The sequence below is a fragment of the Octopus sinensis genome, unplaced genomic scaffold, assembly GCF_006345805.1.
Source record: "Octopus sinensis unplaced genomic scaffold, ASM634580v1 Contig18962_ERROPOS1389914, whole genome shotgun sequence".
Lineage (NCBI taxonomy): Eukaryota > Metazoa > Mollusca > Cephalopoda > Octopoda > Octopodidae > Octopus > Octopus sinensis.
In genome coordinates, this window is record NW_021836137.1 from 107799 (window position 1) to 179887 (window position 72089).

Sequence of the window (72089 nt, forward strand, 5' to 3'; positions counted from 1 at the left end):
AGAATATATAAACTTGAATTTTGATGAGAAAATTTTTATCTCATTATTAGCATATACTGCAACTTACCCCAAAGGAAGATACTTAACTCTACTCAAGTAAATATAATTATCCAGAAATTAAATAACAAGGGCAAGTGGACAGATGGCAGGTCACCAAAAGAGCAGTACAATTAATAGGTAATTAAGTGGCTTGCAGTTTTGAACCATGCCAAAGCAAAAATTACCTAAGGGATGATTTTGGTCAGTGAAGTTGTTGGAAAAAAGCCCAAGAGACCCCTAAAAAAGAACTACCAAAGCATGCATAATAAAAAAAAAACCCACAAAATTGGAAGTTTGCTCATGTCTGTAATATCTTTGTTAACTTCATCCACATTATATTCTGCATCTTTAAAAATAACAACTCTAGCATGCATACCAAACCTATTTGATTCTTTTCACTGGAATCTACTCAGGTTTTCTTCAGGTGAATAAACAAGTCAAATGGCATTTAGATGTGTTTGTTGTGGGCTCATTAATAAAAGCTTTGATTAAATTTAGAGTGAATCATCTCCATAAATTGTATAACTTTCTTAAGCTTTTCTATTTCAAATATGTCTTTTCTCATTTTGGCCATTACATTGACAGATTTATCAGAGGTATCTATGAAACAGAACATCTGAGAATAAGTAAATTTTGTCCAAAAGATATGTATTTATAAGTAATAATAATGATGATGATGATGATGATGATACAAAATAATACAAATAATAATAATAATACAAAAGATGCCATGACAATGTGGCAAGAATGATCCATTAGGAGCTCTGTGAAAATCACAGCCTACAAAGAGCAAAGACATGGTATGAACAAACTCCAAAAGGAGTCACTGAAAATGAGAATTCCAAAATCCTTTGGGATGCAATGACTCAGTGCAATCACCTGACTAGACATCAGAAACCAGATATTGTGGTGGATAAAAAATAAATAATATGTATGATAATCGACATAGTAAACAAGTGTCACCTTAGTCTGGTGGCAACAGGATCAATGTGAAAAAATAAGAAAAAATAAACAACTGATGATTTAAAGTGGGAAATACGAAGGTTGTGGTAAATGAAGAGAGCAGATGTGATACCAATAGTAATTGGTGCACTTGGAAGTACCAGCACTCAACTACCAGCATGGCTAAAAAAGATCAGTGCGAGTGTGGAGGTAGAACACCTAAAATAATCAGCATTGCTTGGAACAGCAAGAATTCTTCACAAGGTTCTTGAAGCATGACCAGTAAACAAGTGTCACCTTAGTCTGCTGGCTGTGGACAGCTGACATTTTGCATCATACCTAGCAAAGCAAAATAAGCTGTGAATTTTCATATAATAATAATAATAATAATAATAATAATAATAATAATGAAATCTGAGGGGAAGGGGCCTGTTGATTACATTCAAGTACTGGTGCAATATTAAATTTCGACTCCATAATTGAAACAAAACACTCAAACAGGATGTAGTGCTGCTTCACTAGAAGCTCCCAAAACAGATAAAGTAAAGGGTCTTAAGCTAATATACAATGTATGTGCGCATGTGTGTGCACACACACATAATAGTAAGGTGTGATTAAACTGCATGGCATACAATCAGTATTTAGAGTCCTTGTGCCACCTTTTACATCAAACAAAAGCAAAAGCTGAAACATATGAGAATGTGGTAAATAATTTTAGAACCAAATCTCTAGTCTTTTTTTTTTTTTTCTGGTGGGGCGATGTACATACATAAGCCCAGATTTCTGTAGCTACTGTAATTATTGAGTATATAAAGGAAATGGTTACTTCTTTCTCTAGGATTGGTCAAACTGATGTAGATGAGGACTTTGATTAGAATCCAGTAAAATTTGGGAATTGCTTAAGGATACACATCACTTTTTTCAATGTGTATACACACACACATACACACACAGCTGGATGGACAGACAGATGGCTGTATGGATTGACATATAGACAAGCAAGTAGGCAGAGAGAAAGAAGTATATATATAAGAACTGAACATTTATTGAGAATATGACTGACTACTTAGAGCAAACCCAAAATTATTGCGAAGATCAAGTTGGCTATGACATTTAGTTTTGCCTATCAGCTTGCTTAGTCAGTGACAGAATCCTTGTCTACTAGTTTCATATAAAGGATGGAAAGCTGCATTAAAGGAATGGGGGTATACCTGATATGTTTCACAATTTGTTGATTTGTATAAAAGAAAATATCTTTATAAATAATCAGACATAGTGAGGTTTAGGGAGATTTGCTAATTAAAATGGTTTTACCTTTTGTAAATACAGCAGTGACTCTCTGCCACAACACATAACTTTATCAAGCAATTATTCATCAAGAACAGAGACAAATTTAATCAATTATACCCTCTCCTGGCCTGATATCAATGTTAGAAATAATTATTATTATAAATCATCATTAATAAGCCAATGAAGATGCTATTTACAAAAGTATTAGTATTCTCGGTTAAATGCCTTCACTGTTCATTTGGTGTCTGGCTTCTGTATTTTCAATATTTCTGTATTCTTGTTCTTTCAGAACAAAACGAAAAGTATCACTAACATACTAAGTCAATTATTTTGACTATCTATTTCCAAAACTGGCCGTGTTTCTAAAGAAGAAATCACTATTATTATTAAACTGATCAAAACAATTCCAAGCTGAAAATGAACCCCAAGCTTCATTGAAAAGAAATTCATGCCAAAGAAATAGTTATAAAACTGAAAATGCTATGGTAGTTTTACTGTCTTCATTTATTCAATAATACTGGCTGCTAAACTTGTAAAGATTCCCAGGAGTTGCTGTCTGAAACATAAGAACATTAAATGTTCAGTGGTGACATTTCGCGCATGAAGGTTTATGTTGTGTGAGTTTGGTGTCAGTGTATGTATGCACATTTCTTTAGTATCAATTCAAATCTGCAGAGAATTATTGTAATCAAAGTAGCATCCCTTATGAAAGTCAACTAATAGTTTTTATGTTAGAAGAAAATTATTGTCACATTTTCAGAACTACATCTAAAACATATATGTGCACATTATTACTTTATGAGCAGTATAGAAATGACTTTGTACTGTGAAATTAAGATCATAAATATAGATAAGAACTTAAATGTGATAAGTAAGGAAATCACCATGTGAATATCTACTTTACATAATCCTTATATAAACTGTTGTAGATTCATGACATTTTTATATATACTACGTTTTGCACACATATGCATAAAAAGTACTGTCCTTTTCTGTTGAAGTAACTTAGAATACTTATCCAATGATTATGAGTTAACTTTACATAACTTTCTTTTATCATACTAACTGGAAATTAGTACCAAACATTTTAGTGTATTCTTTTTCTTTTTTTTTTTTTGGCTTTTAGATTGGCATGGCTTCTTTCTAAGATAGAAATGATGTAAAAACAATTATGGTTATGTCATTGTCATGAGAAGGAATTTGTTCATAGACACAACCTGAGACTCTTCCAATTCAACGAATTAGTCTGCAAAGATAGATTTAATGAGTTGCCAGAAAAGTCCTAAAACATTTTTAGTCTACACTTACTAAAAAAAATTAGAATGCAATATTTTAAATCAAATTTGTTAGAAAAAAACTGTACTGTAATGCAACGATAGCAATATTCTTCTTTATGCAAGTAGTTTATGTCAAGTACTATTTTGAGGGTACTTCATACAGAATAATAATTAGAAAATATAAGATCCACTTTCAGGTGGTCACACAAAGACATTTCTCACCCTATAAAGCTCATTACTGTGGACCATGCTATATACTCTCAATACAACTTTCACTTTAAAAGGGTTTGACTGCACATGTAAAAAAAATCGATTGTCACCACTACTTTCACCTACAAAGAACTTCAGTTATTCTCAACCAAAGCCTTTATTTCACATTCCTCTAAATATAACTGATTTTACCACTTTTTGAACTCCTTCAATCACAAATAACTCATCAACCATATCTCATCCTGCATCAAGGACATTTAACTCAATTCACTTCCCTCTGAAATCATCATCCATGGAGACTTCAATGTTTATGGACCTTCTTTAACTCTCTCATTTTTCCTCCACAGATGCTGCTGGTGCAGAAGCTGAACTTTTTGCAACTTTTTACTCTCAGTTGCAATTAGCATCATCTACAAGTATTTATGACTGACATACTCTCCAAAGATCCTTGATCTATTTTGCATCTCCAAACCAAATATCTACCAAACCCTCATTGTCTCTGCAGCTATCATTTTGTCCAACCACTACCTATTTGTTGTTATGATATGAACTTCATAGCACATGCATACACTTCCCAAATCTTATGGTACAACAAATCAGCTAAGTAACTGGGAATTCATAAGCCTTATTATAGCTATAACTGGAAGCAATTAGGCTTTATTCTTGACAATTCTGAAATATCTGAGTAGGTGACCAAAGCCATCATCTTATTAATGTCTTTCATTTGTTCTTAAAAACACAAACACTACTCACAACCCTAAATCACCCAAATAGTTTATATATAGTTGTGCTACAGCAGTAATGACAAAGAAACATACCAACAAAGCCTAGAAAATATTATTCTCACACCTACCAACTGGGTAGCTTTTAGCCACAACTACAATTCATGTAAGGCAACAATCTATGAAGTGAAAGATCTGACTATGCATTATGCTACCTGCAAACTATACAATTAATGCAGAACATTTGCAACAAAATACAAAATGTTCTTCACATTCTGAAACTTCTAACAGTTATTACTTGAATTAAATAAGAGCCAATAGTGAACAACCAACAATTCATAATAGAATATCAAAATACTGTTTAACCAAATAATCATTTCAAATAAAAAAGATCAATTTCAATGCAAATGCAAAAAGCACTCAACCAACAGACAACTATCACTAACTGATATGGCCAGCAATGGAGCCTCTAAGGTTGCTTGACTTGCTAAAACCACAACTAAATTTCTTCCATATCACACTCTATCATTCTGAAAGAGTAGATACTCCTTTAAAAAAATGGAATAGTCATAGGTCATCTCAGCCAGGGTTGAACTTCAACTAAAATAACTCATATGGAAAGATTTTCATCATTGCAACAATAAAAAAGACAAAATAATGAACAGGTGTAATGACACACTAGTATAGCTAAATAAAATATGCATCAAAAAGGGAGATCAATGTTGCTACATAACCTGATAAAAAATAACAATTAAATTTCCCTCAAATTACACCTCAGCTCTTCACCTAAGAACAGGACATATAAGGTAACACATACAAGAATACATGAAATGTGATATGCATGACAGATCACACACAGCTTTTTCAATCACTTTCAAAAACTGCTCAGAGGACATTTATGTTCTCTAACATACAACTGCTAGGTTATTCAACCTCAAAGAGCTTAATATTAAAATCGTACACTTTAATATTCCTAAGAAGAGACCTCTTGTCTGATAACATACAATGGAAGAGATTTTAAAATTCTTATAGATATAATTTCATTCGCATGTAACATGTTAGACTTCTCAATAAATCTTTATAAAACTGCAAGTGTTTATAAGCCTGACCCAGGAAAGCCTTGTGCAGATCCTCAAGTAACAGTATCCATTCAAACTATGGAAAATGTGTCTTCTTTTAAATATTTTGATAACATGTTAAATAAACAGTGATGTACATCAATAGAATTCAGATCTATCCAAATTCAATTGCTCCCTCTCAACTTGTATTTGAATATTCCTCTTGTATTTGTATTGAATTTGAATATTGTATTTGAATATTCCTCTCAGTTTCCAGTCACAGTACTTGAATAACAAGGGATTGCAATGGACTATTTGGTGTTCAGTTCAAATATCCTTTTGCCACTGTGTACAGCAACTCAACATTTTACCATCATCTCACTTCAGGCCACACATTGATATCTATCACATTATTTTACCACAAAGCATTTCTACCATTATCCATCACATGCTCTCTATCTTCCATCTCTTTCAGTGACTGTCTCTCCTTAAATACACTCCAAAGCATCTCTTCCAATAATAAAATACTCACACTCTTATATAACGGATCTTTATACTTAACTCAGGGGTAGGGAAACTCCCACCCATGGGTGCAATTGTCCCCACAGGCCCATTTTATTTCACCCACAGGCTGATATAATTGTATGTACAAAATAAAGTAAATTTTTCAATAATAAAATTTATACAATATTGGTATGCCTATTTGCAACATAGGTTGCATTTCCACTATGACTTAAAACAGTTAGACATAAGCAGAAAATTGTCCAGTAATTGCCATATGAATGGAAATTTTGTTTTCACTATAAAACACACATTGCTAGGTTTGAACACCCCCCCCCTCGAGACCCAACTAAACTCTAGCTGGAAAATATAGAAACCTCATAAGTAATATAAATGTCCTAAATTCAGTGGCGGTGTTAATGAAGATACTATGCATTAATTTAATGTGTTAAACTTATCTTTATTAATGCCTATCGAATTATACATAGATACATACAAGATCTACACAGATATAAGCATTAGAACTTGTTATCTGCCCATGGACCTTTTTGTTTGTAAATTTTTGCCCGCCGCACTAAAAAGTTTCCTGACCTCTGACTTAACTTTACAATGCTTATTTCCATACCATGTTAATGCTTTTTTTTTTTTAATAATTTTTATCTTTCTACCTTTTTATCTTCGTCTTTTTTATCCCTGGTCTGCTAAGTATTTGCAATGCATCTGAAACCGGCTGACCTAACAACTTTTCTATCTCACTATCATTGTTTTCTTTTGCTAGATTATCAGGCTTCCTTTGATCCAGCCTCCATAGCCATTTTCTCTAACTCTTGATTTTATGTCCAATTTTTATTTGTTGTGCCATTTAACTGATTCCATTAACTGACATAGTAAACTAACTTTCTATCAATTACGATAACCTTTTCCTTCCTCTCCTTTTGCTCTGCCTTTCATTACAACACTTCCTCTACTCTTCGTATCTTTCCACTCTTTTGAACTTACATATATTTATAAACACTGTTCTCTATTAAGCTGTTTGCCAATGTCTTCTGACGAGGGTTATATAACTTCACCCCATGAGTCTCTCAAAATTCATGCTAGCTGATACACCTACAATATTATTGAACTTCATTTCATCATTTGCATATATATATATATATATATATATTATATAAAAGGCTTAGTAAAATAAATTACTTTGCCGCATACTGAACTCATTAGAAATAGCAGCTAAAAAACTTTTTTAAAACTATTTCTAATACTTAAAGAAAATCTCTCTCATATATAGTGTTTGCTTAATTCAACTCACAAAAGTTTGGGGGTAAGGACATCGAAAAATCAAATGCTAAGGTTATTCGAGAACGTACGTTTCAAGATTAGTCAAAACAACATTTCTATCATCGGCTCAGAAATTCCTTGGTTTGGATTTGGAAACACTGAAAATAAGAACATACCCTTTCGAAGATCTGCTCCCAACTAACAGTGCCAACAAATTCAAATAAGCAAGCGAAGAATCTCTGTTCTCCCCTTTCCACCAGCGTGGGTTAAAATCATCAAACACTATGCTTATTTCGGTAAAATCCGAAGCATTAATCAGAGGAAGATTAATTATAATTTCAACAATTGAGGGCAAAATTAATTAATTATTAATCAATTTCACCAAGTGTTCAGTATGCAAAGGGACCATTCAAGGCGAATTCAAATTATTACATTATATAAAAGGGCTTAGTAAAATAAATTACTTTGCCGCATACTGAACTCATTAGAAATAGCAGCTAAAAAACTTTTTTAAAACTATTTCTAATTACTTAATTTTGCCCTCAATTGTTGAAATTATAATTAATCTTCCTCTGATTAATGCTTCGGATTTTACCGAAATAAGCATAGTGTTTGATGATTTTAACCCACGCTGGTGGAAAGGGGAGAACAGAGATTCTTCGCTTGCTTATTTGAATTTGTTGGCACTGTTAGTTGGGAGCAGATCTTCGAAAGGGTATGTTCTTATTTTCAGTGTTTCCAAATCCAAACCAAGGAATTTCTGAGCCGATGATAGAAATGTTGTTTTGACTAATCTTGAAACGTACGTTCTCGAATAACCTTAGCATTTGATTTTTCGATGTCCTTACCCCCAAACTTTTGTGAGTTGAATTAAGCAAACACTATATATGAGAGAGATTTTCTTTAAGTATTAGAAATAGTTTTAAAAAGGTTTTTTAGCTGCTATTTCTAATGAGTTCAGTATGCGGCAAAGTAATTTATTTTACTAAGCCCTTTTATATAATGTAATAATTTGAATTCGCCTTGAATGGTCCCTTTGCATACTGAACACTTGGTGAAATTGATTAATAATTAATTAATTTTGCCCTCAATTGTTGAAATTATAATTAATCTTCCTCTGATTAATGCTTCGGATTTTACCGAAATAAGCATAGTGTTTGATGATTTTAACCCACGCTGGTGGAAAGGGGAGAACAGAGATTCTTCGCTTGCTTATTTGAATTTGTTGGCACTGTTAGTTGGGAGCAGATCTTCGAAAGGGTATGTTCTTATTTTCAGTGTTTCCAAATCCAAACCAAGGAATTTCTGAGCCGATGATAGAAATGTTGTTTTGACTAATCTTGAAACGTACGTTCTCGAATAACCTTAGCATTTGATTTTTCGATGTCCTTACCCCCAAACTTTTGTGAGTTGAATTAAGCAAACACTATATATGAGAGAGATTTTCTTTAAGTATTAGAAATAGTTTTAAAAAAGTTTTTTAGCTGCTATTTCTAATGAGTTCAGTATGCGGCAAAGTAATTTATTTTACTAAGCCCTTTTATATAATGTAATAATTGAATTCGCCTTGAATGGTCCCTTTGCATACTGAACACTTGGTGAAATTGATTAATAATTAATTAATTTTGCCCTCAATTGTTGAAATTATATATATATATATATATATTATATATATATATTATATATATCCATATATATATATATATATGCATATGCATGATAAGTATGGATATTTTTATGAAAGTATATGTACTTGTATGATTGTGTGTGTGTGTGTGTGTGTGTGATTAAAATATTGGTTTCAAATTTTGGCACAAGGCCAGCAATTCTGGGTAGGCGGTAAGTCAATTGCATGGACCCCAGTACTTTACTGGTACTTATTTTATCGACCCTGAAAGGATGAAAGGCAAATCGACCTCGGTGGAATTTGAACTCAGAATGTAAAAATGGATGAAATGCCACTAAGCATTTTGCCCAGTGTGCTAATGATTCTACAAGATTGCTGCCTTATGTAAGTAAAATATTGTGCTTGTGTGTAGATATATATATGTGTGTACATAAGTATGTATGCATATATATGTATGTGGCATCTTGGGCAAATATCCTTTTGTTTAATCTATACTTGCATGGTAAATGATATTGTTCAGTTTGTGTGTGTATGTGTATGTGTATATATATTATATATATATATATATATATATATATATAACCACCAATCTGCTTTGCTTTCTTTTCTTTCTACATGCCACCCTAAAAAAACATCGCCATTCCCGCCCGTTTCTCTAAAAGTTCAACCTTCACATATTCCCTTTAATTCGATCTCCACCATTCACTATCATTTCTTCCCCTGGCTTACAGCGATGTCCATGAGCAGGCTAAGATTTCTCCCTTCTTTTTTCATACATACATACATACATTTGTCTACCGTTTAAATGTTTTGAACTTATAACCACCAATCTGCTTTGCTTTCCTTTTCTTTCTACATGCCACCCTAAAAACATCGCCATTCCCGCCCGTTTCTCTAAAGTTCAACCTTCGCATATTCCCGGTGCACCCGCCCTTGCCCACCCCCACCACCAATACCGGATATCTCTATATTTTTGTTCCATCTATACCGGATGTCGCTTCTCCCACCACCATTATAGGTGTCTACTCTTCGAACCCCCCTCTTCAACATGCTATTTCACCATGCATTACCCTCTCTTGATATCCTACGTTCTACTTGCCTAGAACCTGTCATCATTTCTCTGAACCACCCCTCCCCACTGGTGCTCCCCTATATATTTCTGCACCCCAACCCACATAAAAAGCACCATCCGAACGTGGCCGATGCCAGACCCCTCTGGCACCTGTGCAGGTGGCACATAAAAAACACCCACTACACTCGCGGAGTGGCTGGCATTAGGAAGGGCATCCAGCTGTAGAAACACTGCCAGACTAGACTGGAGCCTGGGGCAGTCCCGAGCTCCCCAGACCCCGGTCGAAACCGTCCAACCCGTGCTAGCGCGGAAAACGGACGTTAAACGATGATGATGATGATGATGACAGCATCAGTCAGTGATTACCTGAATCAGATGCAAAGATAAGGCTTGATTATACCACATAACTGTACATGCAACTCTCCATCTGAATACATTCCTTATGTCTGTTATTGTCTACCTGTCTTTTCTGCTTCCATACATTCTTGAAGATCATTCTTGTGGCTGACTTTTTACCACAGTACTAACTACCCTTGATGAAAAAGATTTATTTCTATGATCCATGCTTACTTTAGGATGATATTTATATATATAAATTTTATGTATTATACATATCCTCGTCATCATTTAACATCTGCTTTCCATACTGGCATGGGTTGGATGGTTTGACAGAGAACTGGTAAGCCGGGAGACTGTACCAGGCTCCAATGATTTGGCAAGGTTTCTACAGCTGGATGCCCTTCCTAATGCCAACCACTCTGATAGTTTAGTGGGTGTTTTTTATGTGGCACTGGAATGGGAGCCAGTCAGGTGGCACTGGCATTAGCCATGCTCAAATGGTTCTTTTTATGTGCCACTGGCACAGGTGCAAGTCAGGCGGCATTGGCACCAACCATACTCAAATGGTACTTTTTACATGCCACCAGCAAGGGTGCCAGTCAGGCTGCACTGGCATCGGCTACACTTGAATGGTGCTTTTTACGTGCCATGACTACAATTTTACTTGTTTCAACAGCTCTTCACAAGCATACCATATTGCCCAACGACTGAAGGGTACTTTCAAATGGGCCAGTTGTGCGACAGAGGCATCGGCCATGACTACGATCTCACTTGGCCTGAGATTGGCCACAACTACAATCTCACTTCGGTGTATGTAGCTTTGTCTATAAAATAATGATGTTATCAAATGGTGCCCAATGATCACTGTATGTTCCAACCATGAGCTATAAACTATAAAACCCTATTAGCACTGTATGTGTGTGTATATTAACAGATGGCCAATAAAACCTTACATAAAAAAAATGTCGATGACTTGCTAATAGGGTTTTATAGTTCATAGCTCATGGTAGAAACATGCAGTGATCATTGGGTACCATTTGATGACTTCATTTCTTCATAGTCAAATCAACATACACCGAAGCTGAAAGAATTAGAAGCACCTTTCAAATGTAATTATTGTCTTATATACATATTTTTGTGTGTGTGTGTATGTGTGTGTGTGTGTGTGTGTGTGTACATGTAAAGCAAAGTGTCAAAATATTCTGATATCAACTGTGGGACTTAAACAGCATATCTAATTTAAACCATATGGCAGTGTTAATCACTGCACAAAAATACATACACGAAGTGTGCATATGTATATCACCAAAGGATAGCCAATTAATATGTATACTGAATGAAAACACCATGTGATATCAGGTGGTATTTAGTTTGCTGAGGTATATCCTGCTGTTAAACTTCATCATTTGATAAACAGAAGTTGTTAAAATAAGTACCACTCAAATTTCTAGTCAAAAGAATCAACTAAAAGCCCTGAAGATTGTACCCTAACTTTACTTCATCCCAGTGGCTGAAAGCAGAGAACGAATAAAAGAAAATACTCTTCCTGCTGTGAATTTGTATGTGTAACAATTGTGTTTATGTCTGTGTTAAAGAAATTCTATTTTTCCAAGAGAGTGACTATGAAACACTTACATATTTTAATAACAATGAATGCTATAAAAATGATAATGATATTATCAATAAGTCTGTCTGCACTCAACTATTTCATTTTAAATATTCACCCATATATTTAATTACAAATTATAGCCAGAGGACTTATCCAATAAGTTTATCTGTTTATCTGACATATCATTGAGGGCCGAGAGAGAAAATAAAAATAAAATGTACTTATCGCAATCAAAATTGCATTAACTTTATATTCAAATATCAATTGTCACTAAAATTTTCATATTAAGATACTACATTGTACATATTAGATGAACAGTTCTGAAATATATATCATTTAATTATCAACTTATATTTAAATAACATTCGATATTTTAACTGAGTAAGAAAATTGTGGTTGCACAGATGTGAATATATTCAAAACAGTAATATAATGTTCTAAATACAAACTTTGGGTGATAATAAATTGTACATAAAACTGAATATCCATCTCTCTTACTCTCTCTACACATACATATAAATATATATATGTATCATCATCATCGTTTAACGTCCATTTTCCATGCTAGCATGGGTTGGGCGGTTCAACCAGGGTCTGGGAAGCCAGGGGTTGCACCAGGCTCCAGTCTGATCTAGCAGTGTTTCTACAGCTGGATGCCCTTCCTAACGCCAACCACTCTGCGAGTGTAGTGGGTGCTTTTTACGTGCCACCTGCACAGGTGCCAGGGGGGTCTGGCATCGGCCACGATCGGTTGGTGCTTTTAACATGCCACCGGCACGGAAGCCAGCCAAGGCGGCGCTGGCATTGGCATGCAGAGAGAGAGAGAGATGTGTGTGTGAAGTGTATGTTTAGAAAAGAGGGGTAGTCAGAATTTTGGGTAATTATATATTACTATTTTCCTCTCATTTATTTCTGAGACTCATCAGATATGAATTTTTAAAGAAAGTGTTATGCCTTTTATATAAATCTGGAAGTGTGTGTGTGTATATGTATGCATACATATATATGTGTATGTATTTGTAGGTATGTGCATACATGCATGTGTGGTGCAAGCATGTGTGTGTGTGTGATGAACCCTTGGAGGCCTGGCCAGAGGGAGAAAAATGGAGGAAGTAAGAAAGACTATATATATATAATCATTTCACGTCTGTTGTCCATGCTGGCAGGCTGGACAGCTACACCATATATATATATATATATATATACATATGAGAAGAAGACCCATCAAGCCAAGTAAAATCATAGTCATGGCAGATACTGGTGAAACGCAAATGGCAGCCACGCCACTGGCAATGTAAAAGCACCTGTTACACTCTCAGAGTGGTTGGCATGAAGAAGGGTATCCAGCCACAGAAAACCATGCCAAATCAGACTGAATCCTGGCACAGCCATCCAGCATGCCAGCCCAGTCAAAGTGCCCAACCCATACCAGAATTGACAACAGGTGTTAAATGGTGATGATATATGTAAGTTATAATTAAAGTTTAGATTTGAAATTTAAAAGTTAGCATGTAAACTGTATTGTGGGTATGTCTCTAGCAGTGTTCTGGCAGCACACATTCACCTCTTATGGCTACCTGGAGTCATCCACAGTAAATACACATTCACTGTTGGGTCTAGGTTACGAATTCCTTGGTGCACATTGAGTATAGTAGAAATAATTAATATGGAAGATAGAGTATACTGGAAAGTTTATTTATCACAACGATTGTTTCGGCATTTTTTTAATAAGTGTTTATTGTTGATCTAATTAATTGACTATTAAAAAGAATATACTGTCTTATTTGATCGTTGGTCATATGTGATTTTTGAAAAAGTCACTAATCTAAAGTATCCACAAGAATTGGCTGGGATCAATGATGCACTACATCAACAAAAATCAATTCAATAAAGTTCACAAGATGGACTAACTGACAAATATTTTTTTCACTATGACAAACAATGGTAACAAATAGTGTGAACTTTAAAGTAAGCAGTACCCTACAATAGCAACAACGAAACCACCTGTTTGCATCTTGATGTAAAATCATAAGCATATATTTGAGCTATAACAGTGCCCTACCGTTACTGGTAGAGAGTAATTGTGAAGACTGCAGGGCATGGGCCAATAAAACAAGCTAAAATATATATTTATTATAACTCAAGAAGGACAGGACAGTAAAATGATAGACAGAATATTTTATTAAAGATAGAGAAGATATTATTGGTTTATGTAGTATCATTCCATTCCATTAAGGACTTTTATCAATGCACTGTGGCTGAACATACACATAGAGACATGCTCTTGGCATTAACAATATGTATAGTGTAGAACAGAGAAGAAATAAGATAGATATAATAGTCAATTTGAATTATAAAAGGTGTTGTCACTTTTATTGAATATCAAACTTTCAAATGGAAAAACAAAAATGGCATGCAACCTGTAGAAATGTTATAAGCTTGATATGTTTCATAGAAACTGCTAATATTGTTTGAGGAAAATTTAAGAGAACAGTTGGATATTTAGGTTCACTACATTCAATGCAATGTTATGAAATGCTAAAGTAGAATATGGGTGATGATCAGTTTTAACAGTAGAACAAATATTTGTATAGATTGTCTAAAAGTTTCATAAATATATGAATTTATCCTGAACCAAACTTTGTCTTGAAGTATTTCAATAATTTAACATGCAATGAAGTTATATACAAACAATTCTCTGAATCTGCATGAGCATTGAATCAACATAGAAATGTAGTTTCAAAGAGAATTTGGATGAATTGAGCAGCAATAATAATAGTAATAAATAACGATTTCTAAGACAATATTAAAATTATATAGTTGTTATTTAGCCTGAGTTCAGACTTATTAGAGCAGACCTGTGATCAAATGTATTCCAATGGTGACCATTCCAACTTAGATAAGATACATTTAGGACTACATAAGTTCACTATGTCCCTTTTTAAGGTAGTAAGGTGTGATTTGATGAAAATTTTGGCTGATGTTTCTAGCACTTAATCTCTACAAAACTGTTATTTTCACCAGTCATAACCTACACAGAAACAGCCTTCATATTTGAAAATACATGCAGCCTACAAATTTTGAAATGCAATTTTTATGGTTTGTACTAGATCTCAATATGAACATCTTCAAAGCATAGCAGCCCTTAAGCTCCCCTTTCTCACAAACTGCAACTGATCCTTTCAATCCACTCCACTGCCAAAAGAATCTCTGCTAACTTTGTGAAATCTTCCTTTCCTCCACTTTTCAACCATGATAGTTTTATGAGAAAAGTATTCTCAAGAAAGAAAGCCTTTACATCAGTGTTTCTCGACGTTTTTACCCTTAAAATAAATTGCACAAGAAAAAGAAATATTATATAACATATCTTTCACACATTTTTTCCTCAAAGTTCACATGGCCCAGTGATCATGGTCGTGGGATTGCTGTTTCGATTTCCAAGTCGGATGTTGTAAGTGTTTATTGAGCGACAACACCTAAAGCTCCATAAGGCTCCAGCAGGGGTCGGTGGCGAACCCTGCTGTACTCTTTCAACAAAGGGCCAGCTTTGTCACTCTGTGTCATGCTGAATCTCCCTGAGAACTACGTTAAAGGTACACATCTGTGGAGTGCTCAGCGACTTGCATGTTAATTTCACGAGCAGGCTATTGTGTTGATCAGATCAACTGGAACCCTCATCATCTTAACCAATGGAGTGCCACGATGATATATAATTTTATATATATATCATGAAATTAGCATTAGCTTATCTCACTCTTTCTCATGGAGCCCCTAGGAATCTTTTGCAGAACTCTAAGGTTCTACGGAACCCTGGTTGAGAAACGCTGCTCTACATTCACTGGCTGTTTCATAACCAACTCTACACTGCACACACCAGATGAATCTTTTCTAAAACTACTTCTATCCACACTACACACCTCACTAATTTGCAGAAATATACACCAAGTGCAAAAGTACCTCTAATTGAGGCCACAAATAAAGCCAAGTAGCCTTGGTAATCTCCCTTTCATTATACTCAAATAATGCATTTACATGTGAGCTCCACACTTGCCAAACTTTCCAGTTTTCTCTCTCTCTCTCTCTCTCTTGCCTCCTCCTTTCTTTGTATAGAGATATATTCTAATTTCTGAAAACATGTTAAAATGTGTTGCATTCTCCAAAATGATAACACTGTTTTGACCCTTCTAAATATTTTCATAACACAATCACTACCTTCACCTCAAAAAATATGGAGACAGCCATTAACAACAACTAGCTCTGCAAACTCGAATCTCTCATCAGTGACCACTAGTGCATCTTTTTTTAAAGCTAGTCCTACTGGAGTCTTGCTTACCAGTGGAAATTTAGTGAAGACAGAATTGTTACACATGACAGTAATCTTTTAACTATGTCTGGCATCTATCTCTTATCTTTTAGATTGTTAGTTTCCTATCAAATAGCACTATCACAATATATGCAAATGGAGTTTCCTTTCATACAAATTCTATTAAGCCTAGTGTACTCCATGTTAATTGCATCCAAATTTGTCTTCCACATTCTTCTTCTAATACGTCAATGACTTACTTGCCATAACATCAACAATGACCATTCCTATACCAAGGATACCACCCTTTCTTTACCAGCTAACTTTTCTCACCCAAGTTTCATCCACATGCACTTTAGACATACCATGCCAAATCTGTACTTATTCCATAAACTGATATCAGAAAAACCTTCTCAAATCAAGTTAGCATAAATCATAGGTGCAAGCTGAAGCTTGCTTCCAAACCACATGGTTCCGGGTTCAGTCCCACTATATGACATCTTGAGTAAGTGTTTTCTATTATAGTCATAAACTGATCAAAACCTTGTAAGTGGATTCGGTCGATGGAAACTGAAAGAAGCCCATAATGTGAGTGTGCACGTGTCTTTGTGTCCGTGTTTGCCCCACCCACACACACATCACTTGACAACCAGCAGTGGCATGTTTACATCCCTGTAACTTAACAGTTTGACAAAAGAGACCAATAGAATAATTACAAAGCTTAAAAGATAAGTACTGAGGTTGATTTGTTCGACTAAAACCCTTCAGGGCAGTGCCCCAGCATGGCTGTAGTCTAATGACTAAAACAAGTAAAAGATAAATGGAAAAACAAAACAGACATTTACTGCACATGCCAAGAAGATATTATTGTACCTCACCCCAACATCCCTTATACATGAGCAGCATGCAATTAGGTCCTTTACAATCACTTCAAGTGCTAGGCTCCACTATCATTGAGGACCCCTCCAGGAAAATGCATGTCTTTAACATAGGAAGGACAGCTTTCCTTTTCAACCAATCAAAAAAACATTGATAAATTTTAATAAATCCAGTTTAATATATTTTAATCAAAATGTTGCTTTGACTGTTCATTTTGAAAAACCATCTTTGCTCAAAATACACAGATCTCTCTCTCTGTCCCACTTTCTTTCTCCAGGTCTTATTGATTGTGGTCATATCCAGTCATATATATTACTCTACCTCTGGTATTTGAGTACTCTTTTTTCCACCTTGTTTCACATTTATAAGTTTACTCTGGTATATATATATATAATATATATATATATATATATTATATATATATATATATATATGTGTGTGTGTGTTTCTATCTTCATATTTAGATTTACTTTCATATCACTTCTGTGTATTTTCACTCGTCAAAAAATTAATGTAACAGCAATTAAAATTTAAAAGAGATGTCGGTAATGCTGTTCACATATAGTGAGGATATAAAATCAAAGCACTTACATTTCACTATTCTCTAATTTTCGATTTTTCTTATAAATATTTAACTAAATTTTTCACTTCCCTTTCATATTTCAGTATTTATCTTTTCTCTAAAAGTTAGGAATCAGCACATTCAATAATGTAGTATTGTATACACACAAAAAAATTAAGATAGTGAACATATGAACACACACACGTAAGTGTGCATGTATGTTGCAGTAACTGGTCCTGAAGTGCAATGGCATTGGTGGGATCTTTGGCACTATGCAGTGTCGTCCCGTTCTATATATATATATAGAATATACATATATATATATATATATAGAATATACGTATATAATATATATATTTAAACATATATATCTATATGAATGTATAAAACCAATTCTCTCTCTCTCTCTCTCTCTCTATATATATATATATATATATACACACACATATATAAATATATATATACATATATATATATATACACACAAATATATAGATACACATATATATAGATACACACACATATATATATATATACATATATAGATACACACACATATACATATATATATATATATATATAGATACACACACACATATATATATAAATACCATACATACTTCTCCACACACACATACACACATTTCTGCACACACATTTATATGCATTTATACATATTTGCAAACACGCATTTGCATACTTGCTCCCACTCATGCATGATAAAGCTAAAACAAAAGAATTCTCAAGATATATGCATATTACTCAAAAATAAGTGTTATAGAGGAAAAAATTTTCTTTTAACTCTTCACACACACACTCACATACACACTACATCCAATATTTCAAGAGAATACCATTGACTGAATCTTTTACATGACCTGAAGAACAAAGTATACTGCAATCTATTTGATGCACTAGTTTACTTTGAATGTCTACGAATTAATACCACATTGAGATTTCAGCTTTTGGCAAATATACTACCACTAAAAGGGTAGATTGAAAAAGTTGCCAGAAATTCTTTATATATTGATGTTAAAGGAGAAATATATGGAATTTCCAGAAATCCGTAGACTTCTAAAATGGGCTATGGCAATATAGATCTATCGATTCAACAGAAGCTCGCTTTTTACTTAAGATAGGAGAAACCTAATAGCAAGTATAATACAATCAGGAAATTCTCTAAAATGAAGAATTTGGTATCTTTGACAAACATGAAAGATCATAATTCAGTTGAATCATTTTAGTTTTATTTTTGTATTTTATATCTAAAAATCTACCTGCAATGCAATAATGGAGAGAAAAGAACTTATGCAAGTTTAACTCACTTGAAACATTAATTGTTGTCAAGTTTGAAACTAAAAGCTATAATTAAATTTCAAATTCTTTATAATTGCTATCTTTAGTGATCACTATTCTCTTTTACACATTTCCCAAACAACTACAGTTTTGAAAAAGTTCTAAATTTGAATTTATATCTAGTCAAATTCTCTTTGCATCTGTCAACTTTTAATACAATCAAGCTTCTTTTCTTTGAATGTGTATCTGTATAAGTATGTGTGTGTGTGCGTGCACACACACACACACAAATACATGTAATATAAGTTATTGCAATTGATGAGTATTACTGAAATATATTCCTTTCTCACTCTGAGAACTATTGTGATTGCTTAATTCTTCATCATCATCATTATGCAATTATTTCATAACAACCTGAGTTGTCACAATTTATCATCTCTTTCTTGAGGTTCAGCATTGAGATTGTCTCTCCTCATTTCTTCTCATGTCTATCTCACTTTTTTTTTTCTTTTCTCTTTCAAACATTCTTTCCACGTGGAATACCTCTGTATCCAGCTATCACCAGCCATACTTATCTGATTCCCATACCCATGTAGTTTTCTTATTCTCTAAAAATGATTTTTCTTACACCCAGTTTTTCTCTCACTTCATATATGATCCATCATTCATGTATACTAACATTACAAACTCAAAAGAAACTACTCGCTAAATTTCTTTCCAGCTTTCACATAACCTCAGTATTTAAATAGTCTGTACTTAATTATTTTGTCACATGCTCTAGCTACTTCAGTTCCTTTATGAATCTATTTTTCTGTCAACAACAAGGTCTACTCTACTCACCAAAACCCTATTACTAACTTAGAAGAATCTGTGCCTCTCTCCTTTTCCCAAGTGATGCTTGTGTTCCATGCTCATGTGATGCTTGACTGAGGTTGCTCTCCATCTTACCTCTTGTACACAATGCACGCCTACTCATTTCTGCTCCAGCATCAAATTTAGAGAAATTATAAATAATCTCTCTAAATTTGCTGTTCTTCAAACAGCAAAAGTTTAGCAACTTTGAAGTTTTGTACATGACGAGATGATGGACTTTCCAGTAGTGAATGCATGTCTGTTTCATAAATCAGTTTTTCAGTTATTCTCCATTTGACCACTCAAATAACATGCACAGCACTAACATGGTAAACATTAGTAATGTGTTTTTAAGTTTTGTGATATCTGCATGATTTTAATGACTTGACGTCTTTCTTAGTATCAACTTTACAGTATGATCTGAATGTAGTCAATAGTACCATCAACACTAGACAGATTGTTTGTCAAAACTAAGATGTTCCTTTAATACTGTGTCAGTTCTATTCAAGAGTTGCTGATGCCCCAATGCAGAGTGCCTTATCTATAAAGGGAGTATCTCCTCTAAACAGATTTTTATTGAGAGTTACTGCTTTCCCCTATGATTTACTTTCATAATAACTTGTAGAGCATATGTATCCTTCAATTAACTATAAATACTAATATTATCCCTCATAACTTAACAAAATCATCAATTGTTTGACTGCCACCTCTCTAAAGAAATTGCTGTTTGTCATCATTAAAACAAAAACACAATTGTTTATTGGTTTAAAAAAATTACTTTTTAGAGCTTTTAGATATGAAGTGAATAACTTATAAACACAAAGATAGTCTCCCACTTCCTTTTTTTCCTCATGCAGACAAACACACACACACACGCATGCATGCACACACAAGAATGATTCTGTAAGTGAATCACACTCATGAAATTTGAATTTTGAACTCTGTCTTCAGTTAGAACTATTTAACCATTAGTTAACCATATTTCTTCATCAATGCAAAAAGTCACAATCCCCAATATCATAATCCTCCTGCTCTCCCTCCTCATTATTATCGTCCTCTTTGCAGCTGCTTTACATTTTGACATAGATCAGAAGACCCCTTCTCTCTTGTGTCTGCTTTCGCATAGTTTCTATACCTGGATATCCTTCTAAATACCAGACACTTTACAGAGTGCAGTAGGTACTTTGTTCATGGCACCACTACAAGTGAGTTTATCCTTCTAAATACAAGATATTTTACAAAGTATAGTAGCTACTTTGTTCATGGTACCTCTACAAGTAAGGTTGCCTTGTAACTAAAGAGCCTTCTTGAGAGAGAGAATACTGAAGTGAGTGCTTTATGTCGGGTACTGAGAGGATAATATGTGGGAAGAGAAGGGACAAGTTTGTTGTGGAGGAGAATCATGGATACATCATATTTGACATAGGAGGGTGAGGGTATGGTGCAACAGCATGCTGGAATAGTGCCACCACTATCATAATTACACTTCTTAAAACATAAATACTTCAATAACATAAGAAGCAAAACTTAACTGAAACTTGGTTTTTTCTGTGTATTATCAGTAATATTCTGTAATTTCTCAAAATAACATGCTTTCATACAACACAAATAGACTATTAGATATGATAGAAACTATATGCCCCCAAAATATGATTAAATTTATACAAGAACTTTCAGACATATTACATATTAATGGAACTCTGACACTTTATTTTCTTCAAATACAGATTTATTCTAAGATAAATTGTACAGAAAACTATTTAACTAAACTTCAATATAGTGGATATATTTGTATTGGGATTCTTTTCTACACTGCTTGAAGCATTGCAAGATGTTTAAAATGCTGCACAATAGAAGTTCCATTCCAGTACATAAAAAAAAATAACCAGATGTTCAAATCAATTATGAGAAAAATACACTTTCCATAATCAGAAAAATTTAAAGTTTATTGATAATATATTGATATCATATTTAATAACTAAAACAATTGCTGACAAATCAACTTAATACTTAAAGTTACTAATGAATGTAGGTTATAGGAGTTCTAATTTTGGTACAAGTTCAGATATTTTTTTTTATAGATGATTATTGTCAACTTAGTGATTTGTTATTTTATCAACCACAAAAAGAAGGAAAAGTCAACCATGGCAGAATTTGTATTCGGTATGAAGAGGAATACAACCAAATATTGCAAAGTACATAGTTTATGCCCTACTATTTGTCATCCAGCACTGAAGACTAAAAAACAAAACCTATTTGTAGATCTTAATACTTAAGATACTGACAAGTAAGATATTTCAGTGCACTAAATCCAACAATAAGTGCCTGTATCTTAAAATTGGTTTTGGTTAATGCACAGGTTAGTAGAAAAAGAAAAGGATTTTACACACTAGATAAAAGAACTCACAAAATTTTAAATAACTTCAAGACCTTATATTAAAGGAAATAGTTGTTTAAAGCTCTCAAAATAATATGTAGCTCTGAATGCAAGCACTGAAGTTGCAAACTACATGATGTGTGTGTTTTTATTGCATGCTTGTATGCAACCATGTAGGCATAATGTCTGATGTTTTGGGTATATTACAAAGACCTTGAAGAGAAAACTGATTTTGTAACTAAAAGGAAAAAAAAAGAAAATATGATATTCACTTTACTGAAGAACACAATATATTAAGGATAAAATAAACAAAAAATATCAATAATTTTAAGATAACCAAGAACCTATGTAAATAATCAACTCTCAAATTGCCTCTAAATAATATATGACATTAATGTATCTACTACAATCTACTTTGGAATTTAGTAATGTACAAATATTTTTACAGTAATATTTCACAATATACAACAACAGAAATAATAGGACTGTTAAACAAAATATCCTTGATCAAAGCTTAATATCAAGCATTTAATTAATAATATATATTGCAACACACTACAACTACTGAGTCTAGAACAAATTCTAAACCCCTTTGGAGACAACTAGTTCCAAATCTTCTGTTGCTGTATCCTCCTTAGGGATTACAATGTTAAATGCTAAACTGATACCAGTAAAGCATGTATAATGGATATAACCGACATGTAAACAATCTGTATGAAGGAGTATACACGCATGTTTCTATCACACTAAATCTAAATGAGATCCACTTAGGTTAAAATTGTAACTCTGTCTCTACAAGTTATAAATCCCAAAATTGTTTCTGAAAAATTACTAAAAGCATTTCCATCAGAACCATGTTATTTCACTATAATAATAGCATCAATATCAATGATTGCAAACTTGGAAATAACAATAAGATTCAGCAAATGCTTACAGCAGCAAAATAAACACAAGATCATAGTTGTGTACATCTAATTTATTCGCATGCACCAAATAATTAATCAAGAATTACAAAGACAAAGCTTTCAGAAAATAATCAAAAGTTAACATCATTCATCTAACTTTATCTTAATTTTGTAGTATATTATGATAATATAAATTTGTATAATTCAAAAATACAATTTAAAAATTACTATAAATTTTTGAAATTTCTATGCTTATTGCAAGAGGTAACTTTTATTATTATTTTTAGAGTATTTAGAAACTGCTACTTTGAACAAATTCTAATACGTAAGTGAGATGTGGTCACATTTTTGAAACTAAGCCAATCAGCAATTTGGTGTAGTGCCAAGCACTCATAGCTAGATCTGCTCAAATCTAGCCTATGTTAGCTAACAATCTCAGTATTAAGTCCAATCAAAATATATATGCCAAGAACAAATTGAAATTTAATGCTGATTAATCAAGCATACAATTCATTGGAAATAGTTCAATGACTACTACAAGAAAACCATCTGCAATATATAAAGCTAAATTATCAGATTCACAATGAGAGACCTATGTATTCAAGTAATGATGGACTAGATACACTTACAATACATATCCTATAGAGATCCAAAAACAAAAATGTCATATTGACAAAGTATATATGACTACAAAAAGTACATATCTACAATAGTTACCATAGTCATACCGAAAGAGGTTTATTTCAGAAAAACATACCAATCTCAAAAATTGACATAGTTTTATAAGCTACTGTTATAAACAGATATTTGAAAAGCACATAATCATATGTAAGTTACACAAATTTAACCCTTTAGCATTAAGAATTTAACCCTTTCTGGCCACACCTGGCCCAAATATTCTACTTGTTTTAGCTTCAAACCAACCAGATACAGCCTTTCACACATAACCTACAATGTCATTCTAAATATGAACATTCATCTCATCAAAATAATGAAGCTTCAAGATAATGCATTATTAATTAAAAACAATATGAATAAATAAGCATTAAACTTGACAGAGAAATAAGAATACTAAAGGGTTAAATATACAAATAATGTACAAGACAGTTCTCCACAGTAAACTATCTTTCTAGAAATAACTGCCAAATCTCCCTCAAATCATATCTTCCTGTCTTAAACAAGAAAAGACAGAGAAAATGGTTACAGCTAGAATGCCTTTAATCATGTTTGTTTAATCAAGGTTCAGGGCTAAAACCCAACAACACAATACATAAAACAGACATATTCAAGATTAAAGACTAAACAAGTTAGTAATTCCATAAAAAGACATATTTTTCAATAACATCAAGTAACTATTCTACATAGCTATTATAAGTAGTAATCATCAGTCTAAGTGATAACAGAAAATGTGCAATAATATCAATGCATTTAAGACTTTTACCTGCTCTATTTACCAAGTCTATTATGATACTATATTTATATAGATCAACAAATGTTCAATTGTCTTGAAATGATGCCATATAAATTGTAGCGGAGCCATCCAACAATAACTTAATAAAAGAATATAACAAAAGATTATTTGTCATTACAAAAACGTTATATCCTTGAGCAAAGCTGATCATACTGATTGCTTTATTTTGCCTGACTTAAAAAATTAATAAATGAAATGAAACAAGAATACTCAGGGAGTGCAAACCTCTGCCAAGGCAACACCAACATCCTCTCAACAATTAGCCAAAGAGGATTTTTAAAATGAGAACATCTGAAATAAACTCGATGGCTCTCACAAATGAGAATACTAAAAATGATCCCAACCACTCTCAAAACTTGAGTAAAAAAAACTGGAAAAATAATCCAGAAACCTCGTCTAGTACCAGATCAATCCCAAAATTTAATCAGTTCATACCAGTCATGAGGCCAAACATCCCTCAAAATATCATCTGAATCTGTCCAGTGGTTCTTGAGATATCTTGTCCATGGACAAAAAACAAACACAACTGAAAATAATACCTATGCCATCGCTAAGGTGGAGGTAATAATAACAATAAAAAAAACAGATGTCATTATGTCATAGGCAGGTGGTTAGTGACAGTGAGGTGAAGAATGCAGCTGTAGAAACAATTACCCAAACACAAAAGAAGAAGCAAGCAATGGTATGTATAACAGTGGTTTTGGATAAGCAAACAAAACCTCACTAACAATGACATCATTATTACATAAATACCATATGTCTGAAAAATACCCTCATTGCACAATGTCCTAGAAAGATGAAATACAATATTTGCCCAACAAAAATATCACATATGCAAAAAATAATACCTTCTAAACAAAGAGACATGATATGCTTGACAACGGATTCAAATACACTTGCAAATTGCCCCTTTGTAATAAGTGCACAATTAATGCAATTACCCACTAGTTCATTCTTTAAAGTACGATAAGAGATAGTTCTGACAGCATAATTGTAACAAATGTTCACAATACTACTATTACTTTATAAAAATATGGCATTGTAAAGATGTGTGTGTGTGCGTCACGAGATATCAGAAGTAATTACAAGCAAACCAACTTAAGAAAATACATGGTTTCAAAAACTTATCATAACTTGGAATTAAGAATTAGTCTGACTGAAAACAATACCAATTTCTAGTGTTAAGCATTAAATTCCCGACTTGAACTAAATTATTATTCACAGAAAACAAGACAAAGAATACACACATATCTATTTGTACAATGCGATGAAGGAAAAATAGAGAATACATCTGACATAAATTGCAAGGATAATTATCTAAATTCTGGGTTTTTGAAGATTGAACAACCAATATTATATGATCAAAGAGATCTTTTTATAAAAATAGATCCATGGTAGAGCATCAGAAAGAAATAGTAGAAAGAGAATGAAAAAGACCAAAATCAAGTGATATAGTTTAAAATAATACATAGTTGTAGAAAGAGATATAAGGAGAAAAACAGATTGACTAAAAGAGAAGAGAGAGATAGAGAAATGGACCGGGGAAAGAGAGATACTGTGCATGTATGAGATACGATAATACATAGTGAAAGCAAAACAGAAAGAATGCAAATTAATAAGAGTGATATAAGGAATTGATGTGGGGCAAAGCAAGGAAAAACTAGCTGTTACAGAATGGAACTGCAGAAAGGAAAAGAAAGGAAAGAAATGAGAAAGAGAAACTGATAGATAACGAAATGGAGACAGTGACAAAAAAAGATCAACAAATTGAAGGAAAGCAAAGAAGTAATAATAGAAAGCTTTGGAGGCTGAGAGCTTTACATCTCTCAATATGCATGTCTACCTTTCAAATTGTGCATCGTTTTGAAAGTAATGTGAGAAACTTCAGAAACCTGCTGATCACAAAATACTGCAGGAAACAACTCTAGTGATGAGAGAAAGGTAAAAGGTGAAATTTACACCAAATTCACCTATTAATATGAGAGCGTGCAGTTAGTTCCGAAGGAGTGTTGGTTTCAGTATTGATTCCTATATTTTTCTACAGATACTACTACAGCGAATGCAATTCTGGTTATATCTGCTATGAGCGAATGTGCAGAAGCCAGATGAAACCTATATGTATTCAATTAAATGCAAATATGTGTTGTCAATAAAAGAGAAAAACCTGTGTAACTGCAAGTGGTTGAAATCAAGTTGTGTATAAACATACAAAGTTAACAGATTCACATGTATGCTATTATCTGTGTATATATGTATAAACAGCTGAACAGTTATAATGATTTTATGAATATAAAAATGAACAAGTGTTTTGTGTGTGTGTATATGTATGTATGTATATATCTATATATATATATATTATATATATATATATATATATATATATATCGTAAAAGAAATAATCTCATTACACTATATCCATTCTATTCAAAAAATAAGGCAATAAATTCCTTAAAATCACAACAAATGCCAGTTCTCCAAAATATTTAATGTTCTTTCATAATAGCATATCTATAAAACTGCCAAAATTCTATTCAACGTTTCTGAGTTTCTAGAGAGAGAGTAATGTTATTTATATCAGAGTAATACCCTAATATATGGAACTGCAATATACACACAAGGATCCTATAGACATTTGAAAATGAAAATATCATCTGGAAAGTTTGTTGACAAAGAATCAACAACAGACATATATTTCCTCTCTCTGTTTCAATATATCATGTCTACAACAGTTTCTGCTCTTTTCTGAGCAAAAATCAGAAAACAACAATGTTCCATATTCACCCAAGTCTATCCAAAACGCCTATCAATAATCCTGACACTTTAGTGCTACTGAGTCTGTCCTCAACAGTGTTGCACTAAATACTTTTCTTGATAGTTCTGTATACTTTAAGAAATCCCTTCTCTCTCTTCTGCTATGTTTTTACTTCATGCAGGTGAACATTACATTTCTAACAGATCATCATCATTGTTCGACCGTGGTCGAGACAATGGAATTTACCATGCTACGCCATACTTCACGGTCCAACATGGCATTACGGAGGTCCTGTTGCTGGATGCCTGTATCCCTGGAGATTACATCAGGGTAGGAGAGTGTGCACCCTCTGGTATCGTGAGTAGACGGCTTCCAGAGGAGAAGAGTAGAAATTACCTCTTTTTCAGCTCTACAACAATGTCCAGATCATAATTGCTTCTTCTCTGGCCACTCTTCACATGGTCTCCACATTCAATACTTTAGTTAAACTCCAAGGGTCCCCACTAAGTTTGGGAAGACAAAGGCGATGGTGAGCAGGGTGGAAAGAGACGTGTTAGTGAGTAAGGTGGATTCATGTGGTGTATGTGGGAGGAGGGTAAAGGAAAATGCGGTGTTGTGTACGAGATGTAAGAAATGGATTCATGGTAGGTGTACAAAAATGAAGTAGGTGATCCCAAGACTGGCGAGAGAGTTTGTTTGTGGAAGATGTGACAAAGAAGCTGGAGGGCTGGCGGAGCCAGTAGAAATGCTATGTGACGAAGTGGAAATGGTGAGAGAGTTTTGTTATTTAGGAGACAGGGGGAATGTAAGTGGTAGATGTGAAGCAGCTGTGACGGCAGGAGCGAGACTTGGCTGGGTGAAGTTCAGGAAATGTAGAGTGTTGTTATATGGGAAAAGGTTCCCATTAAAGATGAAAGGAGTGGGGTCTATAAGAGTGTGTGAGAGCCGCAATGCTGTATGGGAGAGAGAGAGAGACATTGTGTCTGATGGGGGAGAGAGAGATGGCAATTTTGAGAAGGACTGAGAGAGCAATGGTGAGAGAAATGTGTGGGGTGAAGCTGTTTGATAAGAGAAGGAATGAGGATTTGATGGAAATGCTGGAGTTGGAGGAATGGTTGGCAAGGGCAAATGAAGTGAGGTGGTATGGGCATGTGTTGAGGAGGGATGAAGGGCATGTTCTGAGGAGGGTGATTGTCTTTAAGGTAAATGGCATGCAAAAGATGAGGTAGACCAAGGAAAAGGTGGTGGGGACAGATGGAGGAGAAAATTGGGAGGGCTGGTTTGAAAAGAGGAGGACATCCAAAACCAGGCAAGATGTTGAGATAGTGTGAGGAAGGTTGCTATGGTTTTGAAGTAGATCTGGCCACCCCCATTAACAGGGACAAAACCCGGATTTAAACTCATGGATGATGATGATAGTACATAACCTTTCTCTACATATGTATGTCACCATCATCATTTAACATCCACTTTCAAATTTATAATATTGAAATATCATGCTGATGAGTAGAAGTAAATTTTACAATTCTAATCCCGAAACGCATACATGATTAATCAAATGACTGGTTATTTTCGTTATTTTTTCTTCTTGTTTGCCTATGTGAGTTACAAGTATTGCTGTCTGTGGAGTTATATTTGTAGTTAAACGAATTAGTCGGTCTTGACTGCTATTTCTAAATTTTCGGTAGGTGGTGAAGCAACTTTTTGCTAACCCTAAATTATATTTATATCTATCTATCTATATATATATATATACACACACACACATACATATACATACACATACATATATACATATACATACATATACATAAAAGTTTAAAATACATTTATTTACATATATACCAAATTAGTTTCAATAATATTTTTTGTTCATCAATGGTAAAAGTGTAGAATTAGAAAAAAACATCTTTAAATGTTTCAATGTTGACAAATTAAAATGTTTCAATGGTGATAAATTAACATGTTCAAAACAGAAGGTGTAAGTTTGAATGTTCATAGCAGTCAATAAAATTAAAACTGTCTATCAATTTGTTATATATATATATAACAAATTGATATACAGTTTTAATTTTGACTGCTATGAATATTCAAACTTACACCTTCTGTTTTGAACATCTTAACTTATCAACATTGAAACATTTTAATTTCTCAACATTGAAACATTAAAGATGTTTTTTCTAATTCTAAACTTTTACTACTGATAAACAAAAAATATTGTTGAAACTAATTTGGTATATATATGTAAATAGATGTATTGTAAACATTTACGAGTTTGTGAAATTTAGGTGCATTTTCAACAACACATTTTCCTACACACACATATATATATATATATATATATATATATATATATATAATATATACATATATATACATATATATATATATATATATATATATATATATATATATACATATATATATATTACACACACACACAAATATAGCATCGCCTTACTGGCACTTGTACTGGTGGCACATGAAAAAACATTCGAGAGAGATAGTTGCCAGTGCCACAGGACTGGCTCCTGTGCAGGTGGCACATAAAACACACCATTTGAGTATGGCCATTGCCAGTACTGCCTGACTGGCCCTCGTGCCGGTGACATGTAAAAGCACCCACTTCACTCTCGAAGTGGTTGGTGTTAGGAAAGGCATCTAGCTATAGAAACTCTGCCAGATCAGATTGGAGCCTGGTGCAGCCATCTGGTTTGCCAGGCCTCAGTCAAATCGTCCAACACATGCTATCATAGAAAGCGGACTTTAAACGATGATGATGATGACACACACACACACAACGGGCTTTTTTTAGATTTGCTCTACCAGATCCACTCACAAGACTTTGGTTGGCCTGAGGCTATAGTTGAAAACATTTGCCCAAGGTGCCATGCCTGTATTTGTGCTTATAATTTGGATTGGAAGTGAAAGAATTTCAGAACACTGTGGTTTTGTGTAATCAGGAATTGATAAAATGCTTAGTTTGAGATCTGTAATTTGTTAACAGGAATATAATTTGGGTATAATGAATGGACAACTATCTAGCAACAAGTTCAAAGAAGCAACTGCTATTGTTGTAATAAAAGAGGATGAAGAATGATGAAATATTCTATCCATTAGTTAATGTCTGGGAGCACATTTGTGAGTGAATCTTTCCTAATTAGTTACATAACCATTTTGAGATGTGGTCTGGGATGTTTGGGTCTATAATAGCAACACTATTCCATGTTATGCAAAATGATATCGAAAAGTTCCCGGACTATTTAACATTATCTCTTTCAAAACAGTCACCCAGCAGTACAAGCGCTCTTGGAATAGGGCCTGGAAATCGCTTTCTGTAAGTGAGTCGAGGACCTTCTGCAATTCACTCTTGACCTTGACAACAGTGTTAAAACGGCAACCTTTGAGCTGCATTTTCATCTTGGGTAGAGATGAAAGCCTGCAGGTGCTATATTTGGTAGATAGGGCAGATGCAGATGTGATACCATGTTGTTTTAGGTGAGAAACTCATTAGTGAGGAGAGCTCAGTGACGGGATGCATTGTCATTGAGATGAATCCAATTCTTTGCACTCCACAGATCTGGTTGCTTTCACCAGATGGTCTCCTTGAAGCACTTCAAAATGTCATTGATTGTCCTCCGGCAATCCTCATGCACAAGCTGATGCATTTTCTTCACATTTCCAGGGTTGACACTCATGACAGGTCTTCCAATTCGCTCATCATCTTCAAGGGACGTTCTTCCACTTTTGATGCACATGTGCCACTCAAAACATTGAGTAAACCCATAGCCACAAAACTGTAAGCTTGCGTAGGCATGTTCCATGTCTCTGTAGCAGACTTCCCAAGTTTAACACAAAATTTCGCAATAGCTTTTTGTTACAACATCCTGTCATGACAAAAATCGCAGACTGCCGCATACATGTGATCACAAAAACACAAATTTCACAACTTGCGAAGTAAACTCAGCAATGTAACTTGGCACACTGCCTTATAAAGGTCACTGCTAGCTCTCACTGCACGTGCAACTGTGTGCTGTCATTTGTTGGTATGCTACAGAAGTAGTCCAGGAACTTTTTGCTACCACTTCGTACACCATTAGTTTCCTCTAGTTTATTTTATTGTGCAAATGTAATATTTCACACCTGACATGAACAAAGATTTCGACTGTCTCTATGATGAAGTTTTTTTGTTTTATATACGTGAGAAGTATACCATTCTTGACTGACTGGGGATGTCCTGGCAGAAAGTTTGAGAATATGAAATGAATTGTGAATGGTGACCAGAGGCAAACAACTCAACAAGAGGTTTCTCGTGCTAAAAATAGTTGAAAGCTTTGCTGATGCCAAATTATGTTGCTTTCACCAAATTTTTCTACAAGAAATTACAGTATAACACAAGAGAAACAGAGAATCAAACTGATTAAGCAAATGATTGTATATAAACTGCTTTCATCATTTGTGTGATGCTGAAATTATCTGATAGTAGCAATGGGTTTTATTGTTTCATCAGAGGCATTTCTTTTAGATACTTTATCCACAAAGTCATCAAGAATTATTCATACTTTTATGTTGATTCATTAAAAGCCGTCATCAAACTGTAGAGAACACATTGTAGTAACATTTCATGAGTTGCATGTTCATTTATATTAAAGAGTTTAAGCTGGCAGCATATTTCTTTCTTCATATACTTAGGCATACCTATTTGTGGAGTATAAATAACAGATGTCACAGGAAAAATTACTTTCGACCAGTAAGTGCTACACTCGAAAAGGATTGAACTTATCCAATAAACAATTAAGAAAATTAAGTTTAATTACATAGGATTATCATGATTCATAAATGGATAAAACAGTGTGATAAAGTGCATCTATGGCTATGTATGTGCAAGAATGGTAAAATGAATATAAATTATGTATTCATGCAAAAGAAAGTTTAGGAATGTGCATATGAATAGATATTAATTACTTACATAAAAAAAAATGAGGTGTGCTATATTGCAAATTGACTGTGTCTATCTATGCATAAAATCAGTTGTTATCAAGTTACTTAAGTTCAAGAAGTGTCAAGTTTAATTAGTGCTTCGTATAATGACCAATTTGGTTAATCTACTTGATTGCTCTACTCAGGTGCTAGAGTATTCAGTGTTCTTCAAACTAGATTATTAGAGCAGTACTCAGGATTGCAATTGAATTAACAGAAATTGCATAATAGAAAAGAAAAAAAAAAGGATGATGACACAATGCACTGATTGTACACACCCTCATTAAAGATGTGATGTGATCTCCATTCGTACTCTTGTGCTATATACATATATATATATATATATGAGAGAGAGAGAGAGAGAGAGACATATACAAACTCTTATAGACACATATTTTAAAATGCAAAAGTGCATACCAGCATGCACATTTACTTGAGAATAAAAGAAATTAAAAATTAAAGAGAGAGTTCAGTATAGAAATAACTGAATTATCTATATTATAAGGAGTATGATTCTATACATTTATAGATGTATAAGAATCAATGCATAGACATGTGTTTCAATATAAACAGAGTTTTTTTTTTTTATGTGTTTTGTGAGCATACTTACCAGAAATTCTATTATTATACAATTTATTAATATTTGTGTGTGTACATATGCCAATTCCACAAAACCAATATATAAGCATATTTGAGCTCAGATACAGCTGGCACGTTAGTGTTTATATCTGTGTACATTTAAAAGAAATCAATGTAAATACAGATCTATACACACAAACATATAGAAAAGAGGATGTGTGGGGATATATCTGATGAAAGAACTGGAGAAAAGGTAAGAAAAGAAAGACAGGAAAAGAGAAAAAGAAAGAAGCTCTAAGCAATTTTTGCTTTCCTTTTTCTTATCCAAACTATCCATTTATAGAAATAAGAATAATTTTACAAACCATTACATCCTTCTGGCAAATTCTATCCTTTAGGATGAAAATTAAATGTCTTATATATTCACATTTCAGATAAAGTAACTAAGACAATATGCCAATCAAGGAAAAGTTTAGATATTATATGATACACAAAAAAAAAATCTGGGGAAAGAATTGGTTTTAATAGAAATGACATTATTGGTCTCTCTCTTTCAGTTCATATGCCATTACAGGTACATAGTAGTACTAAAAAAATATTTATTGAAGCATATACTTGGCTAAATATTCTTTCTTCATAAAATTTTAGAATGGTTATCATGAAGGACAGGTTATAGTTTGCTTTCTATGCAGCACAGAAACATTTCTTTCCAGTATTACTTTTAAATTTTTCACTTTTTAATATTTGTAACAGATAAGAGATATAAAGAAATAGCACAATTTCCAATTGTAGAAGGTTTTTTTTTTTTTTATTTGTTACTCTTAGCTTTTTAATTTTTCGCTCTTCGTTTCATTTTTAAATAAACATTTGACATGCAGTCTTTGAAAGCGTTGACTTTATAAACCCCAAAAATCTAACAGTAAAAAATTCAATGACAAAAGATAAACAATGAAAGCAAGAAACAGGGAAACGAAAATAAAGGGGGGGAAAAAATTACAAAATAAAGAAAAAAGAATTAAAGATAGATAGAATGGAAGAAAAAGAAATATAAAAATATACTTAATAGAATAGTGATGTAAATAATTCAGTTGAAAGAGAAAAGAAGATAAAGTGGTTAGACAACTGACTGACAGAGTATAAGTGAGTTTACTGATGTAGCTTACAGTAAATTTGGATTGAAAACGTTAGAAACAAATTTTTGTGTATGAATGCATTTTGTGTGGACAATGTATGCATATGTTATTATATATGCATCAGCTGCATAATAAAAGTATATGTAAAGGAAAGGAACATCTCTTCTGACTTGAATTTATTGGAATTCTTCTTTACATGTCAGTCATACTTAAATTGCAAAAGAGACAGCATATCTCATTCACTCTATGTGTCTGTCTATTTATCTCTTTTATATATATATATATATATGCATATACATATATATGTGTGTGTGTGTGTGTATGTGTGTATATATATATATATATATATACACACACACATGCATATTTTTTATGTTTGACTTTTTCTTGTGGCTTGGAATAAAAATCTTAGATTTTCTTCTTAAATGAAAAGGTGAAAAGAATCATAAAAGAAGCTCAATCAATGATGACAGCTGTTTGCCACCAAGCTGTTTTCTCTATTTCACAGATCGGCAGCAATACCACACTATTACCTGTTTTTAGAGAGCAAAATTGAGAGATGGAGGCGGAAGTGAAATGGAAATAAATAAGCTTCAAATAGCAACAAGACATTTTAAAAAAAAACTTTTTACAAAAAGATTTCAGCTAAGGAAATTTGCAAAGCCTATTGTAGGAAATATTTCACCTTTTCTTCTTCTTTTCAATGATATTTACATATCTTTTTAAAATTTTTACTGATAAAAGAATACTTTATTGAGTAATACTTTTCGCTAAAATAAAAATGGACAAATTCAAATTCTTTTTGATGAAAATTGATAGGAAAAGGAAGTACAAATCCATTGAAAACTTCTATCATGTCTAGGTATTATTTTGGCTGAATTGAAAGTCTGAAGAGAAAAGATGAGTACCGGGATAACCCTCAATGATCAAACAAAAGCATACACCTTTAGGTGTGAATGGGTTTGTTGCATAATAGAGATTATTATAATTATACAAATAAGAAAATGATTGGTTATTAGAATGATGAAACTGAAGGAAACAGTAAGCCATATATTTCTGTTGAAATCACGAAAGAGAAAGGTGCGTGAACTTATATACCAAGTATGATAATAAAACAATTATAAATTCCAAATGAAGCAATAATTCAACAATAAAAAGTTTCCATTTAAGAAACAAGACACAAGTTATATCAATATAACAAATTCTCCAATATCTGAATTAATCTTTCACACATAAGCATCATCCGCATGCACCTTAGATGCCTCAAGCTATGCATACACAGTTTGCATGAACAATGATTCAGGTATGGCTATGTGGTTAATAAGTTTGCTTCACAACCACATGGTTTTGGGTTTAGTCCCACTGCAAGTAACTTTTACACTAATCTAAGAATGACAAGTGCTTTGTGACTGAAAGGCAGATGGAAAAGTAGAAGGCTCACTATGTGCATGTGAGTAAGAATATTGACATCTCAAGGCTTTCCTTGAGTGAAACAAGGAATGATGTTGACATTCCTTGTTGGCATAGCCCCTACACACAATTTTTTTCTTTCCTTGTTTCTTTTCTGTGTATCTTTCTGTCGAAGAGCGTAGGCTCGAAACGTAAAAGACTTGTTTTATTTCTATTCCTGAGCGCCATACTAATACATTGTTTGTTTGTACTCCACCTGCCTTCATCTTTTGTTTATTTTCGTAACCTTCCTGTTATAGAATGAAAGTATCCCTAACTTGAAAAACAAGCAAGAGTTGGTAACAGAAAGAGCATCAGACTGTAAAAAAATGTTACATCAAATACATTCCTGTCCATCCCATGTTAGCATAGTAAAAAAGATATTAAATGAATTAATAAGAACCTATTAAACATACTCTAACATACCTCAATAAAAACATGATTATCTTGTCTCCTTCAACTGTGCCAAAACACAATCACTAAAAACAGCAAGATGACATATTACCTTATGTCATCTGCACTGAAACAAATCACATATAAAGCTCTAACTATATTAACATTAAGTATCACAATCTTCAATGATTTCTCATTCTTTTTTTCCTTCTTTTATTTGTTTCAGTCATTTAGCCTGCAGCTGTGCTGTGGCACCGCTTCAAAGAATTAGTGGAATGAACTGACCCGAAAATTTTTAATTTTGAAACTGAATCACATCAACATCAGTTGTCAAGTAGTGGTGGGGGACTGACACATACACATATACACATGTATACGATGGGCTTCTTTCAGTTTCCGCCCACTAAATCCACTCACAAGGCTTTGGTTGACACTTACTGAAAGGTACTACACACTGAGACTGAACCCAGATCCATGAGGTTTAGAAGCAAGCTTCTTACCACACAACCACTCCTGCACCTCATGATAACAATTTATCTATAATAAAACCAAAACTTTTCATCAGAGTCACATAATATACTATAGATCTAAACTGTTATTGTTTTAATACAATGTACAATTTTCCTTTACACTACTGATGATGCAGGTGACAGAAGAAATACTACATGCACAAGTATTCTAAAAACACAAAGATATTTAACTCAGTGGTAAACTTCCACGATACCCTTTCACACATCTATGAGCTATATTCTCCTTTGAACTTTTCTGCAACTACTAGAGTGTTCATTTGTCTCTGAATTAGCAAGTGCATACCTTCTGGTTGGTCTGCTTCCAGCCCACCTCTTATTCCTTCTGTGCTTCACCACCAACCACACACTCAGTTATATTGTCCAAAATTTTGTACCCAAACTGCAGACCTCTGAGACGTCTTTCCTATCCACATTATGCATTATCGAAAAAGTTTAAGTTAAGTATCAACTACATTAATTTTACCTAAGAAGTTTATGAACACAGCCATTCTACTTCAAACTATTTGATAAAACAAAAAAAGACTGTGCTTATCAAAACAAAAAAAAATCCAGTGTGAAAGAAATAAAATATTTCATTTTCAAACCATCATTAAAAGCTTTTCTTCAATGTTTACTGAGTACCCTTGATCGCAAAGTAAGTATATTAATAGTACTTATACTAATTACTATATACTGTATACTAATTAGAATGCAATTTCAATAAAAATGAATAGAGATAAAAAAGATTTAATAGGGAAAACAATAGGTATAAACTATATAATTAAATATACCACTCTCCAGTGATTAATCTTTTATGTCAACTAATAGTATTCATTCATAAGTGACAATTCATTTTGATATATTTGGAAATATAAAAGACAAACACACATTAACCCTGATCCTAAGAAGATGTTTAATTCAAAACTGTTCACCTATCATTTCAAATTCAGCATATGAGCCAGTAGGGGAACATTTATATAGTTGCTCAACCTGGCAAAAATATCAACCAAATCTTGTCAAATTACACACTGCCATAGTAAAATTGAAACGATGCTTGATAAAGTACACTTGATAAAAAGACAGGATAGGCATGGCTGGAACAATTAGAGATTGTTTGGATCTAAACAATAATAGCAAATCGTCTCAACCTGTTAGAAGGTATTTATATATACATGTTCACCTCATTGCTTAAGCAAGTGTAATTATTTATGGCCATGCAATGTTTTAGACACACAGCAAAACAATTGCTATGTTATAATTATTACCTGACTAAAAGTAACAATATTTTAAATTGTCAACTTTTCATTGTAAAAACAAACCCCTGTCAGAAAATATAACCTAACACTTAACAGAAAAGCTTAAAAGTTTATACATCTGCAGGAAAATTAAATATATAATTTTCCAAAACATGGTCTTGATTTTTCTATTAATATGTATATCATATGGGCAAACCTTACAAACCTTAATAAACCACAAGCAATATATTATTCCTGAACTATCAATAATAATATACTAGTGATTTTAAAATGTGCTGGTATAGTTAGGATGCTATAAGGTTTTTAACTATATGTTTCCGGTGGGGATCTAGTCTTCTTAAAAAGAAAGCAAAAAATACAACTAGAAGTATTTCTATAAAGAATGCAAATGGCAATCATTACAAAGGAGGGAAATTCCATGGAATATTAATAATATTATTTATATACCAGGGTTAACATTGCTTTTCAAGCTTTTTGGGTTGATAAAATGATAAGTAGATAGATAAGTAGGAGATGGTCATCATGACCCTTAGCATTTACTTGTTCAAATCTTTCTGGGTTTAACTGCCTTTTTACCGTTCTGAGGTCAATGAAATATGTACCAATAACAATTTAGAATATCGTTTTCTTATAAATATAGTAAATCATCATCATTAGCATCAATAACAGCACCAATTCTAGAGATTGCATTTATTATTCATAAATGGCTGTATTGCATTTCCTATTCTTAAACATAACTTCATTATTGATGACGTTTTTATTAGAACCACTAAGGGTGATGGAGTGGCAGAACTGTTACAACTTTCAAGAAAATGCATTGCATTATTTCTTGTGGTTTTTTACATTCTAAATCCAAAATCATGCCATGGTCAAACAGTTTCTTTCATCTCTCCAGTGTTGATAAAATAAAGTATCTTTTTCTCCAACACTGTTGTTAGTAAAAAATCCTTTGTCATTCTTCACAATAACTAGAAATATATACAAAACTGACCTATAGATGAATTTTAAGAATTGATAACACAAATAACAGCTTGTTACTACAAATATGAATTATGGGACCCCAAAAAAATTAACAATGTTGACCTAAATGCGAATTTCACTGAGAGAAGCACTTAATCTGGTTCTCAACTATCTGTGACAGTCCTATTGACCAAATCAATACCAATAATGAGAATAGTAAGTAAAAGTAAAACGATTTTATTCTTAACTGCAGTTTGTCTTTAGCAAATGAGGCATTTCCATAAATTGGCTGTCAAGTACAATATCTTAGTGTCTGTATAAAACATTTAATCTATTTCAAATACTTATCAAGAACGAAATTAAAAAAAAAACGACATAATGATAAACTATGATATAAACAAAGAAATTAGAAAAAAAAAAGCATGATAAAAAGTTCGAGATCTGAAATGTATTCTTTAATTGCATTTTTCTGCCAAAATAAAATCACATTATAGCCATACACAAAATAAATGGACTTTATCTTCCAACAATATGCCATTATTTTTATTTTTATTTTGTTTGCCTTCATTTTTATTTTTGGGCCTTCTGATGTAGTCATTGATAGCATAAAAATTTTAATCAATATCATTTATCAAAACTGATGATTATAATAGACAAACAATTATCTTAATTTTCAGTATTTGGAATAAAGTTAAGTGTTAAGGTGCTAAATCTAATAAATGTAATGTAAATGTAGACTATCCTGAGTGTCTCAGTCTAAAAAAAGAAAAAAAAAAACAAAACAAAAATATAGCTTAGTTAATAGAATGATGGATTACCAAGAATCAAAAATTTGTAGCTAGAAAAACTGAACGTATAATCAGAACATTTAAATCTTGGTGACTCAATCCACTAAGTTGTAATTAAATATTAAAGGTTTATGCATCTCATCAGTATACACAGTAAGAGCACAGTATAATTTTTAAAATATTTTGTTAGGGATAAGGATGTGTATTGTCGTTAAAAAATGATACTGGTCTCTTCTAGCTAACAGATTCGAATATCAGCAAAATCACCAATAAAAAAGATTTGTGAACGAAAAAAATCAAATAAATAAAACATTACCGATGTAACCTTTGCCCATCTGAATTGCAGATATTTTTATTCACTAAATTTTGGAAACTTACAATGCTCTTCAAAGTAAGTTTCACATGCTGTCTGGTTTTGTACTATCATTTGCATCATGACACTGTAGCAAAAGTTCAAGTCAAATACAAGAATATTTTTAACAATTCCTTCCCATATCACAGTTCAATTTTTCTGAAAAGGCTAGCCTCTGGATTTTCAAGTTGGGATTAACCATGTCAAACTCATCATTCGGTAGCAGTCCATGACAGTGACACAGCTTAATCCATGACTTTATGCACAACCTACTGAAGTATTTTGTATGGTTTTCATTGAAAGATATGACAAACTATCTTTAAAATCAAAGGAGTGTGCATTGCAGGCAAACACACACACTCTCCCTCTCTCTCTCTGAAATGCTGTCTTTTTACTGATGCAAGAGTATATAAGGAGTATGTAATTGTGGAATTTCAGTTTGGAGTATCCATCACTTAACTTCTGCCAGCCAAAGCAAACCATGGAGTGAACACACACATTCATGAGAAACAAGATCAATAAATTCCTTATCAAATATATTGTCTTAACATGCAAAGTTTGGGGAAAATAATTACTTGAAAATATGCTAATTTATCCCTGTTCTTTTATTGGTAAAGCTGCATCTATTACTACAATAGTTCAGCCCAGTTTTATGTTCCCCAAGACTAATACATGCAATTGTGCTTTAAACACTGCTCTTTTATAATAAAATGGCCACAAGCTTTGATGCTAAGCTATAACCATAAAATCTGTTAGCAATAACAATGATTTCAATTCAGCCAGTTATGTTTTGACATTTGCTTAGTGTCATTTGTTAATAGGGCAAGTAAAATTACATTGAACTTCATAGATGAATGAGTGAGCGAGCAAGTGAGACTTGCAAGAAACAACTCCAGTATTAAGATAGAATACATATATTTATTAAAACAGAATGCTTGCACAAAAGAAGTAAAACAAATATTTCTCAAATACAAAAACATTCACATTCCCATTATCACTTGTTTGTTTCCTCTAACCTGCATATTAACAAACTAATAACAACTGCATCACCATCGTAATCTTCATTGCCTAAATGATTTTTGCACCAGTATCATGTTGGCATTAGTTAAATGAATCTTTGATACGGAATACTGTTATTCTCAATTTTGCAATATCTCATTCATAAGAATTAAAATTCTATGACCTGATGTCACTTTGTTTTTCCTCATCTTCCTTATTCAACCTCTAGTTTATTGTTAGCTAATAGCACTTGTGTAAGAGTTACCAATTTACAATTACATGTTTATGCTATAACAAGTATTTCTGCTCATACAAGAAAATTCCTCTCACAGAGGCAATGGCAAGTGACCAAGACCATAAGCAATTTGCTATGCTTGAGAAGACACAAGCTAAGTGAAATCATGGTTGTGACCAGTGCCAATGACACATATTTGGCACCTGTGGTGAAGACACATAAAGGGCACTCATGCCAATGACACATAATTGGCACCCATGCCAGTGACACATAAGAGACACGCAGTACACTTCATAGAGTAGTTGGCATTAGGAAGGGCATTCAGACATAGAAGCCAAACCAAAACAGACTGGAGCCCAATGCAGCTCTCTGATTTACCTGCTCCAGTCAAACTATGTAGCCCAAAACATCATGGAAAACAGATGTTAGATGATGATGGGGAAGATGATGATGATGAACTTAACACATCCAGTAGTTCAGAGTTCTTGCAAACTTATTCAGATCTTCCACATTCATACGGTTTGCTTCTTGCATAGAGAGGTTGCTTGCTACCAACAGAGGTAATGTTTCCTCGAACACAGTTCAACACTTCTACAGCATCATTGTCACTAGTACTACCTCCTGCACTAATAATGGCATCTAGGTAATAGAAAATATCTAATGCTTTTGCAAGCCATCTAAGCAAACCTAAGCCTTTGCACCTAACAGAAATAATTTTTCTCCTTTCATGCCTTTCTTTTGAAAATGAATCAATTAACATATCTGTCCTGTGTGAATAGTTACCGAGAAGCATGTGGTTGGGAAGATAAAGATTCTTCTTTCATCATATAGTTCTATAAACATATTCTACATGAAACTTAAAGAAGATGATTTTCTAATGTAGATATGGAAATATTAAGGAAGGGCAGTGGAGTAATCATGTTGGTAGCAAATACAACATGAGAAAAGATTAAACACATTATAATACATAGATACTAACCATGAAGATTGTGAGTCAAAGGGTGGAAGATAGAAGGGTGGAAGATAGAAGAAATAATTACAGTTCTTATCAGGTGCAGAGGATTAGAAAATGAGGGAATGAAAAATTACCTGAAACAAAAATTCTCAGCCAGTTAACTTTAACAGCAAATCCCTTTAAACTAAAATCAATATTATTTCATAACTCTTTTCAATAATCTATTGCGATACAGAATATATGTTGCATTTTGCATTCCTCCTATCTGAAAACACTAAAAGAAGAAGAAAAAAAGAAAGATATGAAGACTTTCTTTCAGGATACAGTACAGTTAATTAACACCCTACACAAATATCTCCAGACCACTTGAACTAAAGCTCACAGGCAATGAAACTAATACATCCTTTGAATCATGCTTTGCATTTATTTTTCACCACCAAATTTCATTTTATCTGTTTTTATAAAGATTAAGAATATTGTTTTGAGCAGTGGTTCCCAATCTTTTCACTACCAAAGGTTCCTCTTTTATTTAAATGAATTTTCCTAGGCTTTTGAAAAGTCTGACTATTTAATGAGATGATTTTATTGAGTAACAACTAAACTTGTTACACCACCTTCAGCTTACGACTGAAAGATATTAGCAACTGAGAAACAATATAATTGTGTAATTATAAATTTTACTCTGCAGCCCTCTAAAAGTTTGGACTTAACTCACAGACTTCCAATACTATACTACTTCTGTGGACCCCAGGGGTCTACAGACCCCACCAAGTTTAGAATTACAATCCTAGATAATATGCATCTATATTCAAAATGTTTAACAATACAGGTTTATCATAACAAATTACCTGTAGAGTGAATAAAATTACTAATTGCTAATTGCCATGTCTTCCAAACATAGGTTAAATAAAACATTTATTTTTAAAAAGTGCCAAAATCTCAGTGGAAATTAAGAAATTAAAAAAGCAAAACAAAAACTAGGAAAACAAATTTCTCAAATATTATATTAAAAACCAGTGGTGTAAGTAATATCAAGTTAAACATTTTTACAACTGAGAATAATTAATAATTTGATTAAAAATTAACTTCAGTCCCATCTTTCGGAAATACTTTTCATATTTTCTAAAATAGTTTTAAAAATTAAATTATTTTTAATGGTAAAGCTTGAAGTGGATAAAGTTATAAATAATCATATATAGACTATTTGGTTAAAAGATAGAAAAACGCTGAAAGCTTTCCAGGGAACTTGAACAATTAAAAGTTATTTACTTCATACCTCTCAAACTTTCTAAATTCTTATAATGTAGACAGTTTTGAAAATTATTTGAAAGTAAATCAAAATTATGTTAGAATATTTTTAATTATTTCACAAGAAATTTGAAAACACTCACAAGCAGTGCATTTCTCAAAATGGAAAATAATAGGTACAACAGGGTTTTAAAAGGGCAACAGATCACTACATGTTTTCACATGATAACTTAAACAATTTCCAGGACAGTTTAGCTTTTGTGTCTCTACATCGTGATCGGAGCATGTCAGGAAATACAGATTTTTAACAAAAGAAAAAGAAAACCAGATGAAAATTACACTGCTGTATTGATTTTTACCTATCTCGAATATTGCTCTTTGATTTCCATAGGGATTTCATTGAATAACAGAAATTTGTATTTAACCATATCACTAACAGCAGCAGTCAACCGTAGCTTTTGTTAAAGTGATGTTTTGTCTGTTCATGGTGGAATAAATATCAAGTGCCATTGTAGTTAGGTAGGGATTTGTACCATAGTAGATAACAGACTCACTTTCATATAACCTGGCATTATTAGCTTGTACATTATATGGTAAAGATAACATGCTAAATGTACTTCATTTAATAGGGAGTTGAAGTTGGTGGGAAGGAGTTGTGCCAACACAAACATTAACACCTGAACAGGAAGCTACACAAAGCAAAGAAAAATCATATAATTGATGAATAGTAGTGTTTTTTTAAACCTGTTATCTAGAAATCTCTGGGATGAAAGGAGAGAGAGAGAGAAACAGAGAGAGAGAGAGAGAGAGAGAGATTTTGAAAGGAAGGAAGAAAAAGAAAGCAAGGAGGAAAAGAAGGAAACAGTAAATCCAGATAAAAAAAACATAAAAAAGAAAGGAAGAGTGCAGGATATGCAGAGAAGATAGAGAGGAAATGAAAAAGGAAAGTAAAAGATGAAAATATAGAAATGTGCAGTGATAGGATGACAAGAGACAGAAAGAATGAAAAGGTGATAGAGGGAAAATGAATGAGAGAAAGGCAAAGAAAAATGAATGACAGGAAGAGAAATGAAAGAGAAAGGTAATAAAAAGCAGAGAGAGAGATAGAGAGAGTGGGAGAGACAATGAGAGATTGAAGGATCAATACATATGAGAAGTTCTGAAGTTTCTCCTTGATTTTCCAACCATATTGATGCTTACTAATTAGAAACATTTCTAAAGAATGGTATGAATATATTGACTTGAACTAATGTAGTTAATTATCCATAATCTTTAGTTATCAACACCAAGCTTATATTTCAAGGAAACCATGTGTTGAAGAATTAGGCAGTTATCAATTTTCTGTCATGTATGTTGTAAAATTATTGATTTTTCTTCTTTTTTTTTTTATTCCTCTACATTCAACAAAAGGATCTTTGCTGATGGAAATGTTCAATGAGCTGCAACAGTCATTATGGTTAAGGCAAATGAACTAGCGCAAGCAGCGAGATATAATAATTCTTCGAAAGCTACTAAATGAAATAAAGTTTCAGAATTGTAGATTAATTCCAGTGACCACCGTTCTATATTCTAGCTGAAATCCATAAAAATAGCGGTGTAAATTATAAAGTGCATCTTATAGAAAGCTGTGAATTTGTCACAAATGGCATAGTGAGAGAATAATTAATCTTAAATCAAGAATTCAAACACAGCTACATGAATCATGCAGTAATTAGGTAAGGCTCATTTACATTAGATACTTATTCTATCAAGCTGAAAACTATGGCATCACTTCCCACATTACAGTTGAGTGATTTAATTGTAAGGCAGCCAAAGTGAAAGTCATTTAATTCTCAAAGCCATGCAGATATATGGAATTCTATTCTATTTTCACAAAAAAAAAAGGCCCTAATAACCATTCAAGTAACACTATAGATCTGTGAAAGCTTCCATACAGATAGCTATTGAGACAGCAAGCTGAAAATTTATTAGGAAGAGATATATCTTTATATATAAAAGTAAGGTTGTGTGTCTGTCTCCTACGATTTAGATTCCTAACTACTCCCACATTTTGCGGTGCAGTTTAACCAAAACCGGGTATCTTATAGTCGTGATTCATATCGAGCCCTTCTGGGTATTAGCGCGCGTCTACAATGAGTCTACGATTTAAAAAAAAATTTACCATCATTTTTTCCATTTTTTTCGCTATTATATAAGGGAAGTAACTCTCTAAAAATGTCTACGATGAGTTAAACGATTTAAAAAAAATTTACCATCATTTTTTTTCCATTTTTAATGCATTCTTTTGCTATTTTTTTGTTATAACTCTCTAAAAATGCTTATATAGTTATTTCCCTTACAAACCCAAGCAACGCCGGGCGATACTGCTAGTCACAAATAAAATACTTTAAAACCTTATTTCTAAAAAGTGTTTATAAGTTCAATTCCTAAATGGAGCACCAGATTGTTACATTGTAATAGTTCCTCATGACCAGACATGATTTTGCAGAACACTGGAAATGAATGGAGCTGCTTCTATGTCAGTGAAACTCACATACAAATATCATCCAATGTCAAGACAAGGGGATCTAAACACACACACCTATATATATATATATATATATATATATTATAATTATTGGTAAAAACGGTAAGATAACAAAAGAAAGAAAGAGACCTCAATATTATGTAAATAGAGGAATTTATCTGTAAAATAATGTGACAATTATTCAGTAGCCAAGAGTTTTGTCTTGGCTACTGAATAATTGTCACATATTATTTTACAGATACATTTTATAATTATATACATAATTATAACAAGGGCTTGGCTTGCGCCTCACCACACACTGATAAATAGACATCAAAAGACACTATTGCCACCATAAATTCTCCGAGAAAAACACACTGTGAGTGGTTATTAGTGTATTTTTCTCAGAGAATTTATGGGGGCAATAGTGTCTTTTGACATCTATTTTTCAGTGCATGGTGAGGTGCAAGCCTTGTTATGATTACGTATATAATTATAAAATATTTATATCAATTTACCTATGGGGTTTTATTTTTGCACTGACCACTTGGTAAAACTCATTTATGATTTTACCCTTTATTATATATATATATATATATATGATGATCTTTTAGTTTCCATCAATGAAATCCACTTACAAGACTCCAGTTAGACCTGGGTGCCACACAGTGGAACTGAACCCAAATCCATGTGCTTGGGAAGCGAACTTTTCAATGACACAATGTTGTTCATGTTACTGAGAAGTAAAAAGCAGAATTAGAAGTGTATCTGACAAAATGCTTTGAGTATAGTTATGTCTCTTCTCATTTGCTTTGTAATTCCATCAGGTTGAACTTAATATTTTCTAAAATAAATGATGTCTGTTCTATATTAGAAGTTGGCTCAAGTGATTATAAATGAGTTAATATAAAGAAAATAAATAAATAAAATTTGGTTTATATAAGGTTCAATTTAGTTATTCTCTCTGCCAAAATATTAAACTTTATAATGAAAGAAACTTCTTAGGCAAAATGTTTAACGTCTAAGAAAACTCAACCTTCAAAAGTCAGCTGCACTGAACATTATTCTTCTTAGAATATAAATAATCTTATACTTGTTATAATGCATTAGAATACCTAGAGCTTTATTTTCACACAAACTATCTGATTCTCAAGGTAAAAAAAAACATACATATGAAAGCACATTTCTCGCCATATATAGAAAGATGTCTCTGACCACTATAACACCAAGTGCTTTAATGAAACCCTTTCTCAAGAATACTCCAATATCAAATAATGGCAATTTAATTATCACAACTGGCTATTTAGTTTGCCATGCTGGAGAACATCATGAGGGAGTGCTGTCGTCACAAACCATTTATCTAAGTGACCACTAGGGCACAGAATATGGAACCCTGCCAAAAACTGAGGTAGAGCAGCTTATTTCTAGCTTAGTGCTTTTCCTACATTTGGCTCACAAGGAAAATAGCACCAGTACTACTCTCCTGACATAAAGCCAAACACTATCACATCTTAGCTAACTTTGTTCCCAATCAATTGAGTTATAGCTCTTTCTGCAATTTTTATAAATTTGACCAGCAATTTGGTACCACTGTTATTTCCCCTCTCTAGCTCACTTTTTTAGCCCTTGTAGTAAAGTCACAGTAATGCAGCTATACCCATCATATTAGGATTGACATGTTCCTGATTGGTAATACAAATGACTAGCCCACATCCTTCTCTGCCATCTCTGTGGTAATTCTCAACAGACTAGGCACTTTCTCAACCTTCATATCCTTAATTGTCCTGTCTGTCATACTACTGTTGACTTGAATGGCAGGTCCCTCTGTTTAATATACTTGGAAGAGATTCCAACTCTTCCCCCGTGAATTCTCTACATTCAAGAGCTTCTAATAGTACCACATCCGTATCACTTTCTTTTCTGCACCAGTAAGAGAATGTGTACAATTGCCATTCTATAAATATTCTTCTCTCAAACCCATTGCCTAGCAATCCAAAACACCTCATGCTTCTGATCTTGACATTACAAAACATGTACAAAACTATCTATACATGTGCATGTATGTATGTGTCAGCATATGTACATGTCTGTGCATGTGTAGTCTGTGTGTTTGTGTATGTGCGTACATGTGTACTCACAAACAAGTAACCACTAACATTTTCCAAGTAGTTAATCACTGTTGTAGATATAAATTTTTGCAACACTCACACCATCTCATATATATATATATATATATACATATATACATATATATGTATATATATACATATATATATAGATATATACATATATACATATATATATACATATATACATACATATATATATATATGTATGTATGTGTATATATATATATATATATATATATATATATATATTACACACACACATACATATATGCATATTTTATTCCATGTACACATATGCGATAGCTACAATTCATATGTCCAAAGACGCACATTCAGAATAAATACGCTAAAGAAAAAACATCAACATTGAAGAAAAACACACTCAATTCAAATCTTTTGTTAGTCTGGGGTAATTGACATTCTTTGTGATTAACTTACCAATCTGGTGACTGACATGAATATGGTATCAATTGACATTGGCATTTCCAAAGATTTGCACACTTACTTGCCAGTGCTGTTGCAGCTAATCAAAGCAATAAACCTAATTCTAAAGCAAGTTTTTGGCATCACTACACTTGGTATTCATTTCTTGTCCAGTTAATGGCTTGATGGGACAGCACTGAGAGAAAATTAGGAGGCATCTTACATTCAAAGCCATACCCCATGAGTCCACTCAACATGTCTTCAAGTTTAATAAAGAAAGATGTGTCAGAGCTGATTAGAACAGCAGCAGTGAAAACAGTTCAATAGGAAAGATGAAGAACAGCAAAACATAAAACGGCAACATCTACAAAAAAGTCAACAGCAACATGTATGTGTGTGTTTGTGTGTGTGTGTGTGAGAGCATGAGAGGAGAAACAGAGAGTGAGAGAGACGAGAGGAAAGAGAGAGGAGAAAAGGAGAAAGAGGAGACAAGTGAGAGACAAGAGGAGAAAGAGAGGAGAGAAGCAGAGAGGGGAGAGAGGAGAGAACGGGAGAGACACAGAGGAGAGAAAAGAGTTATTAGATTACAAAATAAGTGTTTAGGAACAGTGGCAGAAAAGATAGTGTTCAAGTATAAGTGAAATGTAATGGAAAAAGTAAAAGAAGAATTTGGAAAATGCTTTAAAAAGAAAAGAAAGGAGAAAAAGAAAAGAACATTCCTTTGAAGAATGAAGAAGGTCAATCAAAAAAGCAAGGGGGAAAAATGATTGGAGAAATACTGGTAGAGAAATACTGGTATAGGAATTGTGATGTAGTTTATTTTAAGGAGACAGTGAGGAGAGGCAGAAGAGATAGCAGTAAAAGTAGAGAGTGAAAAAGAAGAGCAATAAACTAACTGAAGGACAAATCACAAGTCTGTATAAATCTATCAAAATTAGAGGAAGGTAGAGAGTTAATAAGAGAATTTATATGAGAAATTATATGACAGCGGGGCCATACAATTATGTATGTGTGTGTGAGAGAGAGAGGTGAATAGATAAAATTGTTAGTTTGAAATTTTTTGAAAGGTAAACAGTAATAAAAATCGTCATCATTGTCATCTCTATCATTTTGCATCTCTTTTACCAGGCTGCAACAGACAGATTCTTATAGTCAAACTCATATTAAGATATGTAGAGCACCTGAGATAACCAATGTCTTACAATGAAGATAGTGTGCATTTTACCATAGCACCAGTACTATATCAAGAAATCTAAAGGGTCACAAAATACTTGTCTCTTAGACAAGTAGCATGCAATGCTTCTTGTGGGATCCATGCCTCACATTTACATTGTAGTATATTTTCTACAGATGAATGTCCTTCCTACATACTTCTAGTCACATTCCAGACTGTACTAGATGCACATATCCATGCCACTAGCACTTGGGGCTTGCCATATGATAGGACTAAAGAGTCCCTACCATCACATATTAGTTATTTGGACAGTACTATCCTTCTGGAAATTTAGTGTGTTATGACTAGCAATGTTTGTGTTTTTCTCTATTCCTGGGAAGCACAGAGAGTGTGGCCAAGATAAAACTAGTGTAAGAATGGAGAAGAATTTTATTTCTTCCTATGATTTATATTTCTCTTTAATCCTTAGCTTTCTGTCAGATGTAATGTTTATTTGTTCACATTGTTTTGAATCAATCATGGATCATTTTCCAGCTTCAAGATTTCAATGATATGATTGTATATTTTTAAAATGACATTGAAGGGTAGATGTGAGAGGCCAGATCTGGCTTGTTTGAACATAAAACAAGTAGAACACTTTGGTCAGATATGGCCTGTTTAAACGATGAAGGGTTAATCAATTTCTCTGTACTATTATTTCAATATCAATGAAGACAATGAGCTAATGGAATTCTTAGAACATCTGGAAAAATGCTTTCCAGTATTTCTTCTGGCTCTTTACATATCACTTTCAAATTCCAGTGAAGTCAGCTTTACCTTTCCCCATTTTAGAAGTCAATAAAATGAAATACCAATCAAAAACTGGGGGTCGATACATCAAATAATTGCCTCCCATCAAAATGACTGGCCTTGTGCCTATGTTGGAAACCATAATTTCAATATCATTGACATGATCACATGACATGGCTATGTCAATTCCTTGGTTGATACATCTATTTTCTCTATTAGCTGTATATTCAAACTATATAACAGTTGATAGAGCCTAATGATAGGCATTACCTTCCTGGAAAGAGAAACGCTAGATTACCATATCTTCTTCACTTTATTTCTAATATTATTACTGCTGCTGTATTTATTACTTTCTAAATTACAAATTATCATTATTATTATTATTCATCCATGCTTACCTTTCAAGTTCTAATTCCACTAGGTTCCACTCTGCTTTTCATCCTTTCAGGATTGATTAAGTACCAGTTGAGCACTGGAGTCAATGTAATTGACTTAGTCCCTCCACCTAAATTGTTGGCCTTATGCTAAAATTTGAAGTCATTATCATTATTATTGAGTGAGAGAGTAGTGCATGCCCTCAAAGTGACACTGAGGTAAAATATACGAAGCTCAGTATAACCATCATGACTACCCGTCTGATAAGGGTACACTAGGCACATGCATCACAACAATATGTGCGTGACATGGTGATCTCATATCAAGATAAACAGCACATGACCTTGCAGGTGGGGGCCCAGTTAGAATTTTCTTCTGGTCGAGTAACCCATCCCGTTCAAAAGGTCCCTAAATAAGGGTTGTTTAAGGATGTTGAATGAAACACCCATGTTTCCAGAGGTGAATTATTCAAACCCCAAAGAATCCCTCTCAACACATTGCTATGATGCTCCCCCACTATTTCTGCTCATGATCAGAGATGCACATATTGTCAGCCACTAAGGGACATGCTCAACTGGTTAAGGTCAAACAACTGACAAGCAAATCTGTGGTACTGAGCAGAATATTTGCTGTAGCCTATCTTTTATAATAAGACAAAACAATGTACGTTATAATTATTATTATTATTATTATTATTATTTGGTTTGACTCAGGTTCGCTCTAATTCCTGATAGGATTTATGTGGGTCGTGGCTTACAACCTGTAACCTGTATCCACAAGTTTTCAGTAGTCTCCTGATATCTTTATTATTATCATTATTTCTATCATCATTACTATTATTATGCTGAAGTGTAGAGCTTGCAGAACTGTTAGCATGCCAGACAATATGGTTAATGGCATGTCTCTATGTTCTGAGTTCAAATTCCACCAATGTTAACTTTACCTTTTTGTCTTCTTAGGGTTGATAAAATAAGTACCAATTGAGTACTTGGGTCAATGTATTTGATTTAAATCCCTTTGAAGTTATTAGCCTTGTGCCAAATTTAGAAAGAGCTACTACTACTACTACTACCACCATCACCACCAGGGAGGTGGATTAACAGAATCACTAAGCATCAGAAAAGACTTTTTGCAGCATTTCTTGCAGCATTTTATGTTCTGAGTTCAAATCCCACCAAAATCAGCTTTACCATTTGTTCTGCTGGCATCAATAAAAATAAAATACCAGTCAAATACAGATCTGCTGCATTAGTCCGACTTCACCATGCTGACAAAGTCAAATAGACTGAGACATACATCCATACTTATCTCTTACTTGCAAACAAAAATCAAATTGCTCCTTCCTTAACCATGTACATTACCTTGAGAAATCTATTCTACATTTCTAGGAATTTCCCTTCTCTCAGAGTTGCTGAGATCAGCCATTGAGTTTTTTCTTTTTCCATTAACAACTCAGGAATTTTTATAAATTGGGGGAATTTATTTTACACAACATTCAATACGTTACTCCCTATTTCATATAAAAGACATTAGTGTTTCTACCAAGGTGAGGTACCAAACAGAAGCCCTTGTTTTCTTCTGTTTTTGTTGTACAGTAATCCCTCAATCAGCATGGGCGCTACGTTCCAAAACCTCTGTGATAGGTGAAAATCCACAAAGTAGAACCAGTATTGTACTGTGTTTTTTTTTTATTATTTTCATCATTTGTATACATTTATTTTATAATAAATGCAAAACAACACCATGGAGGAATCAACGTAAGCTTAAATAATAAACCATGAGAGGTGAACCACAATATGGCGAGGGATTACTGTACACTTTTGTGTCATGAACTGTAGAAGGGACTTATGCACAATAATGTTCAGGAATAAATAATCTATTTTCATTAGATAAGCTCATTTTTTTACTGTCATTTCAGAATGTAATCTTAAGTTTAGTCTTTTCTCACAAAGCAATTCTTTAAGTGAATGAAAAGGGCACATGTGTTAAAATGATTTTTTGATGTCATTACTGTCTGAGCAGCATCAAAAAATTTTCATTTTTCCTATTTCAAAATATAATGCATTTGTAAAAATACACAATGTCAAACAGATTTGAGTCACACTAAAATAATCAAAATGATCAATGATTTAATAAGTAAGCAAAAGATTTTGAAATCATGTACAGATAACATGTGGGCCCACCTGACAATCAACAGAAAAGCTTACCTAGAAATATTAAGAATCAAAAGATACACATCAATAACAATGAATGCTGAGAGATATGAGAACGAATGTTTCTTGAAAGAAAACGTTTTCAGTTTTTATGTCTTGAATTTTTCGATTAAGAACATGTATATGTGTGTGTGTGTATACAGTTGCAAGTTTTTGTAATGTAGAACCACTGCACATATGCCAAGAGGCTGATAGCAGAGATTTTCTTTGTTCCTCTTGAAGAAATGATACCTTGTAATTATCAATTCCAGTACCTGGATTTAATGGAAATGGAAACAATAAAAGTCCATGTCTACAACATAATTTAGGATATAAATCTTTTTAGCGTAGTATTATGGGATGTAAATGTTGATATTGATTCAAGCTTTGATATAGATGTGAATGAATTATTTTGCGATTTTATTTTATTTTATTTATGTTGTTATTTGGTTTCTGGTTGATTTTTATTCTTTGCAAGTCGCCTAGAAAAAGATGAAACAATGACAGAGAACATTTCAAAAGGATTGAGAAACTAGTTTGGATATGTTAATTATAACTGAACTACTGTAAAGGAATGTGTATGCAGCTACTACAAAATAAATTAGGTTAAATTATTACCTGGCAATACACATATACAATAAATGTGAGCAAGACACATTCAACAACCGTTATTAGGATATACTATTGTGGAAATATCGATAAACAAGTTATTTCCAACAAGTAGTAGTTGGAAATGCAACAGCAAAATGGTTGAAATTAAGATTTAGGCATTCAGTTTCTTTTATTTATTTTACTTTTTTGGAAACTTGAAAGCAGAAATTGCAGACACACTTTGCATGTGTATTGAAATCATTATTTATGCATCTGTGTGTGCAAATATACACATTGTATTCATAGATAAATATACATGTAACTTATAAGCATAAGCATATACAAATGTGTGCATGAATATATTTATCCTTTATGGTTTACTTCTAACACACTGCAATTTCAATTCTTTGTCACTGTGCAGATACACATTGGTTCAAAAATTCTTTAGACCTCTAATATCAATTGTGCTGAATTACTTGCTATCCTTGAAACACTAAAACACATATCACCACAACTTTCATGCTTTTCTGATGACACTGATATGACTAGTAAAAGTATATCAAGTAGATATTTTTAAAGCCATATTGTAAACTACAATGGCCAGCTCCTGTCAAACCATCCAACCCATGCCAGCCTGGACGGAGAACATTAAACAATGATGATAATGATGATGATAAATGAACTAATGAAATTGCTATTCCAACAGAAATTAAATAGGTCATCACTATCACTTGAGCAAAGCACCAATGAAATTTGAATTAAATCAGACAAAACATGAAGAAGAAATAAAGAACAGCAACCCACATTCATTCAGTAACATTCAATAAATCATTTATTCTTTCCAAACAGACTGTATCTGTAGAAGCCTTACTATGTGTGAGAGAGCATTGGTTATAAATGTGGAAAATTGAGTTTGGATGGGCAATTGTAAATGTAAGAATGCCTAAAAGTATAGTACATGTGTGTGCATCTGCTGTGTTTACACACGCACACACACCTGTGTAGGAATATCTGTGCATACGTGACCTATTTGCCTCTTCAGCTTCAATTAATAAAGTTTTCATGACTGACCAGACACCCAGCAACACTGAACACATTGTTTACCATGAACTGTGAAAAGCAGCATAAAACACTGCAGTTTATTTATGTGTTTTTTGGTTTTTCTTAACTGTGAATGCTTAAACAAAATAAAGTATTAGAATCAGCTGCTTTGTAAAACCCTTAAAGTATTAAGGAATATCAATATGTGTTGGCAGCATAAGGGATTTATAGTGTTAAGTGTATACAAGTTGCATTTAGAACATACAAATATATATATATATGATTCCACAGAAGTAGCTAAATAAATGCATATGTATGCTTTTAAAAATGCACATTCTTACAAAATTTTCAGTTAAAGATTTAAGAGAGAAAATAATTCAATGTTTATTTCTTGTTCTGCTTATAGAGGTTAGAGCAAAAAAAAAAAAAATAATAATAATAATAATAATAATAATAATAATAATAATAGTAATAATAATGTGAATACAGAATTCAAATTATACAACTCCAACATTGCCCCCACCCCAAAAACAGGTTTTAGAAAATAGTTTCGTTCTGAAGAGATTTATATAATTTAATGAAAATGAATGGTGGAATGCTGAATCAGCAAAATTGAGTTCAATTCACATGAGAATGCAAGCTGCAAGTGACAGATGAATTTTACTTTATTTTTGAAAATAAAATTTGAATAATACCCATAGTAATCAATGTAAACTTGAATGCTAAGCAGAAATGAAATGAGTAATGGTAACAGAAATAACAAATTAAATTGTTAAGTAAAAAACATATTCATTAAGCAAGAAGCATGTCAGAAAATTGGACAAAGAACTGGTTAAATGTACAGTGAGAGCAGGTAAGTAATATGTATGACTATCAGAATAGGTGTAAGTTAAAATGAATAATAATATGTGGAGGTTCAGAAGAATCAGTCATGTGATATATAGTTGTGTACCTTTATGCACTGGGTTCAAAAGTCAGCAATGTGGACATTGCTTTTTGTTCTCTGGGGGTCAATAAAATCTGTATATCTATAAAAGGCTGGATATGTGTGTGTAGGTGAATGTAATTTATGCACATCCACAAATTAGGACGCATGTCACTCCAATTTTAGGAGAACATTCATCACGATCCTAGCTGTATTTTCGTCAAATTATTTTTCCCAAGGCACCCATGGATAGCGGTAAAACTCGATTTTCAGCCATAACTTTTACCAATTTTGAAGTTTGCTAATATGAGTTAAGTCCCTTCTTGCCATAGCAAAGTAAAAATGTGCATATGTGAGGGAGAAAGAAAGAAGTTGTGTGTTGATGTATGTGTGTGAGGGAGAGAGAGAAGTTGTGTGTTGATGTATGTGTGTGTGTGAGGGAGAGAAAGAGTTTGACAGCATCTAACAAAAAAAAGGTAAAGACAAAGTGTGTGTGAGGGAGAGAGAGTTCTCAAAAGAAAAAAAAAATAATGATGAGTGGAAATAATTGATAAACCATTTCCTTATGGGATTTCCCAATCGAATTGCCTGCAACCCATTTTCAGCCAAAGGTTTACCAATTTCAATGGATTTCGCTCAAATTTGATGTCAGTGTCACTTATTTTGGTTTGAAATAAAGCGCTTGATCACTTAATAATCCTAACTTAACCCGGGCAACACCGGGCTATACTGCTAGTAAATACTAATTGAACAATGGAATTTAGTTTATTTGTGGCACTCATCCACCAAATTGGAAGTCTTATATCTATGTAATAAATCAATGTTTGATGTGAATGGATGGAGAAAGATTGAGAGATGAAAGGAAGAGCAGAATTGAAGAAGGTAGCCCAAGTAAATATGTACCTAAAGAGATTGTAAACAATATTCACTTAAAAATTAGACAAATAAAATATGCCTAGATGGATAATTATTTACAGTAAACACCACTACTGTACATTGTTTTCATGACCTGCATGAACATATTTGCCACCTTACTCTTCTGATTTCATAAATTTTACAAAATACACTAAATTTTTCTAGTTAATCTTTCAAGCAATTAACAACAAACAATTATTCACTAAAAGTCAGAATATCTTATCTCTACCAGCTTAGCACCTTTCCATATAATCTTTCATTATCAACCTATCTTGGCAGAAAAACACATACCAAATTAAAATACAAACTTACAAGTTGGCAAGAGCATTTCCTCTCTTTCTCTCTCATAAATTTACTTTCAATTCTGAACTGTGTAATATTAATCTGAAACTCTCTTAGAAAAATACTTTTGATAGTTTATTTGAGGATTTGCTTCCTTTCCTTCATTTCAATGGCTTTTAATTGCAATTAACATGAATTCTGATTAACTATAATATTAAATTAGGGTAAATACTAGCGAAATAACACAAGATATAGTAAATATTCTATCCAATGCTTCATAAAAACATTAATGTTCATCACAAATAATTATATTGGTTGATGTAAAAGACAAAGTTATTTTACTTAATAATTAATATAATTCTATTTGTTCATATATATTTACATTTTTATATGTTGAACTTATAATTAGATACATAATAACTACTTAATTGTTACACTAAAAACAATACAGCACTGATAGATTGTCGGTGGGAATTGATTAGGTAATATAAATGAAATTAATAATGGTACCAGAATATCCACAGTAATATTCGATCTTGTTTCTATTCCTCTAGAGTAATATCAATTGAGAATTTCTCTTAATTAAAAGGTACCTTAAGAAGAGGAAATTAGAATCAATGTAAAGCAAGTCAGGAAATAGTATATTTTGAATTAATTATGTGTTGTCTATATATATATCATAACTTCCATTGTTTTCCTTTGTTGTTTCATGTATTTAGAGAAATCTCCTATATAAAGAAGAAAACAAAAAAAACATTCTCATGCAAAGTGAAAGAATGGAAACAAGTATTTTGGAAATGAAGTATCAAAAATCACCTTATTATGAACCCTGCCTAGCTATGTCTCATTTCTTGTTATATAAAGAATTTTGAGTTTATATTGTATATGTGCATGTGTGTGTGTCACATTAACATTATTTATGCCTCTTTCCATAATAGAGGTATGCATTAGACAGGACGTTATTGCCATCCTTCATGGATCAGATAACCACATCTGACTCAAATACTTCATTTTAACTTGGTTTCTACAGCTGGATGCCCTTCCTAAGACCATACACACATCCTTACATTATTGATGCCCTTCCTAAGACCATACACACATTCTTACATTATTGATGCCCTTCCTAAGACCGTACACTCATTCTTACATTATTGTTAAAGTTTATTATTTTGTTATTACAAACATCACATTGTATATCAACAAAAATGCATTTTTTTAAATACTGTATATTGTGTATTGTGTGTGTGTGTATAAGATACTGTATAATCCAATACTCTATTTGTTTCCATAATAACCATTCTCATTTTGGAGATTACAAACATCAGGAAATATTTATTTCTTGCGGATCATTGTATTATCTAGGTAATATCAAATTTTAAAAAAGCTAAAACAGAAGAGATGCCAGAAATATATCATACTGGGTTTTTGGGCATTAGATAGGAAGATCCTTTCAGCATAACATTGTTTTATTATACATGCTACCATGCTTCTTGTATATTGTTGTTATGGTGACAGCTGTAACCACTCTGATACAGCCATATCCATGTAAAACAGATAACTCGATGAGAGTAAAAGTAAATACACATTAATTCATAAACATTTGTAAATAGTTTAAGTTTTATGCTTGCAGTTAATTCAGATATACTAGATTTTGAACTATCATTTCCATTCATAAGCAGTCATTTTCAGATATCATGGGAATTTTGTATGGATGGTCAACACAATATTGTAATGGTTAACCATCAAATATATTTGTTTTATAAAGTAATAATAATCCTGGAGAAAATTTGACCTTAAAAATGTTTCAATTCCGATCAGCAGTAAAGAATTTATTGCATACTTGGCCAAGATAATACTGTAACATATCTAGCTCTAAATAAGCACTACAGATATTATAATTAACTAATGTCAGCAACAACATGAGGAACTGCATTGTGCTTGCTTGAAGTTTTAGAAATAGTAACCAAACAATCCTCAAATAGTAAAATAACTTTCTTTGAAAAGAAAGAACATATTGGACATTGCAGTCTTAGATGCCTGAAAAAAGAATGAGGGTTGGTCATGGACAGTAGATGAAAAACAATAAACTAACCTAGAGAAGATTTCTATCAAATCCTCTTAATACTATTGAAAACCAGAGATCTGCACTGGCCTTATAGATCCTTACAATTCAGATAGCATTAGCTTGTTACTGTCTTAATGCTTTAGTTTCTCAAATGGCTAGATAGTTCAGCTTTTCTTCAAGCAGTATTATAAGAGGTATCATGAGGTCATCATGCAATTTCTTAACAACTTACATTGCCTCAATGACTGTGATGATTACTAAACTGGTGGGATTTTTACCATGATGATTATTTCTATATGTTCTTCCATCTTCTTTTTATAAATCATAAAACATAGAATTTACCATTACCACAGGATACTGCAAATTTCAGCTAAAACTGAAATGGGTTCCTTTCACATATTTGCGAAAAAAGGTATTATCTGCTCTTATAAATGAAGTTTTTCATTACCACTTACCTGAAAAATACAAAAACAAAAAATGCAATGTAGATTTTATTTCTAAATACATGAAAATTAACAAATTATCAAATTGCAAAAACAATATATTGAAAATTAGAGAAATCAAATAGAATTTTTTTTAAATACACTATTGGACAATTCTCCCTTTACTTCTAATTTTTGTTACCTTTGGTCCCAACTTAAACCTATACAACACCTACTATTAACACAGAAACAACACTGACTAGTCACCTCTGAGACACTACTCATTCATCCCTAATCTCCATATCATCTCTCTTGTTCAGGCTAATTTTACATATTTTTTTTTTCAAAATCATACAAAATTTATAGTCACTCCTGAACATTTAGAACAAAATCATGCTATGCTAATTCACGTACTGTATCCTCTCCAAACTATTCCAATCACTGTATACTATTCTGCAACCAAGATAGTTTTATATGCAGCACCATAAAAGGCAGTGAATTTGCTGGCAGACCTGCTTCCAACACAACAGAGCAAAAATTCAACAAACCTTCTACATACTCTCCATCTCTGCTCCATCAGCCTCAATATCACATACACAAAGCTGGTTGCATTACTCGAACAATTCTTCAGTCACTACTGTTCAATAAAGCAACCAATTCTTAGAAGGGTTATTTCCTGAGATAGCACTAATCTTACCAAACTCTTAAATCTCTCTCTCTCTCTAAAGGTAGTATCTCACCCAAGCTATAGAATAGCATGACACTATGTCCAATTCCCAAGGAAAACTATTACTCTGAACCTACCAGTTCCTCCTATACTTCCACTAGTTTCAACAACTCAAAGATGATTGAAACAATCGAAAACAACAACATTCTGGTGTCTCCTACACTTTTCAAGAATCAGTAGCATTATTTCTGCAAAGTGCCTCTTCAGAGATCTACAGAGTTCACAGATGGTTCTCCTGCTTTTGATAACTTGATGAAAGCAAGACTGTTATCTTGAACTAAAGCAAACCATATTATGTTGTCTTCCAGTTGGTTCTATTCTTCATAATCTCATGAATTGGATGCTAGTTCATCAGGTATTTTTGCAGTCTAAATTTCGACAAACTCAGAATTGTGCCATGGTTTAGTTATGTCTTTCATGCTCTTTTGTTTACACTAAATTTCATAATTTAGGGGACATTATAACCAAGTTACCCAACACATTTACCTCTCTCCCCTCACCCTAATAATGGCTGTGAGGTAAGAATCTTGCTTCCCAACCAAATGATTTCAGGTTCAGTCCCATTGCTTAAGAACTTGGGCAACTGTCTTCTACTATAGCCTGAGGCTGACCAAAGCCTTGTGAGTTGATTTGGCAGAGAGAAACTGAATAGAAATCTGTCGTGTGTGTGTGTGTGCTTGTCTTCCACAACTGCTTGACTACTGGTGTTGCTTTGTTTATGTCCCTATAACCTAGTGGTTCCATGAAAGAGGCCAATAGAATAAGTACCAGACTTTTAAAAAATTAAGCACTGAGGTCAATTCATTCAAAATAAAATTCAAGTTGCTGCCCTGGCATAGCACAATCTGATGGCTGAACCAAATAAAAAAATTAAAAGATCCTTCTTTCATCAATTTCTATTCATTGTGCTAAACACTTCACTCAATTATTTTTTCATTAGATCTGTGCCCACCTTTTTCTTACCTATGTTTTAAAATAAAAATTTAAACTGAACATCATCAATATGAACTCTACCAGAACAGAAAAGCATACAGAAGTCAGGGATGCCACATACTCTCAATAGACAAAATTTTAAAAATACACAGGTGTGTGTTTGGGTATGTTGAAAAATAATCTTTATCACAAAAATGGGATTTATCTCACTGTTATACCACATTATCAAAATAAAATAAACTGTGCTATATATAATGGGTAACTGACGCCCCTTTTAACAACTCTTGGATAACTGAACAGGGTCAGAACCTGAATTAATTGCATGAAATATTTAGCCATATGCATTTTATAGCAATGTATTTTTCCTGTCAAATCCATTTATCACTTTATAATTTTCTGCAAGGTTAATTAAGTCAAGTAAAGAGGTTTATCTAAGGGCACAACACATTACTGGTAATAAACTTTGAGCTTATGGCCTTCAAGTGAATAATGCAAAATCTCAATCATTTGATCATACTTTTTTATATCTTTTATCAGAAATTAAAATTTTCTTAAAATGATTTCACTTAAAATGAAACATATTTTTGATAAAATCCATCTACAGGAGCAAAAATGATACTACATATATAAATGGAAGCTATTAAGAACACGATTATGCATAAGAAGTTAACAGCTATTCCATAAATGTATATAATATATAGAAAATAAACTGAACATTATGAATGAAAAACAAATGTTTAAGAGATAGCATCCTTTTAAACAAAGTGCTGTATTCATTCCTCACTTACTAGATGATGATGATGATGATGATGATAACAACAACACAGATGATGATGATGAGTAAATAGTGGTGATGGTGATAATGATATATTATGGGGTTTGTTATTTTGTATCAGATTTGTTTCAGATCTTTGTAGCTCTTGCCTTACAGGATCCATTTTTGATAGAATCTTGCCACGCCGATAATAATATAATGCCCAGAGACATCAATTAAAGAGAGAGATTCTGATGACAAAAATCAGGAATTTCTCTCACTTACAATATTCACACATTCTTACAGTCACGAACACTTTTATGCTGATGGAAATGAAAACATAGTTTTACTTCATAGTTTTGATTGCTACATGCTTCCAAGATATATGGATGCTAACTGCATTTAACTTGAATATTATTACAGACTGTTATCAAATTAATGTATGTGCACAAACTTTGTATACATGAATGTGTATGTACAGTCAAATGTAAGTATATATATATGTGTGTGTATGAGAGGAGCTATCTATGTGCAACTCAAGTTGTTTATATATGTGAGTATGTTTTCAATCCTTAATAGTTTGGCTTTCATGACAATGTCGAAATTTACTCTGCAACTGGCATGCTTATAAAGACATATTCTTCTTTTATGTAAATATATAACGTAAAATACTGAAATAACAAAATCAAGGGCATTAACGGAAACTAAAGATGGAAAAAGTGCTGAAAGACTTGAAGAAGAAAGTTGGAGGTATAGAAGTTACAAGAAAGATCATGAAGAATTATAATAGCTATGTGCTTTCATATACTGTACTAATTTAAAGAAAACCATGACAAACATTCTCTTACACCCAATAGTTGTAAAGAGAAAATAACAGATTATATTCAGAATATTGATTTATTTTTTCAACAACCAGTTTCTCTATATTATATACCTATAATTTCTTGAGAAATCAGAATATATTTTGACGACTATAGTAGATATAATTTATGTATTTAATTATCATTTGTCTGCCATGTTATAATGAGGCAAATATATTTACAAGAATTATAACAGCAATTTATTTTAAAGCTAGATGCTAATAGCCTTCTCTCAACTAACTCACTGATGATGGCCTATATTTTTAAGGCAAGCTGTATTAAATATGAATCTCATAAATACAAACATTGTGCCAGTCACAATATTTTAAGTCAAATGTATTATCACCAATGCAACTACTCTCTTATGTTCATATGACACCATAGGAATACATTTGTTGAAAATGTATTCATACGTTTATACTATATTACATGCTGATAGCCTGAGAAAGGTAAGTTATTCTGATGTTTAATTCATATATACAAACACTAATTTACATATTAATGAATAAAGAAGGAGAATAGACAAAACAAAATATTTGGTTGTTAACTCCATATTATTCTGGAGTTTTATTTTTGTGAAAGACATTTTGAGTAATTATTGCTCATTGTCTTTTGTTGTTGTTGTTTTTTTCTTACGGCAAGAACACAGTAAGAAATGAGAAAAAAATTGCTAAAAAGTGGTAATATGAGTAACGAATGTAATTTCTTAGTACACAAACTTGACAGAAGCAATACACAGCCAATTTAATGAAGCACACTACTTAAATAATACTAAGTTTGTATATTAATAACTTCTATATTACATATTGATAGAAGCTCAAACAGTAAAAATCAAGGAAAATATAACACTACACTTTGGTTTCACACACTTAAAATGAAATGGACCTTATGAATTTTTAAAATCTCCATTGAAAAAGAAAAAGAAGTTAAACACAGTAGTTAGGAATATTCAGCATTCAGAAAATTGTAATTTTAGAAGGGGCAAGTTGTATGATTTTAAGTAAGAAGTAAGCCTGATGGGTTGTGTCAAAAACTGCTTCTATACAGAGAAAAAAGTAAAATAAAGATGATCAATATCTAATAATCAATATCTAAGTAAATGAATATTTCATAAATTAATGAACTTATATTGTTTGTTGATTTTGCTATGACCAAATATTTCATAATATGAAAATACAAGATTACTGATTTGTCTGAGTTTAAAATTTATATTTTAACAAGAATAAGAAATGTGAGACAAAATAGCAAATAGGAATTCTTTGAATCAAGGGGTTCTTTAATCACAGTAAATGTTAACTAAATTGAAATTTACAACATTTTGATTAAGCCCATTATAACATGGAAAATAGTTATATGCTCATTGTACATACTGCTACTGTTACAGATGAAGATTAATTTTCTATAAGTCTGGAATGGGATGGAAGCACTCCGTCGGTTACGACGACGAGGGTTCCGGTTGATCCGAATCAACGGAACAGCCTGCTCGTGAAATTAACGTGTAAGTGGATGAGCACTCCACAGACACGTGTACCCTTAATGTAGTTCTCGGGGATATTCAGCGTGACACAGGGAGTGACAAGGCTGGCCCTTTGAAATACAGGTACAACAGAAACAGGAAGTAAGAGTGAGAGAAAGTTGTGGTGAAAGAGTACAGCAGGGATCACCACCATCCCCTGCCAGAGCCTCGTGGAGCTTTAGGTGTTTTCGCTCAATAAACACTCACAACGCCCGGTCTGGGAATCGAAACCGCGATCCTATGACCGTGAGTCTGCTGCCCTAACCACTGGGCCATTGCGCCTCTATAAGTCTACCTGTCATCCCACTACACTTGTGTGTCCATATCTTAATTTAGGTACAGCACATGAAGTTTATGGCTTTTGTTTTCAGCTTATACATATACCAGTGTGTTTTCAATAGAATATGGTGACTATCATTTTATAATTCTTTTAGTAAAATAATAATTCCAGAAAATAGAAATAATAGTTCAAAATAATCTCTAAAATAGCTTTAAAATCATTGCAGAAATATGGTTGTTTTTTCTATTTTGTGTGTGTGTGTGCATGTGCATCTGCAATAATTCACTTTTGCTTCAAATGCTTTTTTGAATGAACAGATAATATCAAATCCTCTCATTAAAACCATTCCAGTTCATAATTACTGATAACTAACCAACTTTAATTTAATTTTAATTACAAATAAAACAATTAAAAATTACAATATTTACTTCTTAAATGAAAAATTGCAGCTACACACAGACACTAATGGTCAAACATAGTAGTTGTGCAACAGAAATATTTATTGCCTTGACAGAGAAGGTAGTTTCTTACAGCTGAAAATCTTGAGAGTGGTAATTCTTTTCTTTCTTTCTGTCTTAATAACAAATATAAAAAATAAACAGAACAAAACTGAACTGAGTTCAGAAACTTAAACAGAGACAATACTTTTCAACAACCCTGTAAAGACCCCCTTCGGTCATGAATGACCATGGGATTGCACCTAGAAAGTTACCCTCCTAGACACAAGTCCGGGCAAGGTTGTTTATGGAAACCAGCAGTCGCCCATGCATACCAGCCTCCCCTCTCCACGCCACCAGTGTTATCCAAGGGAAAGACAAAGGTCGATACAGCTTGGCACCTGTGATGTCGCAATTCATTTCTACAGCTGAGTGAACTGGAGCAACGTGAAATAAAGTGCCTTGCTCAAGAACACAACATCCAGCCCGGTCCGGGATTCAAGCTCACAACCTCACGATCGTAAGCTCGACGCTCTAACCACTGAGCTATGCGCCTGTACCAAGCATATAATTAAATGTTTGGGATTACCAAGAACCAGACTTCAATGATTATTAACAATATGTAATTCTCACGCTTCTTGATTAAGGACCTGACTATAGAGAAATCACCTAACTCAAAATGTACTTTCTTCAGGGTTTAATGTATATTAACAAATGTGGGTGGGGGAAGAAAAAATGATTTTAGATATGCATTATATTTAATAGCCTGTATGCTTGTGGGTACAAGAATTATGAAGACAAATTTATATGTTGCAATCTCATACAATGACAAAAACTGTTATAGCATTCTTTACATACACATTAGCCAAGCTGCTTTGGTGTGTCATATTCTATATCATCAACAACATCATCATCATCACCATTAACCATATTATCATCACTATGACTACTATCGTTTGCACCACTATCTAACCTACATAATGTCTATTCATTTGCTCACAAGTATCAGATAGTCTGTCTTAGCCAAAAAAAAAAAACCAATCTAAAGATTGGTCCTCTCTTTATTGTGTTGTCTTCTGTTGATTCATTCCTTTCTTTCCCAAGCAACTTTGTAGCAGAGAGCTAGAAGAAGAATAGAAAAGCAACAAAGAGAGATTAGGGTGGAGCGGGGAGGAGAGGAAAATGTGAGTAACAAGAGAGTAAGAGGAGGTGACATAACAAAGTCACATTACATCTGTTGGTCATAGTAAATAGAAGCAACATGACCAAGAGGGTGGTGAAATAAAAGACAAGTGAAGTGATAGAATAGTGAAGGAGGGAATGAAAGACAGCTAGATGATGACTATTGGTAAAGGGATTGAATAAGAACAGTATGAAAAACATGTCAGAAGAGGGAAAGAATAACTGCAGAGGCACAAGGGGCATAGTGAAATTACTGGTAGGCTTAGAGTCAAAAATCTTCATATGTGGCATATGTATAGCAGCAGTTAGCCATAAGAGTACATATGAAAATGATTCCTTTGAGCATATGCTCAAAAGGCTCTCTAGAAGTCATTGATAGATTGTATTATCTCAATGATCCTAATCAGCTGTGGAAATAGATGCAAGAAAAAAACGAGAGGGTGACAGAAGAAAACAAATGAAGCATGTCACTAATGAGTGATAGAAAAAGAGATAAAAATCCTTAAAATCCTTAAAAATGTTTTAGCCTGAAGGCCGCGGCCATGCTGGGGCACCACTGCTGAATGAGCCACACTAATTTGTGAATCCACCTCTGATACGTGGCACTTGATCAACAAGGGAGTTCGATGCTGCTGCCCGCATGTGTCTCCTGTCGTGAGGTAGGTTCATCTGGGACTCCCGACAAGAAGAGATCCAGTTTAGTTTTAAAGAAACCCACATCCACACCATGTAAGTCTCTCAGGCATTTAGGGAGATATGCGAGAAAGAGAGAGAGAGTGATTATTAAGGCAGCTAACTGGCAGAACTGTTAGCACATCTGAAAGAATGCATAGTGGCATTTTGTTTGTCTTTACATTCCAAGTTCATACGATACTCATGCTGACTTTGCCTTTCATCTTTCCGTGATTGATAAAATAAGTACCAACTCAGCACTACAATCAGTTGTCCACCTCCCACAAAGTTTCAGACCTTGTGCCTACAATAGAAATCATCATCATCATTATAATCATCATTTTATGAGTGCTTTTCCATGCTTGCATGAGTCGGATGGGTCTTCTACATCACAGTATATTTGCCATTTGTTGCAATCCTTTGTGCATCTCCTTCATAAGGTTGAGGCTTCTGAAGCCAGTTTTATCAATACATCCCATGTTTTACTTGAACTTCTACTTCTAGAACTTCCATTCAATTTGAGTACTGAGTACTTATTTATACAGCTGTGTTGCATATAGCGGATTCCTATATTTATAAGCAGTCTCCATATGCATCAAATGTTTGCTGCAATGCAGTCTTCTTACTTTCACATTACATCTGATTTGTCTTATAACAAGTTTTTTTCTCTCAGCTTTTGTATTTGTTATTCAAGCAAACTTACAATGTATATCCGACTGATTATACTCACTTTCAAGACTATGTAAATCCCCCACATTCAAGGCCCACATCTTGCTACCATGTAGTATCGTATTTCATACACAAGCATTATAAAATCTTCCCCTGACATAGAGACAGGCCCCCCTCCCCCATTAATGCCAGAAATGGTAACACTCCCTAAGCTCTTCCCACATTTTATTATTCTTGCTACTATACTTTTAGAATGCCCACCTCTAATCAGAGATATTGGGATTTTGTGATTTCTTAAAGGGAAAATTGGTTTATTATCTAATCAGCTGAAAAAGATGAGAGATTTGTACCAAAGGAAGGAATACTATAAGTAGCTTCCATATTAGTGGGATGTAAAGGATGTAGTTTAGGTTGGATGAAATTGACAGATTTATAATTATATGTTTTTGGTTGTTTCATGCTGAGGCCGTCCTTTAAAGGTTGTGGGTTGGTCATGTCAATTCTGGAAGTATTTCAGTCAAGTGGTTATTTTATTGATTTCCATTTATCAGATGGCTATGAAAAGGTAACTCAATGTATCAGTTTACACTGATACACACACACACAGTTTCTACCCACCAAATTCCATTCCCAAGGCACACATCAACCAAATGCTGAAGTGGAAGACATCTGTGCAAGGTGCTACACATTGAAATCAATCCAGGAACCACTTAGTTGTGAAACCAACTTCTTAATCTTACAGATATGTCAGTACCTATGTATATGTGTAGATTAAATACGTCTGCTGAAAGTTTATACAAAGAATTACACAGATTAAGTTTAAAATGGAACTGCTGTATAAAATTAAATTATAAAAGCTTAGATATTGGAATCATTTTATTTTCTATTGTCAATGTAAAAATAAACTAATACAAAAACTTACAAGACAAAATAATTATTGTCGACTGAAGAAGTTCACTAAATAAGAGCCAACCATGTTATTATAAAGATATTCATAAACTAATACCATTGGTCTATACAAAAATTGACTGAATTTATACAAAAACATAAAGACATTCAAACTTTTAACATTCCCAAAGCAAAACAGACATAATCTACTTGAAGTTTTACCATATATAATAGAAAAAAATATTTGGCTATCTAAACATTTTGGAAAGGAAACAAGCATTAATCTCAGTAAAAGACATGACAGAATCTAAGGAAAATATGTGAAACAAAGCACTAAGCTTCACTATTGCCATCAATTCTGTTCTGTTTGATATTGAGCTGATTTTGAATAAGTAAAATGAGATAAATGGTCTGTGCAACACATCGAGCTATAACCTATAAATCTAAAAGTGAACATCTTATTCATTCAGCCATTCTGACTTTATATTTGTATATCACATGTCAATTGTGATACAAAGTGGTGAACAGTAATATATATGAAACTGCTAAACTACTATGTCCGAAGTTAATAGATGTATGAAACTAATAAATTATGCTGTAGGAATTATCTAGAGTTCAGCATATAAAAATTATAGGTTATTCTTCTGAAACTAATGTTTTATTGAAATAGAACTAGGTTTGTTCTACAGCTATCTTTAAGTGCTATTTTCACTTAGAGCTTAAAATAATTTACTTCCACATAATCATATCCAAGTAATCATTGGTCTTTAACCTTTACTGCAAACTTTTGAGATATTAGGAGACTATAGTTTTTTTCTGTTACTTATCCACAGAACTATTTTCAAACCATTTTTTAATGTTTTATCAGGTATGTTTAGAAATTTTGGTATTTGTACAAAATATTAAAGCAAATGTTTTGTAACTGGATTCTTTTAATACTAACCAAAGACAAATAAGAAGTAATTATTTATGTGGATAAAATATACAATAGGTGAATAAAACTATCCAAAGATATATATAAATTTCTTTATTCACTTCAGTGAAACATTTTAGACTACATACATAACTAGTCATGTTTTCTCTTGTTACACAGAGACCATTGACTTTTCCAAGGTATATCTCAATCACTGAAGTTGAAAAGATATGTATTAATTTTCAATACAATAATAGTTACATTGTTCTGTATTAGAGACTTAGGTTTCAAATAAAACTGTGAGCATCTTTTACATTTAAAATTCAAGCTATCATACGATTCCTTGATCTGCTAGACATACCAACCAAATTTCTTTCAAATGTTAAAATGGATTAGGATGATCATAACTGTAATACTCATGCTCAAATCAATCAAGGGTAGATTCGGAACTAAGCAGCAAGCAAAGCATTCTTTTTTTTTTTTTTGGACTTCTTATTTTAAATCAATGAAATGATAAAATGCAAACAATAAAAACAAAGCCACTACTGAAAGGATACCTTTTTATGCCTGAAAGATTTTGCTCATACCATTGACTTGCTAACATTGTCATGTTAAATTGATATTGACCAGGTTCTTAGTTAGTCTAAATACTCATTTTTTTTTGCTGGCGAAACAACGAAGTGAAATACCTTGCACAATAACACAATGCACCCCCTGGACTGGGAGTTGAACCCATGACAATATGTTTGGGTGCCCAGTTGTCTAAACAATTAATTACTCAGAAAACGAAGACTATTAAAAATATTGTACTGTAAAAGTAGAGGTTACTGGTTACACTTGATGTCAAACCTAGTTTCAAAGAATTTTCGTTACTAAAATTTAATTTATGTTATCAGAAGTAAAGGTGTTATGAATATATTGATTAAATATGTCCAATTTGAAATTATAAATATATTTGTGATCTTGATAGATATCTTCCATAGTTAACAAAAACAGTTTTGTCAGATAGAAAAATACTTAAATAATATTAGAACCCATAAAAATTCCTTAACCGAGGTTTTTTCTTTTTTATTAAAGAAATTAATATCACAGCCTATCTAGAAAGATGGCAATATTTTTTTAGAGGTAAGTTATAAATCAACATTTACTCTGAAGTGGCAGAATGTTCTAAGATTTGTTCTGACTTGTTCTGTATAATAATAAAATTTGAAAAACTAAAATGCAATAGATCAAAGGAAATGAACTGAAATTTGAGTTTTAATACTAAATAAATGAATAGACCAGAAATGTTAATTTTACATATAAAAGCTAACATTCCCGTATGAACTTATATTACTTTGTAACGATTATAAAATTCAAGTGTCAAAGACTTATGAATGCTATTTCAATTTTAAATTTGAAAGTCATAGAATTGCTGTGAAACTAGTTATATATCAAGAAAGATAAATTAATTTTTAAGTTAAAATGATTTTCAAAAGATTCCTATAAATCTTTTCACTTTACATAAATTGCTTTAAGCTGGAACAGGTTTGATTATTCAAGGAATTCCAAATGTTTTCTATAAATTGTTAGAGCTTATATTATACTGCAGGATACTTCTGCAAGATACTCAGCCACAGCTAAGTGCAATATATATACTTTTTTAACTAAATTTAAGTATGCTGATAACAATAGTGATACATATATTTTTTTCTAGAATGTAACACAATTCTAGTAGAATAAACCAATCTTAAAACTTTCATATGTAGACTGAAATTATAATAATTCATATCACATGCTGCTACATCCAATGAATTCACCAACTTACATATCAAATCTTTACATTTCAATGCAAAAAATGATGTGTTAATGTATAATGAATTAGTGCAAATATTTTGACAAAAAATATTTCTATTGGATGCTGATACGATATAATAACATAAAAAAAAATTATTCTGTGTTAAAACTACTCAAGCATTATAAAAAGCGAGACACAAAATTCTTCAGCACTATAATTGAGGAAATAAAAATGAAGGCACTTTATGTGTGTAAGAATAGAAGAATTTGAAGCAATGGAACACCTGATTTATCAATAAGACACTGTTCCAAACACATGATATTCTCAATAAGGGCAACACGTACAGAGAAATTTCCTAGTAAGAAATTTCAGTAAACATGTTGCTCTTTATTTCCTTCTGGGAAATTTCAATCATAGGATAAAAGTAGAAATTAATGGTATTAGCAGAATGATAACATTTAGTTAATATATATATATTCGTCATTTTTATACAATTTCTATATTGATATGGGTCAGACAAAATTTGCAGAGGTAAATTTTCTATAAACAGATGCTCTTCCTGTCACCAACACTCACCTGTTTTTCTATAGCCAGATATATTTCCCAATAAACAGACATATTTACAGGGAAACTTGGAAAGAAAGACCATCACCTGCATGACAGTGAAACTTGCTTACTATAATCATGTGATATTAAAGCAAGGAGACAGTAACAAACACATAAATAATAGGCTTCTTTCAGTTTCTGTTGAAACATCCATTCACAAGTTTTTGATCAGCCCTGAACTATAGTAGAACACACACATACTCAAGTATGGTAATGAAAACAGGGAAACTAGATCTCGGCACACTAAACTAGAACCAATGTATTTTTAAATTTAGCTTTAAAGCTACCAAAGTTACAGATTTATGACAGATTTATGTGTTGCATTTTCCAAATTTGATAAGTGCAATATGTGAAACTCTCACTTCTTGAGACACTTATATAGCTAAATAAAGATACAAATACCCACCCATTTATATATAATCATCATCATGTAATGTTCACTTTTCCATGCTAGCATGGGTCAGACAGAATATACTGCGACAGATTTTCTATGGCAGAGTGCCTCATCTGTTTCCAAACAAGGTAATATTTTCCTATGACCAGACATACATTTGACAGAATAATCTGAATGCTAAAAGGTTAAGTCAGTCAAAGCTAGGCTTGGGGACTAAACAACATAATTAAGCAGGCATACTTTTCTCTAGAAATTTATTAAAATCCGATATGACTTCCAATGAATAATGTAAGAGACAAATACTAAGAAAATTTTTTTATACATTGGAAAATCTAGTAATTAATTATTAATTTGATAAGAATTCGATATGGCTGTTACTGATTTGAGAAGATAAACAAGTCATTAATTGATCAATATTTTCAATAAGTAAAATTTCAATTAGTGTTTTGACAAGTCAT

General features: G+C 32.8%; 1 long non-coding RNA gene across 1 annotated transcript; it reads right to left on the minus strand.

Annotated features, from left to right (window-relative positions):
• Nucleotides 1-13464: 13464 nt before the first annotated feature.
• Nucleotides 13465-24185, minus strand: LOC118761987. Its single transcript, XR_004997777.1, has 3 exons — nucleotides 24021-24185; nucleotides 16630-16639; nucleotides 13465-13477 (listed from the first exon to the last, which is right to left on the minus strand). It is a non-coding gene; the product is annotated as an uncharacterized LOC118761987 (long non-coding RNA).
• Nucleotides 24186-72089: the final 47904 nt, after the last annotated feature.